The 58,906-nt window shown below is 35.9% G+C and overlaps 2 protein-coding genes and 1 long non-coding RNA gene across 3 annotated transcripts in view; 1 reads left to right on the forward strand and 2 right to left on the reverse strand.

The window, feature by feature from the left end:
* The window catches only part of LOC104604111 (uncharacterized), a 9,523-nt gene extending 8,307 nt beyond the window's left edge, over positions 1–1,216 (reverse strand). Inside the window, exons 1-3 of the mRNA XM_010268334.3 lie at positions 1,060–1,216; positions 139–383; positions 1–61 (exon numbers count right to left, since the gene is read on the reverse strand). The exon at positions 1–61 is cut by the window's left edge and continues 144 nt beyond it. Coding sequence (XP_010266636.1) covers positions 1–61; positions 139–358 — 281 coding nt within the window. The 5' untranslated portion in view covers positions 359–383; positions 1,060–1,216. The remainder of the gene's footprint in view (positions 62–138; positions 384–1,059) is intronic.
* Positions 1,217–30,396: 29,180 nt separating this feature from the next.
* LOC148802319 (uncharacterized) lies at positions 30,397–40,674 on the reverse strand. Its single transcript, XR_016082062.1, has 2 exons — positions 39,947–40,674; positions 30,397–39,350 (listed from the first exon to the last, which is right to left on the reverse strand). It is a non-coding gene; the product is annotated as an uncharacterized LOC148802319 (long non-coding RNA).
* Positions 40,675–42,917: 2,243 nt separating this feature from the next.
* On the forward strand, positions 42,918–50,050 carry LOC104604193 (bZIP transcription factor 27-like). The gene is made up of 3 exons (XM_010268459.2): positions 42,918–42,959; positions 48,001–48,743; positions 49,975–50,050. The coding sequence occupies exons 1-3, from the start codon at positions 42,918–42,920 to the stop codon at positions 50,048–50,050; spliced, it is 861 nt and encodes a 286-aa protein (XP_010266761.2).
* Positions 50,051–58,906: the final 8,856 nt, after the last annotated feature.

The raw sequence follows: 58,906 nt of genomic DNA on the forward strand, positions 1-58,906 counted from the left end.
ACCCAGGACTCGGGGGAAGCCCGAGAAGCGGGCACACTCCCTCCACCACTCAGTACACTCCCTAACCCAAACAGAGCACAGATTACTTCAAAATATTCTGGTTTCATCAATGGAAAAAGCAGATTATCGGTGTTTTACCAATGAAGTAGTTCTTCATCACTTTGGCAGAAGAAACGCTTCGCTCAATCTGCGTCATCTGTCCGATCTTTTCCTCTAAAGTCATCCTGCTCAAAAGGTCCTTGACCCGAACATTCAGTGGCTGTTGAGGGTCTTTATATTTGAGGTACTCTGCTTCTGCTATGGCTACCCAGGAGCACAACAACAGAAACCCCATTAAGGGGTTCAAGAATCTTCCCATCTTCTGGACCCTCTCTGCCTTTGGGCTGAAACCATGCAATAGGGAGAATCAGAATGCATACAAAGAAGCCATAAAAATCCTAAGATGAAGTAAATGAAAGAAAATTCTAAATAAAACCAGAGGCATTGCAAGACCCATAAGTAAATAACTAGAACAGCAAAAAGTAAGTAAAAATGCATATTGTATATTTTATAGATGAAAAGTAAGAAAAAATCTATCAATTTAACACGAAAAACCCCAATTCTCATGTTCAATAGCTCAAAAAGAAGTTCAAAACGCTGGGGAAAATGCAAAGCTACATATCTTTCAATCAAGAAAACTTCAAAATTTGAAGCGTAATGTAAATAAAACTTGCAAAACCCAAAACCGGAAATAGAACATAGAAAAAAGACCCAAGAAGAGCATAAGAAGGAAACGCGAAACCCACAGTTCGCATCTAATAAAAAAAAACCCATCATTCACAGAAAGTCAATTGCATCAGTAAATGAACAGGGAAAAAACAGAAATTTAGCTACTTGAGAAATTAAATGCAAAGAGGTGACACAGAGATTCTACATTCATCTTATCCAAATAGGATGAGAAAAAAAAGACCATGGATGACTATCGTAAAAAGAGTTTGACAGAGAAAAAAAAAAGAAAAAAACCAAGAGAGATGAAGAAAATCATCCTGCATTTGAAGAAAACGAAACTAACGGAGCTACCTTAGAAACCCGAAGAGCTTCAGATTCTTCTTCTTCCTGGAGGTCACAGAGTCAGAGACGCAGACAGTTGAAGGATCTGCTGCTCGTAAGTAAAAATGGAGAAGGAAAACGTCAACGATATCAGTGGTATTTATAGAAGGATCTGCTGCTCGTAATGCTGCGCACCCACTATGAAGTATGAACAAAAACACTAGAGCCGAACATCGGGATCATCTTGCATTAGATGTTCCTGATGTGCGGCTGTAGTGTCTTATCCATACCGCGCAGCAGATTTAATTAAACCTTATTTAAATCTTAAAATAAGTTCACCTTTATCTAATCCTAACCGTTGATGACTGGGCCCATCCCCTTGATTCATGGTGGTAGTTGGATTAGAATGAATGGCGAACCGAGGTATTCATCAACGGTTAGGATTGAGTGTTTAGGGTGGGAGTGCTTGGAAGTTGGAAGATGATAGAAGTCGGATGCCTTTTATCATTTATAAATCCAAGATTAGGACATGAGATTTGAGTTGCATGCACTTGACCGTTGGGTTCAAATTTTCATTAATGATTTGAAAGGATGCCGTGTGGCTCGGGTCCTGAGTCCTAATCCTATCTGGACAGGGTCGGGTTAGTGTAATCAGGTTCTGGGACAGCTTGGTTAAGCATTGAAATGTTTGTATAGATGAATAAGGGTCGGGTTAGTGTAATCAGGTTCTGGGACAGCTTGGTTAAGCATTGAAATGTTTGTATAGATGAATAAGGATTAGCTGAATACAATAGCTGGGACCTGCTCCTCACAGAACGCAATTCACAACAATATTAGAGGCATATCCCACCGTGCATTGGGAACATCTTTCATGAATTGGAATGTGCTATGAAGTTGGTGTGAGGTGCGGATCCAAATTCATTCAACGGGCTGTGGAATAACAAAAATGTAACTATGATTTTGTGGTATATTTGGAAAATCGGGAAAAACAAAATGTCTGGGATGAGATGGTGAGATTGTGTGTTTTGTATTTTGGTTTTAGGGTAAGGTGGGCTACGTCTTTCCCTATTTTTATCTTTCTACCTTTTGACAATGGTTAACTAAGGTGGCCGCCCTTCCACTTGGAGTAAATTTAGGGGTTATATCTCTCTATATATGACCAATCAAAACCCGCCCGTGAGTTTTCATAAAATCTACTCTAATTCCTTAACAGTTTATGATATTGGTAGATTAATCACAAAATTTTCCAATATCTTATCTTCCCCTATTATAGTCGAACCCTTTTCAAGAATTTTTATATATTAGCCTACTTCTTTGATTATTGATATGGTTAGAGCTAGGTATGTAGAGTTTAATTCCACTATGACCAGGAGGAGACCTCACCAACCAGTTGGATGGCACTTTGCAAAAAGAGCTTAAGCTTTGTCTTTAATGATCCTCAGTCTTGTGATTCAAACAAAGTTATTAAAGTGGAAGATGACATGAAGGTTAACTTTGATGCGTCTAGGAAAGAGGATGGTTGATGTGCAATTGGTGTGATAGCAAGAGATGATGGTGATGTTTGCAGTAACCAAAAATGTAAGCAAGTGTTCCCATCATGGTTTTTAAAACCGATCCGATGACTGAACTGGTCAGGGGTCCAGTTATCAAGTTGAACGGTCTGACTGTTTGAACCGAATGCTCAATCCGTTCTAACAAGAAAATAGAAAAATTCAAAAAAATAAAAAACGGTCAAAATTGTTCGAACAGTTTGAATGATTAACCGCCCGATTCAACGGTTCGCCGACCAAAATCAACGGTTTTGGAGGAAAATCCAGTTTTTGGGAAAAACGAAACCGATCATCTAATCGATTCCCGATTTTTCCGGTCCGGTCCAATTTTAAAAACCATGGTTCCCATCAATTTTGCAAAGGCTAGTGCTTGGGCAGCTATTGGAAGCTTAATCACACCTGATTGTTACAAAATTTAGGAGAATTTGTATTATTATTAAAGATGATTCTAAGCTCATGATCTATTGGCTTAAAAGGCAGTGAACACCCCCATTAGGGCTCTAATCAGATCGGATTTAAAAGAATCCGAATCCGATCCAATTATTTAAAACTTGAAATTTAATTATTCCAAATGTTTAATTTATTGTTTTCTTACATGTTTTTGAAAATCAGATCGAATCAAACAGTCGGACCAATTCACTCAAAAATCGGTCATGTCTCTAGGTCTGGTTTTGGACTCTAAAACTGTCCGACCAGGGTTCTGACTATTTGGTTCAAGAATTGGTGGTTAAAACGATTTTGTTTCCGGGTCGATTTTCAAAATCATAATTTCTTAAATTCATATTTATAGAAAAACTAATAATGCAATAGAGTGATTCACAGTTTTGGGTTGTAGTAGGTATTCACTAGGCCAGGTTTCAATCTTATAGCCTCTTTTTTCCTTTTTTTTTTGTTCTTTACTAAAACTTTCGTTGAAGTCCCTGATCACATTGATAGGACAGTCTAACACAAAAATGCTCGGATATATTATCCACACCTATCAACAAAATACTACAGCCGCACATCAGGAATATAATCAAGATTTTAAAAATCAATCCGGAAACAGAACCATTCTAGCTACCAGTTTCTGGGTCAGTGGTTTGATCGTCCGAGTCGAATGGTTCGAACGGTTTGCTATTAGGGCAAATATTTTATGAGTTATGAGATTTGAGAAAGGAGAGAAAGTGATGTTGTAGGTTGAGAAAGAAAAAAAAAAAGAAAGAAAGAAAGGAGAGGAAAAAAAGAAAAGAAGAGAAAGGAAATGAAGGAGGGAAGGAGGGAAGGAGGGAAGAAGGAAGAGGAGGGTGGTTTAACGCTCACCAGCGATGATAATGGCGACGACGATGGTGACAATGAAGCGACAGCAACAGACTCTGAGTTCTCAGATCTTCTTCTTCTTCTTCTTCTTCTTCTTCTTCTTCTTCTTCTTATTATTATTATTATTATTATTCTCTCTTCTTCTTCTTCCTTAGATCTGGGACAAAAATTCTCTCCTGCAACTTTATACTATGAACCACTGTTCGGGTCAAACGGAACCAACCATCCAGGTCGGTCTAGGCTGAACGGTTTTTGACCCAAGAATGGGTTAGGGGTGAAACGGAACCAGTTGCTTGTTCGGTTTCTGGGCTGAACAGTCCAACCGTTTGGGTCAACAATGGTTCAAAAGCATTGATTATAATTAATTATAGAACTTATTATTAGCAGCTATACAATTAACAGATCCTTAGGTTTAGTTTGAAAAGTGTACAAGTACAAGTATGTACAATACAGATACATACAAAATAATATAAAATACAAGGTTTTACACTCTACATATTTGTAGTTGTAATAAATCATAGAGTGGAAGCGTGAATTAGTTACAACTCTATGGGTTTCTTCAACGCTAGCGTATCCAAAAATAATTTTTAAGTGTAATGTATATATTGGTAGATAGAAAGATGGCTAACAGATGGTGTGTGTATATACTGATATATATCAAATTCATGGGAAGATGTTCTCAATGTGCGGTAGAGTCCCATGTTTTTATGGTGTGTGTATGTTTTGTATCCCTGTTTTTTCACCAAACATGTATGGGCTCCTCCCCCTCCTCAAATGGGTATAGGCTCCCATTGCTACAAATACAAAATTAAAATGCGGGCTATTAACATCAAGCAACAAAAAAGATGAAACACTTTAAGGGTCTGTTTGGTTCGCAGTCAGAATCGGAATTGAAATCCTTTGAAATTTGAATGGTCTATTCCCATAGTCTTCTTGGTTCAGATATGAATGGAAATGAGAATTGAAATCAGTAAAATTGGAATTTCATTCCCAAGGGAGGGGTAGGGAATGGGCATTCTCTCAAATAGGGGAATGCCATTCCAGCAGGAATGAGAATGGGATTTCAATTTTATCCACCTATTTTGATTCTGATTCCAGACCCCTATTCCCACGAGCCAAATGGGGCCTAAAATTTCTTTTATGCAGTATGAAATTACAAATACTAAGAAAGAAATAAAACAGAGCAAATACTTGCAAAATAACACATAAAGTCTGCCCTCCTCCTTTCCCCTCTAATTCTTTGTGCAAGCTGAATGTCCTTACCATTGTTTGCGTGTATGGCATAAAGGTTGGTTTCTTCAAATAAATGAAATAACCCAACCAAATAAGTTTCATCAGCTTCCTCAAAGCAGCAACTAATGTCCCTTAGCATTAGCAGCCTTGGTTGCTTTCCTTAGGGCTTTGCTTCTAAGATTTCCTTGTGAAAGAATTATAGGGTTTCTTTTGGGTGATTGCGAGGGGTTTGGTTCATCTGCATCTGGTCCCAACATGGTTTCCAATAACCGGTCCAACGACCATTGCAACTGTACATTAGGAACATCTTTTCACGGAAGACAAGGGAGATGTTCCCAGTACATGGCTGCAATAGCTGTTGGGACTAATCCAAACTCAATTGAGAGAACAAAAATAGAAAACACATTGGAAGCAAAAGCAAAGTGAAGGGTTCAACTTACCCGTTGAAGATGTCTTGATGTTCCATTTCACAGAATTTGTTTTTTGCATATTTGTATTCTTTTCAACAAATTTGTTTCTTGTACTTATCGTACGTGTATTCTTTCCAACTGAGCCTTGTAATTTTAAATAATAAATAAATAGCTAACAAAAGGTTTCATCTTTTTTTTTTTTTTGATATTTTTAATACAACACACTAATAACTTTTGAGGTAGATGATAGCAGGTAGTGGGACTCGAATCTGCATTTCTGCTGGGATTATCCAGCTAATGTACCAATTAAGCCACCATTCACTTGGGTTCATTTATTCTATCAAATTTGCACACATTGTATAATTCAAGATTTTTAAAACCCAACCGAACAATGAACCGGTCAGGGGTTTATTTCTCGGGTCGAATGATCCAATAAGTCAAATCAAACAGACGGCCTGTTCTAACAAAAAAATAAAAAATGGCCAAACCATTAAATGGTTTGATCGCCCGGGTCAGTGATTTACTGACCAAATCAACAGTTTTTGGCAAAATAACAATTTTGGAGTAAAACGGACTGACCGGTTCCCAATTTTTCCATCAGATGGTCTGGTCCGGTCCGATTTTGAAAACCATGGTATAATTAGATGAGCATTGTAACATTGTATTTGTAGCAAATCCATTTGTCGTATTAGGTGATATATTTTGAAACTGATTAAAGTACTCTCTTTTATAAACATTAAATACAGTTTTATCATATCTAACTCTTGTTTTACTTCATTTTTTTTCACTTTTGTCACTTTTTCATTCATGCGGCAGAAAATTGAAAATTTTTAAATGTTATTTGAGCATCTTTTGCCACTAAGATTAGGGAAGCAAATTTGAAGGATTTACAATGCATCAAGCCCAAGCTTTCGGGCCAGGTCCATTCAAATTTTAAGAAATTGTCAAGGCAACTCTGCCCAAATCGCAGATACAAAGGTGGAAGAAGTAGATTAACCCTAAACTATGAGAGTGATCAAGTAAATAGGCCACAGAGGAGAGGTATAGTATTTGACAACACCCCAGGAGAGGTGTAAGTATTCTACCCTAAATAAAAAGATACATATTTTAAAAGACTAGATCACTCCTGTATTTCAACTAGTTTTTTCCCTGTCCTTTCACTAGGGATGTATCTAATTATCGAAAATAAATTGTATCCAAATCAGACTCGAAATCATATTTTCATATTTTTTAAAACGAAAAAGATCCCAAGCTTTTGGAGGGAAGTGTTTGGCCTTATATATATACTAGTGAGACCCGTGCGGTGTACGAGCTTTGTTAAAAGAACTTGAGGCAAAAGGAGTTAGGGGTGCTGCTTGGGTAGGCCTAACCCAAGCCCAACCCAATTCAACCAAAGATTTTTCATAGGTTGGGCTTAGGTAAAAAAACTCAAGTTTAACCTAAATTCAAGTTGGGCTTGGGTTGTGGCCTTGGGTTCAATTAATTTGAGTTCGCCCAACATTTTTGTGATATACATATCTACATATTATCAATATATTCTACCTAGAAATTGGGCTATAAAGCTCAATACGTCCAATCCTAAGCCCAAATCAAGATGTTGGGTTAAAGCTCAAGTTAGGCCTACATTGGTAAGAGAAAAATTACTGGTGATTTTTAATAACTATTGATAATTTACTAATATATAACAAAAGTAGAATAACAATAATTAATAATAATTTAACAACTTAGACCCGAGTACCAACTTAAGCCTAACCTGGGCTTAACCTAACATCTTGAAATGGACTTGGGCTTGGGCATATTGAGCTTTATAACCCAATTTCTAGGTAAAACATATAGACAATATGTAGATATGTATATCATAAAATGTTGGCACAAGCGCAAATTGGGTTGGATCAGCTTAAATTACCCGAGCCCTCAACCCAAACCAAACTTGAGTTTAGGTTAGCACTAAGTTTTTTGGCCTAAACCCAGCTTGAACTTCAAAAACTCAAGCCAAACTTTGTGCAAAAGCATGGGTTGAACTGGGTTGGGCTCGAGTTAGGCCCACCCAACCCAAGGTACACCCCTAGCTCCTTTTGCCTCAAATTCCTTTAATGAAACTTCTAAGTCCCCTAGTAATTAATAGCACCAATTTTAATTTATAGTTACTAATAGTAATATTAATTACTAAGAATATTAATATTTTATGGTATTTTTAAACTATTCACAAAAAATAGTTAATTATTTTTAAATTTTATAATTATTATTTAAAAAAATATTAATAAACTTATAATTACAGTTAATAATTCTTAATTATGAATTAATAAATTTTATAATTCTTAATTTTTAAAAATATTACTACTATTAATGGTAATAATAGTTAATTTAATAATCAATTTAATTATTCATGAAATAATTATTAATTTTTAAATTTTAATATTAATAAAATAATTATTTGTTATTGGTAATTAATTAATTTAGTGGTAATATATCACTAATTAATTAATCATGAATTATTATTATATCACTAATATTAATTAATAAAAATAGTAATATATTTTGGTATTAACTTTTTGCAATTTTTAATAAATTGTGGACATAACTAATAGATTTTAAGTGACTTTTGGTATATTTCAATTATTCCTAAAAAGAATTAATTAATTTTGCTAAACTATTAGTAAATTATCGACAATATTAGTAATTAATCCCAAAAATATTACTAAAATGAAAATTATTAATTATTAAAAATAGTAATTGTTTGAGAATTTTTAATTAATCATGAAAATAATTAATTTATTTTGGTATGAGTTATAATAAAATAAAACGAAATTATTAATCGTAAACAATAGTTAATATACCATTCACAGTAAATAGGTTAGATTAATAAAAACCAAACCATGTCCAATCCAATAAACCACATCACTTTAGTTAAATGGATTGAAGAGAGAGAGAGAGAGAGAGAGAGAGTGTGTTATGGACACACCGCCCGGCAGCGCGCTACGGTGCAGTCATAGGCAGCAGCATGCACAACAGCACGCACCGTCCGACAACGCGCAGCATGCACCGCACGGCAACAGCACTAGGCAGCAGCACGCACCGCACGGCAACAGCACTAGACAGCAGCACGCACCGCACGGCAGCAGCATGCACCACACGGTAGCAGCACTGTGAGACACGCGCACCGCCCGGCAGCAGTAGTAGAGCGGGGCCCACACAACAACTCATCAGGGTAGGCCCACACTTATCCTGCCACGATAGCTTCTCGCCAACTGCCAACTACACTTTCCCCTTGTCCCCTATCCTTAATAGGAGTTGAGTTACCCTTAGAAATAGGAAGTTAATTAGAAGTAGGAGTTTGAGTTTCGATAGGAGTTTGAGTTGCGATAAGAGAAGGATCATTCTAGTCGAATACAATAAGGAAACCCTCTTGTAACTTCCTATTTAAAGGAGCTTGGAATTGGAATAAAGTATTGAATTTTCGATCAAGGAAAGAGCTTAGGAGAGTTGGGGTGATCTCTTGAACAAATCACCCCCTAGTTCGCCACAATAGGGTCAGCACGCAAAGGGAAGGGCAAGGGAAGGCTAGGAGTTTTTCCCGTGGACCGCCCCGTGACGAGATCCTATGCTCGGGCCCATAACATTTTGGTATCAGAGCCTAGCGTCACGGGCGACATGGAGCAGCTATCATCCAAGGTTCACGAACTGGAACACCGACTCGTGGAAAATCACGCGGAAGTAAGAGAAGTCAAAGAGGATGTCAGGGAGCTTCGGCGCCTACTGCAATTATACTTCTCCACCAGAGAAAGGAGTCCTGAAGAGGCGGCCACCAACAACAGCTGCCATCCAGATCAGGTTGAGGGCTCCGACGAATGACAGAACACCACCCCAGCAGCAACAGTCATACCCAAATACAGCCGTCTAGAGTTTCCCTCATACAGCGGCAGCGGTGACCCACTAGGATGGCTGTACCGCTGTGAGCAATTCTTCCGTAATCAGCGCACGGAGGAGAAGGACAAGGTCAGCCTGGTCGTGTTCCACCTGACCGAAGAAGCGCAGCTCTGGTTCTACTGAGTGGAGCAGGAAGAACTAGGTCTTAGTTGGGATCAATTCAAGTCGCAGTGCCTCCTTCGGTTCGGACCCCCATTAACAAGCAACTCCTTGGGGGAACTCATTAACCTCAAGCAGACCGGGACCGTAGCAGAGTATCAGTGACAGTTTCAGACCCTTCTCGCCAGAGCCTCTCAGCTGGTCTAGCCGAACCTCTGAGAGTTGATGTAGAAATGCAGACTGTAGATTAGCTGAGGGCCGTCCAGTAGAGATGCAGACTGCAGACAGCTGGTCTAGCCGAACCTCTGAGAGTTTCAGACCCTTCTCGCCAGAGCCTCTTCAGTACGCCCAGACCAGCAAGTGGATATGTTCACAGTTGGTCTAGCCGAACCTCTGAGAGTTGATGTAGAGATGCAGATGCAGGCCTAACCTGGTCACGACAATGAATTTAGCCCGAGCCTTCAAGTGCAAACTGCAGATTAGCCGAGGGCCGTCCAACATGGGACGCCCAGCAACGGCTAGGACAAACCCGAAGCCTACTAGAGGAGGGACTTTGCTGGCAGCCAACAGGGAACCACGACCTTTCACCAGTAATGCTCCCCGATCTACAACCATCATAGGAAGCAGCACAACGACACCTCCCATCAGACGCCTATCCAGAGCCGAGATGGCAGAACGCCGGGCCAAGGGCCAATGCTTCAACTGTGACGAGTTGTACTCCGCCGGCCACCGTTGCAAGTGGTTATTCTGCCTCCTGGTAGACGAACTGGAGGAGGAAGAAGAGGAGCAGACAACACTAGAACCCGAGATCTCCCTCCACGCCATCACCGGAATACAAAACTCCCAAACCATGCAGCTGTAGGCCCAAGTGGCAGGAAAACAGGTACGAGTTCTGGTGGACTCAGGGAGCACACATAATTTTATCTGCAAGCAAGCTGCGCTCCAACTGAAACTACCAGTGGAAGACAGACCGCGGCTTCAGGTAGCCGTAGCCAATGGGGAGAGAGTTCACAGTCCAAGGATCTGCCGAAACATCCAAATACAGGTGGATTCTGAACCATTCCTCACTGATCTGTTTGTATTGCCCCTAGACGAGTTCGATATAGTGTTGGGAATTAAGTGGCTCATCACCCTCAGCCCTATCCTATGGGATTTCAAAGCCTTGACCATGACGTTTAACCTACATGGGAAACAAGTCACCTGGAAAGGGACCAAGATGAGAGCAAAAAGACCACAGGTGCATACTCTCCATGACAACACCTTGCACACTGTAGAGATGGAGAGACTTCTTGCCGATTTTCCAGACGTGTTCTTAGAACCCAGGGGCCTTCCACCTGTCCGATCGTGTGACCATCAGATCCCCTTAATTCCAGGGTCAGGACCCATTGTCGCTCGGCCGTACCGCTACCCACACCTACAGAAAGACGAGATAGAGAGCCAGTGTACATAAATGCTGAAACAAGGAATCATTCGCCCCAACCGCTCCCCATTCTCTTCGCCAGTCTTGCTGGTACCAAAACAAGACTGCACCTGGAGGTTTTATGTGGACTACAGGGAACTCAACAACAGGACTGTCAAAGACAAGTTCCTGATTCCTGTGGTAGACGAATTGTTAGATGAGCTCCACGGGTCTCAATATTTCTCTAAACTGGATCTCAGGTCAGGCTACTTCCAGGTCCAGATGGCCCCCGAGGATGTGGAAAAACAGCCTTCCTAACGCATCACAACCACTTTGAATTCCTGGTCATGCCTTTTGGTCTCACCAATGCTCCATCCACATTTCAAGCCTTGATGAACGAGGTATTTCGACCCCACCTCCGCAGGTTCGTCCTAGTATTTTTTGACGACATCATGATTTACAGTACAGGGTGGAGCACGTTCGTCACCTACGGACGGTTCTGAAGCTGCTACACCAACATAAGCTCTTCCTAAAACAAACCAAATGTTCTTTCAGAGAGCAACAGGTCCTTTATCTAGGACATATAATCAACAGGGAACGAGTCTCGGTAGATGACTCCAAGATTCAGGCCATTCAGGAATGGCCCAAGCCTCAGTCCACTAGGGCTCTCCGCGGGTTCTTAGGACTCACCGGATACTACCGCAAGTTTGTAAGGGATTACGGACTCCTGGCTGCCCCATTAACCAAGATGTTAAAGAAGAATGCATTTCAGTGGGATGAAGAAGCGAACGCCTCCTTCACAAACTTAAGAGATGCACTCTCCTCTACCCCCGTGCTATAGCTACCAAACTTTAACCAGGAATTTACGGTTGAGTGTGATGCTTCTGGTATAGGCATCGACGCAGTGCTGCAACAACAAGAGCCCCCCATAGCCTTCTTCAGGTGCAAGCTAGCGGACCGGCACCTAAAGCTACCAGCCTACAAGCGTGAATTGATCGGGCTTGCCAAAGCCGTCCAACACTGGAGGCCATATTTGTGGGGCAGACCCTTCGTCGTCAAGACAGACCATTATAGCCTCAAGTACCTTCTAGAGCAACGGCTTACTACTCCAGCCCAACAACACTAGGCAAATAAACTGCTAGGGTTTGACTTCCGCGTAGACCACAAGGCAGAGGCTTCAAATCGGGCCGCGGATGCACTGTCTAGGCATGATGAAGACGCGATACACCTTTGCGCAATCTCCCGGCCCCGCATTACCCTATTGGAGAACCTAAGGAGCGTACTGCCCCAATCACCAACATGGAGGGATCTGGTGCAAGAATTACAGTCAGGAATAACCAACCCGAACTGGTCCATCCACGAGGGACTTGTGTTGTACAAAGGAAGGGTATATCTCCCGATAGATTGTCCATTGATTCATGCCATCATCGCCAACATCCATAATGCCACCCACGAAGGGGTTCAGAAGACGTTGCACCGCGTCCACGCCGATTTTCATTGGCATGGTATGCGCGGCTCGGTTAGGGATTTCAACCAGAACTTCTCCATATGTCAGCAACAAAAATGGGAGAATTTACACCCAGCAGACCTCCTGCAGCCTCTCTCACTCCCAACACAGATTTGGGCCGATATCTCCATGGACTTCATTGAAGGCTTGCCTAAAGTCGGAGGGAAATCAGTCTTATTCGTAGTGGTGGATCGCTTATCCAAGTATGCTCATTTCATTCCATTGTCTCACCCATACAGTGCAGTTTCTATGGCCCATGCCTTCCTCACACATTTTTTCCTCCTGCATGGGCTGCCCAAGTCCATCGTCAGTGGCAGGGACACAGTCTTCACTAGCACCTTTTGGAAGGAATTGTTCCGATTACAGGGCATGGCCCTAGCTTTTTCCTCTGCCTACCATCCACAAACAGACGGGCAAACGGAGGTGGTCAACTGTACCATAGAGATGTACCTCTGTTGTTTCGTAGGTGACCAACCACGACGTTGGGTGGATTGCCTTCCTTGGGCCGAATACTGTTATAACATGTCCTATTGCTCCTCGCTTGGCATGACTCCCTTCCGGGTTGTGTATGGCCGAGACCCTCCCCGTCTTTTATCTTACGAACCCGGTTCAACACGGTTGGAAGAAGTAGATCGTAGCCTCCAAAACCGCGACGCCCTTCTGTCCGAAGTCTACTTATGCTTACAGCAGGCACAGGCGTGCATGAAGCAAGCCTATGATCAACACCACCGTGAAGTCACCTTCGAGACAGGACAGTTCATTTGGCTGAAGCTCCAACCCTACCGGCAGCTCTCCCTCAGGCGTCGAGGCCCCCTCAAGCTAGCCCCAAAATTTTACGGGCCCTTCAAGGTTCTACGACAGATCGGTAAGGTTGCCTATCAACTCGAGCTACTAGAGCACAGCAAAATCCATGACATCTTCTATGTGTCCCTACTGAAGCCTTTTATAGGGACTCCCCCTAATCACGTGCCTTCTCTACCCCCTCTAAAGGATGGCAGACCCATCCTCCAACCTCAAGCTCTTGTCCAGTCACGCATCAATCAGGGTACCTTCGAGGTTTTCGTGGAATGGGATGGACTACCATCCGCTGAGGCCACCTAGATTCCCTAGACCGACCTTCACAATGCCTACCCAGATCTTGAGCTTGAGGACAAGCTCGTTGTCCAAGAGGGGTGTGATGTTATGGACACACCGCCCAACAGCGCGCTACGGTGCAGTCATAGGTAGCAGCACGCACCACACGACGGCAGCACTAGGCAGCAGCACGCACCGCACGGAAGCAACACTGTGAGACGGGCGCACCGCTCAGCAGCAGCAGTAGAGCGGGGCCCACACGACAGCACATCAGGGTAGGCCCACACTTATCCTGACACGACAGCTTCTCGCCAACCGCCAGCTACACTTTCCCCTTATCCCCTATCCTTAATAGGAGTTGAGTTACCCTTAGAAATAGGAAGTTAAATAGAAGTAGGAGTTTGAGTTTCGATAAGAGTTTGAGTTGCGATAAGAGAAGGAATATTCTAGCCGAATACAATAAGGAAACCCTCTTGTAACCTCCTATTTAAAGGAGCTTGGAATTGGAATAAAGTATTGAATTTTCGATCTAGGAAAGAGCTTAGGAGAGTTAGGGTGATCTCTTGAACAAATCACCCCCTAGTTCGCCACAATAGGGTCAGAACGCAAAGGGAAGGGCAAGGGAAGGCTAGGAGTTTTTCCCATGGACTGCCTTGTGACAAGATCCTACACCCGGGCCCATAACAGAGAGAGAGAGAGAGAGAGAGAGAGAGAGAGAGAGAGGATAACCTCCTTAAGGTTACTCCTAAAGACTAAAACATCTCTTCTTTTTTCAAAGATGGACTAAGGCTTGCATTCTTTATTTTAAGAGCCTGTCTCCTTTTAGCGGTTAAAAACTCAGTGTTCATAGAGACATTTTAACTACAAGAAAGTGTCCCAAAGGAAAATCCTTGACTCTATTTCTCTGTGTGGCTGAAAAGCTTTATCTGGATAAGATGTATGTGGAATACGTCTTGAGAGGATGTTGGATCAAAACAAAAACAAGAACATCAAATTCAAAAGCTAGAGTTGGTTTAGCAACTCATCCTGCATCTAGGGTTTTCCCCTTTCATTATAGCTAATGATCTCAAAAACCCTTCAAATGGGGTTTTAGATGAAGATATGTGCATTGTGGATGCAAAGTTTACTATCCTTGGAATCGCTGACTAGCTCTAAGATTATGGTGGTTTCAGATATCTCAAAGACTACTATCAATTTAGCAATCACCACCAAGCATGAATTACCATCCTTGGAGCACCCTTCAAATCGCATAGAACTCTAACAATACCTTCCCAATAGATTGTCCTTGGGTTCTGCATGAATTGGCTCAATAACCCAACACTGAAGGAAATGTCAGGTCTTGTAATGGTTAAATAAATCAGATTTCCAACTACTCTCTTGTATTGTCCAGATCAGCTAGGGACTCCCCCTCACTATCAAACATCTTCACATTCGGATCTATAGGGGTATCCACTAGCTTTGCCCCTAAAAGACCAGTTTCTTCCAATAGGTCAAGCACATACTTCTTTGTGTGAGAGAGATTCCCCACTTTGACTATGCTACTTCTATGCCCAAAAAATATTTTAAGTGCCCCAAGTCCTTAGTCTGGAATTGGTTTTGTAAGAACCGTTTGAGCCTTTCAATGCCATGATCTTCACTTCCTATGATAATGATGTCATCAAAATAGACTGCCAACACAATCTTCCTAAAGGTAGTATCTCTACTAAACACTGAATGATTAACCCTACATTGTGTCATCCCAAACTGTTGTACTACATTATTGAATCTCCCAAACTAGTCTCTCAAAAATTGCTTCAACCCAAACTTGCTTTCTTCAACCAACACACCTTACCTTCCCTCCCCCCCCCGAGCAACGTACCCTAGAGGTTGCTCCATATACACCTCCTCCTCTAGGTCACCATGAAGAAATGCATTTTTAATATCCAACTGGAACAATGACCAATCAAAGTGTATAGCTAGGGAAAGAAGCACCTGGACCAAACCCATTTTAACTACAGGTGAAAAGGTATTGGTATAATTAACACCATAGGTTTGTGTATACCCTTTCGCTATTAAGCTTGCTTTATATCTCTCCACACTAGCATCACCAAGATGTTTAATAGTGTAAATCCACCAACAACCAACTGCTTTCTTTCTTGGAGGCAAAGAAGTAAGGTCCCAAGTATGATTAGATTGAAGAGCATGAAATTCCTCATCCATCGCCCTTTTCCATTCTAGAGAGAGAAGAGCTTCTTGAAGAGATCTAGGAACAAGCATAGACGATAGAAGGGATACAAAATTCCGATAGAATGGAGATAAATGGGCAAAAGAAACACAACGAGATCGAAATGAAATGGATCCGTCGACGGAGGAACCACTGATGGCGAAGATGGAGCTAGAGAATGCTGAAACATAATACCACGAGGGCCGTGAGCATACACTTGATGGATCGGTGGTCACATTAACTCTTGACTAATAGGAGCAGTCACAGACACCTCCTTCATTGGTAAGGGAAGAGGAAGTGGGGATAAAGTATCAAGAGAAGTAGGTTTAGTTAAGGAAAAAAAAATGAACATTTTCAAAGAAGGTCACATTTGGAATAACAAAGGAGCACATGAGGGAAGGACTGCAACATCTATATCCTATTTAGGTCTGAGAGTACCCTAAAAAGATACATTTAAGAGCACGAACGTCCAACTTATCCAACATCTGGCCCAAGTGATGAACAAAACAAACACAACCAAAGACATGTAGAGGCAAAGGGAATGGAGATTGAGAAGGAAAGACAATACAAAAAGGAGAGGAGCCACTTAACATGGAAGATGACATACAATTAATCTGAAAGCAAGAAGTAAAAATAGCATCACTCCAATATTTTTTAGAACTGACATTTGAATCAAAAGTGCCCGAATAGTGTCAAGTAATGACTATTGTTCCGCTCAGCTACTCTACTTTGCTGGGGAGTGGAGGAACATGATGATTGATGTATTACGCCTTGAGATTCAAAGAACATACAAAATGGGAGTTGGAAATATTCTTTTGCATTGTCAAATCAAAAGTATTTAATGGAGATGCCAAATTGATTCTTAATTTCAGCATAAAATGAGAGAAATATATCAAACACCTTTGTACGAGATTTCATTAAATAAATCCAAATAATTATTGAAAAATCATCAACAAAGGAAATAAAATATTTAAAACCATTATAAGATTTAACTGGACAAGGACCCCAAACATCTAATGAACAAGTTCAAAAAGACTCGAGACTCTAGTAGGTTTCCTTGGAAGAAAAGAGACACGATGATGTTTTCTGAGCTTATAAATTTCACACTATAACTCACGAATAGACATGACCTTTGGAACATGACTCTTGAGAGCTAGAAGAGAAGGGTGACCCATCCGATAATGCCATTGCAACAATGTAATAGAGGAATGAAGAGTTGTTTGTGTGACCCACCACCATCAACATAATACAATCCTCCAACTTCATGCTTGCCACCAATCGTCTTCCCCGTCTTGAGATCCTAAAAAATGCAATAGGATGGAAAGAATGACATAAGATTTTGTCAACTTACTAGCAGACATAAAAGGGAAATTTAGGAACATATAGGACTAATGGTAAAGTAAAATCAGAATGTAAAGAAACATCACTGGTACCAGAAACACGAGACGTAGAGTAACCGATTGGGCTGTCTCTAGAATCAATAATCCATGGTTTAAAAGAAGAAACAAGACATGTGTACCTGACTTTGCAAGAGTTGCTGTATTACTGGAAGAAGAAGAAGACATATGAAGTTTTTCATACTCTTCTCAGGTGATAGAAATCATATTCTTCTCCTTCCCAATACCTAAAGCAGTGCAGTAATCTCTCGTAGTACCACTATCTCCTTCTACAATAGCATGATTGGCCCAACTAGAAGGTGGGCCATGTAGATCATAACAATAGTTCACAATGTGTCCTTCCTGTTTACAATAGTTGCATTCTTTGATCATTCCTTGACTAGCAACACTGACACCATGACCTTTAAAATTCCCATCTCTACCACCATTGTGACATCCTCTCACACCATGGTTACTCCCTCTAGGATAGCTAATTCTACCACGTGACCCACCTCTACCACCTCTGGTTGTGGCTAAGGCCGATTTCTCTAATACTGGAGAGATATCTGTATGTGGACTCATAACCCTTCTTACTCTGGAGAAGACTTCAAATAGTGTAGGTATGTCACTGCTACCTAAAATATGGGCATGTAGTGGTTCAAATTTAGACCTCAATCCGAAAAGAAAATGTGCCACATCCAATTGATCTCTTTGTTGTTTTTGCACTTTGAGATCAATCGAAAGAGATTGATACAAATCCAACTCATTCTGCAAACTCTTCAAGCAAGCATATTACTCTTCCACACTCCTATCACCTTACATGTAGTTGAAAATACTCCTGATACAATTGATAGATTCTAGTTACATTGTCTTGTCCAAAATACAACTACTTAGCATGTTATAGTATTAGAGAAGTCAACCCTAGCCGACTTCTTTAATACTAGAGAGTTATCTGTATGTGGACTCGTAACCCTTCTTACTCTGGAGAAGACTTTTGATAGTGTTGGTATGTCACCACTACCTAAAATCTAGGCATAGAGTGGTTCAAATTCAGACTTCAATCGAAGAAGAAAATGTGCCACATCCAACTGATCTCTCTGCTGTTTTTGCACTTTGAGATCAATCAGAAGAGGCTAATACAAATCCAACTCATTCCACAAATTCTTCAAGCAAGCATAGTTTTCTTCCACACCCCTATCGCCTTACATGTAGTTGAAGATACTCCTGATACAATTGATAAATTCTATTTACATTGTCTTGTCTAGAATACAACCGCTTAGCATGTTCCCAAATTTCTTTTGCATTGTCGAAGAACATCAAGTTCATACTGATATGAGGTTCCACACTGTTCCAAAGACATGTCATAATCTGTGCATTCTCCTGGATCCAATCATCATACCCTGCAGTTCTTGGGTTTGTTTTGTTTTCTTTAATATATTTTAACTTTCCTCTTGCCATCAAATTTACCTCTACCGACTTCGCCCTTGGTACGTAGTTGGTACCATTAAGTTTAACTGACATCATTTGCATAGCAATGAAATCAGGATGTACCATAACACTTGTTATATTCACTGCCAGAGGTAGCCATCAATTACTTCTACAATACTCTTCCAAGATGAACACCTTCCCAACTCAACAACAACATTCAACCGACTTAACTATTGATTTTGAAATTTCTACAGCATAGCCGCAACCCCTAAACCTAGAACATCAACATAAAAACTTCTTCTACGAGTCAACCAACCTCCCGATTCCTAGAAAATAACCCACTAAACGCATCAAGCACAAACAACAATCAGCTGAACTTCACATTCATAGTCCTCTTCAAACTGTCGAGTAGACGGAGTATAAACCACCATCAAACAGTCGAGCAATAATGCAACTTGAGGCATAGAAGCCTCTTAACCTTTTGGGCGATCAGTCCTTTTAGGTTCTTCCCCTTCCTCTCTTCTCATATTGGTATAAAACCTTATCCGAGCCAGTTATAGGTGTCCTTCACTGATGCAGTCAGGAAACTCGACCAACAGGCTCTAGTACCACGTTATTAAGCTGGTATTTAATTAAATAAATACAAAAGGAGCTTCTGATATGAGCTACAAGGGGAAGAGATGGAGAAGAAGAAGTCAAATAGAATATTGTTTTACAATCTCAATCGAAAGAGAGAATTTCCGCCCAGTATGTTTAATTCATAATAAAAAATAAAATTACAATACTACCCCTATATACAACTGCTTGAGAATAGAGACAAAAAATACATTGTTTTAAAGAAGAGAAAAGACTAAAATAACCCTAGAACAAAGCTGTATTTTAACAATAATAGTACTTACTAGGTTGTTATATTTGGGCCGCATTTGGAAAGTCTTCTCGCACGGGCTTCGGGTTGTTTAGAAGCCCGAAAGCCCAAATTTCGAGTTTTTCCCATTTGGCAAATGGTAAATCTGTTTCGAAAAAGATGCAGACCATTGAAGATGAGAGAAGCCCAAAATTGGGCTTTTTCAAGAAGCTTCGATTGAAGCTTTTGTAGTCTTCTAGCTTCTTTGAACGTGTGTTTCTCTACACATGCTCGTGAGAAAATAGGGGATCTTTTGATAAAAACTCACAATATGTTCGAGCCCTAACCCTGACGTCAACCATTCGACCTACCTACATCTCCTTAACCCTGACGTCAGCTTCTTCTTCTTCTTCTTCTTCGAGTGTGTCATTCTTCTTTTTCTTCTTTTCATGGCTAATCTTTCTCTCCGTTTTGTAGGTATACCATCGAAGGTAACTTTCTATGATCGAAGATTTGAAGACTTGCAAACTAAACAGGTACAACCCCCTCCCCATTTCCCTTCGCCCGAAATCTCTTCTTGCTGCTGTTATTTCCCTTCTTCGTCTAGAACCCCTTCTGATGAGGGTTTTCCATTGTATAAAGAAATGGTGGATAATCTTGTGCTTGCATTAACTTCCATGCACTGATGTATGATGTATGAACCTTCTGATGTGCTTGCATTAACTCGTTTGGAATCCCCATTCATATGATATATGAAGATTTATTAATGTCTTGATTTTGAAATGCCCCATGCTAATGACAGATACTCTACCCATCTATAAAGCTGACCAAAGTTTAGATTTTGTAAGGCAAAATCCTCTTCAACCATGACAAATGCCCCAAGGTCATTAAAATAATTTCCTCTGTGACCCTGTGGAAATTATGCTTCACTTATGTATGATATATGCATTAATGGAAACTATTTATGTCATTAAAATAAGAAGATGCCAATCAAATAGTTATGTATGATATATCCACCCTTTGTATCCATTGCTCTAATAATTCTTTTTCCTAGATTTCCCAAAACAGCAAGCAAACGAGAATTGATTGCAAAAGCGATTTGTGTTGAATGCCTAAAATAAACATCGCACAACACTGACACACATAAACAAATCCAAAGTGATCAAACATCTAAAATGGAATGAAATTGAGATCATGAATTAACTTAGGTGTTTACAGCTACAATAGGTTTATAGTGGCTTTTTGGATCCTTAGACCACTGTCCAAAAGCACATCGAGAGAAGACCCATTCAGTCTTGAACCACATAAGAGGCTACATTGGAAATCCACAACCCATTCAACTAGCAGATGCTACTACTATTTCCCATTGACAAGAACATCTGAAGATATCTGAAGTTGTAGAAAGGGCTCCTAATGGCTTACTATAAATATCATTGAATGGGAGATTGAATTCTCCATCTAGATCATAGTCATCCATGTTCACAGTTTTAGATAATGAATGAGAATTCCTCCTATCCAAATGTTGCTCTTGCTCTGAACTTCTATCAGAGAAATTGTCATAAGGGTGACTTGCAGTATGATGGCCAAAACTAGGAGGCTCAAGAAAACTTGTTTGGGGATCCCTAAAATATAGACCTATTCAGGCCCACCAATGGCTCTTAGTGGGATGTTCTGGACGATCTGAGCCATGGTATTGAAACACACTTTCTCGGAGGAAAGGAGTTGATGATCTAGATGCACCCAAATAACTTCGTAATCTGTCCTCCAAGGAGTATCTCCAGTTATCTTCCAACTGTGATTATTATAGAAGGGCATTGTCTGAATACAATTTAAATCGTTTAAATTGGGAATTTGTCTGTTGTTTTCAATTACACTAAGAAGTCTTAGTATTACTTGAATTGGCATCTTGTAGGAGGTTTCTCCTTGGCATGCTTCTTAAAAACCAATGCTTTAATGGTGATAAAAAAAACTTTATGTCAGCATTTAGGTAATAATGGAGTGCCTAGGAGCCTTCCTAGGCAATGAAATTTGACAAAGAAAAAACCTAAAAATTTATGTTGATTTCCTAGTTTTATAACCAATAAGCAAGCAGAGAAATTGAAATAGTTTGATATAAAATACTAATGAATTTTATATTAAAACAAGGTAAATCATCATATCTAAAAAAAAATTGAAGGAGCTTATGAAGTTGTAATCAGCTGATTGTTGTCAAAGACTCAAAGGTTGAAGGACCATGGTGTGTAGACATCAAATCAGAGAAACATTGATCTATTGACATATTATCTACCAATCCAAACTGCTTGTTCAGTTGGATCCCTAGGTTTGCTAATAGGATAGCAGGCAACTTAGCTAAATCAAAGGTCAATAAGAAGGAATTTGAGTGGGGAATGCCGGTTCTAGTGGTAACACATTTGTAAGTTAATTGTTGTTTGATTATTTGATATTTGTCAGTATAAGACTGTTGTGGTCCTGAATTACCTACCTCTCTAACTTTTTGGAGGGTAGGAATAATCTTTATATTATCCTTATTTTCTGCAATATAACTAATTGTGAACTTGTTGCCTAGGTGATGCCTTGACAACTGATTGATTTATAAGGGATGTTATTAATTTGGCATTGTTAAATTGAGATTTTGGTACATGAATGAGTATAGGAGTTGTATAAATGTGTTATGCTATCATATACTTCTCTACTATTAAATTGTTTTGTCTTATCATAAGCTTCATGTTGTATATCTGATGTAAAAAGACACGTTTACATATATCTATTGTTTTTTAATGTATCTTTATTGGTTGGTGAACTGGTTGCTTAGGGGTTGTACCAGCAAATTTGTTGAAACTATCAAATTCTGTTTTCTTTTTTTGTGTAGCTTTATAGTACAACCATTTGCATATTTTCTGGGTTCATCTACCACAGGGAACTCCTATCATTGCAATTAATTCCATACTTGTAGTATTTGCTTTTCTAACACAAATTTAAAATGATTCTAGCACTTCAATAGTAACTAATGATCTGATTATTATATAGATGGCAAATAGTGTAGTCAATACCACAACATTTGACGATGCACCCATTATTAATGCAAATTGGACTTTTGCACAATAAAATATTTTCATAGATTTACTAGTAATTCAAGTACAGAGTGGGGGAATGGTTTCTAGGTATCTGAAACCAAGTGGTTGGAAGGAGGTTCGACAAAGCTTTTTTGCACAAGTTGGGTTGAAGTTCAATATTAAATCGCTCAGTAACAAAATACAAGATATAAAAAGTAGGTATAAAGAGTTTAAGAATTGAGGTTCAAGCAAACAGGATTTGGCTGAGACGAAGAGAAGCATATGGTTGTAGCCTTCCTAGAGAAATGGGAGAATTATTTACTGGTATTTGTTGAACTTTGAATTTATTTAGAGATCATCATTATTTGGGACTTTATATGTATGGAAATGTATATATTGATTGGTGTCCCTTATCTTTTTAGGCTAACCCCAAGGCGAAAAGGTTTCGTACTATGGGTTGTCTATAGTATAACAGCCTTGAAATTATATTTGGGGGTACCACACCAACAGGAAGGTCATCTGCATCTTTGGCACGTGGCGTAGAGTCTCCACCTCGGGAGGATAGGCATGTCTCCAGTGATCCACCCATTGAAAAAGTTCAGCAACCATTATCTGACATTGCTAATTCAACCAATATTGATGGTGATCAAATTTCTACTACAACCACTAAGCAAAATGCTCATAGGAAGAGGCCATCTAAATTTTTTGATGCAATTGCTGAACAAAATGTTTTAGCAGATAAGAGATGGATGCAATTAATGGAATGAATCAAAAGCCGGAGAACCATTTCTCTATGAGCAATGTTTTAGCAGAATTGAATTCTATCGAAGGACTGGATGATAATAACTACATAAAACTTTATGAAGTGTTTGAGAAGCTAGATGCAAGAGAGTGGTTCATGAACATGCTAGCTAATCTTAGGAAGAATTGGGTATTGGGTGTGCTTAATCGTTAGACTCATGAATGTTATGTTCTCATGCATAAACCCTTTTTCTTTTGATGTCTTAGATGAACACTTTTTTTAGAATTTTTATTACTTCTTAGAACTTCACAGGTGTAGGATTGAACAATAGTTTTAGTAGCTACAATTTATATGGTACTATGGTTTTGTGGATTGCCTAATGAGCATTGTTGAATGGTTTAATGGACATGGTAGCACATTTGGTCCTTAATATATGAAATGCAGGTTTGCAATTAATCAAACACAAAGAGCCTTATGTTTATATGTAATTGTTGTGTCAGATTCACAATGGTTGATAGTCCGACCAAGAGAGTAGTGTTGCAAGCAATTTTGACTGCTGTCGTAGATGATGAAGAGAAGCAAATTATGACAAATGTCCTCATTGCGGAGGAACTTAAAAAAGAAGATGAAATGTATCTCTCCAAGACACCTTACTACAATGATATTTTGATCGGGTCAGAGTGGTTGAAAAATGTCATATGCAATGAAGGTAATAGGTGTTTGAAAATGTTTAGAATAACCCTAGAATCATTTGTTAGCCTAGTAGGTGCACTAAGACAATGAGGGTTAGTGAAAGATAGTAAATACGTATCAACTGATGAGCAGGCTGGAATTCTTTTAAAGATCATAGGACACAACAAATCAAATCGAGATATTGCAAACTGCTTTCAACACTCTAGGGAAACCATTTCACGACACTTTAATTCCACATTGAAGACAATTTGTGAATTTGGCAAGGAAATTGTACGACCTAGTGATCTAACTGTTGTACCACCTGAGATACTCAACAATCCAAAGTATTATCCATTGTTCAAGGTATCTCGTACTATATGAGATATATTATTTTAATTCTTTATTCTTTAATAAAAAATCTATCACCATGCTTGATTATTTTTTCATATGCAGAATTGTGTAGGTGTAATAGATGGAATACATATTCATGCTTGTGTTCCATCAGGTGATCAAGTTCCATTTAGGGGAAGAAAATCAACAACCACCCAGAATGTGATGTGTGCAAGTTCGTTTGACATGCTCTTCACTTTTGTTGAGACATGATGGGAGAGTGCTACACATGATTCAAGAGTTTTATTGAAAATAGTTCAGAACCCTGCCAATATGTTCCTGCTACCATCAGAAGGTTAGCAAAACTATCGAATAACCCACTGGAATTTTGTATTCAATACACTAACATTTGTGCTATCATATAGGAAAATATTATGTAGTTAACTTGGGTTATACAAATATGCTTGGATTTCTATCTCCATATTGATCAGAGATATACCATTTGAGAGACTTTGAAGGAAGAGGTGGTTGACCCAAGAATGCTGAAAAATATTTTAATTATGTTCATTCTTCATTGAGGAATGTCATAGAATGTTGCTTCGGTGTCCTTAAGGCAAGATTCCCAATACTAAAGTTGATGCCTCCATACCCACTTCACAAGCATATTAGAATTGTATTTGCTTGTGTGCTACATAATTTCATTCAATTATCAAGAATACAAGATATCTTTTGGAGTGGTTTCCTTTAAGATGGTGTTCCTGTTGAAGGAGAGGGAGGAATGTTTCATGGTACAACACCAACAACTATCGGTGTAGGATCCCAGGCATCTAGACGGATGGAACAAGTTCGTGATGAAGTTATGTTCAAAATGGTTGATCATTACAATTTGTGTTAATCGCACCCGCCGAAGAAGTATACGTAGGAGGCAATCAAATTAATTAGGAATTTCAATGAATTATTGAACAATTAATGGTTATGTGTTTTTTAACTATAAAATTATGGCATTGGTATGTTCTCAACTAGTGATCTTGTGCTTGTTGGAAATTTCACAAATCAGATGTTAAGTCAAAAACAATTTTATTGTGATGTGATGCGATGTTCAATTGTTTTGTTATTTAGTGATGGCAATAAATCGAAGGGGGCCAATGTGCCCATGTGGTCGTGGATGTATGAAATTGTGGATGGCAAAAACCGAGAATAATTACGGAATATGGTTTTATAAATGTCCAACCGGTGAGGTATATGTCCAATACCCAAAAACCCATATTGATCAACATTTGTGTCTAACGTGGATTGAAAATTATTAACATTTTTTTCTTCTAGCCACATGAATATGACTTCATGTGGGCAGATAACTACACCCCAAAAGAACTCGAAGTCTACATCATTGAACAACATAATATTGCTCATGAACATGCAGATTATAAGAAAGAGCAGGTTGTTGCAATTGGGGCTTGTGCTTGTTGCTATGCCATGATGTGTTTGATCCTATTTTTGCTAATTTTGATTATCACTTTGTTGGTCTGAAAGTAGAATAGATACCACTAGAAGTGGGGTTAGTATACCCCTATCACGAACTGGTGTATGGATTCTCCATTTTGGATATGCTTTGTAGTTCCACAATACAAAAGTTGTAATATTAAAATTAAGGTTATTATGCTACTAGCATGTGCAAAAATTTGAATGTGTAAGTGGGCCCACTAATGGTATATACAGGTAGGTCCCACATTGCGTATTATATATATGTTGAAATATATGTGGGGCCCACATTGAAAAATAGTTTTGGACTTCATAATGAGGGATATATAGTTGGAATTGCATGTAGGGTCCACACTATTATGCGTATGTTGAAATGTTTGTGGGGTCCACATTACATATTATGTATGTTGATATTTATGTGGGGCCCACATTGAAAAAATAGTTTTTGACTCTATAATGAAGAATATGCATATGTGGGGCCCACATTGGAAAAATACACACGGCCCATTTATGATGGTTGCATGTGGGACCCACAACTATGGAATGCATGTGGGTCCCACGTGTTAAATGTTATGGTTTGTTGGCCCACATATGAGACATTCATATATACATAGCATATATTTTCATCACATTACCAAACGGTCTTCCAGTTTTTATGGTCTTTCCGGAGATTTATTAAAAATGTTTCAACCAAACAGTTTTTTGTCTTCCAAGATCTATTTGCAAAAGCTCACAGGTCTTTTAACCATCAGATCATGCAATGGATCTTCTGAAAAAGACTTGCCAAACAGTCCCTTGATTTGTATCTTTGATCTTTCCTTCATATTTCTATTTTCTTTGCTTAGTTTCTCGTAAATTAGTAACTCTTATTATTTGCTGCTGCTGGGGGGTTGTTTGATAATAGCTGAAGTAGCTGAATTCAATGATTTCTTGCTTTGTTTCTGAATAAAATCCTGATATTTTATAATATTATGTTTGGGGCATATTAAGTAATATAAGCTCACAACATTTTGTAAAAAACCGAAATAAGCCATATTCAATTCAGCCCGTAAAGCTTTGTCTACGGCCCCAGAATCCCAAGTGTATTACAGGCCTATAGGGTCTTTTAGTTTGTACGTTGTCTCAAAGTCCAAGGTCCAATCCAATCAACAACTTACCATATGCTTGACTGACCCACAGTTACCAATGAACAAGCTATACGTCAGAGCCATCAGCCATAAGAGCATCCATGATGCAAACCATGGTTAAAAGTATGGATATTTTAAATTATACTTTTATTTGTTTAGTTTTTTTTATTTCAATTTTCAGTTTTAAAACACATGTAAACAGTTGTATCCGGAACCAAATAAGGTAATTATATGAGAATAATATAGTTCAAATGCTTCTATTATAATGAACAAGTAATACTTGATATATTAATTAAGAAATGAAATACATATTTATCTTAAGAAACCAAATTATACCTTGATAATATTTAAAATACTAATTTTAACAATTGATTGGCAGTTATCTTTTCTTTATAATTTTTTATTACTTGCATTAATATTCTGAAATATTAATTTTGAAAGATGAATTAATTATTATCTTTCTTTTTCATGTTTTGATGTCTGATCTATTTATGGTGATGTTTGGTTTCGTGGGCATTATCTCCACCGTGTATTGGAAACAACTCTAGATGATGACATTATCACTTCTGTTATTATCATCGGGAAATGTTTCTAATACACGGTGGAAATATGCTATAGGGCATTGTGGGGGGCTGATTTGATCTTTGTCCAAGTCCAATAATTCCACCACTAATCAGTCCACTGATGCTTAGGCCCATGAAGACACATCTGGGAGGCCCATCCCAGTTTAATGTTTAGCCTATACGAGCTAAGACAGGTGTTTTTAACTTTTAAGCCCAACACCAAATTTTCTCTCATGGCCTCAGAGTATCTCTACTGACCAATGATCTTGAGCCTACTTGCTTTAACACGCTGATTCTAAGTTGCACTTTGTAGTTCTCCCAGGCAAAATTGTAATATTGTAGACAGTAAGGGGGCATTTTTTTTTTAATTTTGAGAGGGAGGAAAGTTGGTCAACGGGAATCAAATTTCTATTGACCAAGAAAGTCATGTTCTTTGTTCACATTTATATGGGGATCGGGGAAAGTTTTTTTTCTTGGGTATCACTTACCTGGATAAGTGATGTGACACCCATCTCCTAGGTGGATAAATAAATTTTCCACTTGAATGGGATAAAAATGTCATTTTTAATAATAATTTTTTATGGCTAAAATGGTCATTACCTTATTTACCTGGGGAATAAAAGAACATGGGTAAATACACTTACTCGGATAAGTAATTTATCAAAAAGCGAGTGGGGCCTAAATGGGTAATTCACCTCAAACGAAACCTAGATCATCTTATCTCTCATTACGAAGTGAGGTTGATTGCTAAGGATTACAATCAAGCATAACTTCTATGAAACATTCACTCCTGTCATAATGCCATTAGCACTTTGGATAATCTATCTTCGCAAATCTCTTTATGGGCTTAAACATAACCCACAGGCCTACTATTCCAAACTGAGCATGAACTATTCTTCTTGCTTTTGGTTTTGTAACTTCTTAGTCAGATTCTTCTTCTTTCATACACAGATCTGATAGCCACAATGTCTTGGTGCTTGTATATGTCGATGACATAATTTGCTTTTATTGTAACAAGGTCTGTCAATACATGCAGTCCCCTATCACCACTTCCCTCATTGGGACTTTGCCAAATGAATTCTACAAAATTTTTAATCTACACTCAACTTTGGTCTTTGTTTCACACCTTGTGAGAGCACTCAACTTTGCGTGTTCTCAGGTTCTGATTGGGTTGGTTGCTCAGATGATAAATGGTTCCATGGTGGGCTTTTGCATATACATGGGTTCCAATAATCTGGTTTCTTGGTTCTTCAAGAAATACACTACAGTGTCTTGGTCTAGCATTGAAGTTGAATATGATACTTGTGATTGTTGTGTTTGAAGCACTATGTCTCCTCTCTCTCTCTCTCTCTCTCTCTCTCTCTCTCTCTCTCTCTCTCTCTCTCTCTATCTATCTATCTATCTATCTATCTATCTAGGAGAAGTTGGTATCACTTCCTCTCTAGCCTCAGTGATGTGGCGTGACAATCTTGGTGTTACCCATGTGGTCGCAAATCCTGTGTTTCGTGCTCATACAAAATATATAGAAATTGACTGTCATTTTGACATTTTTTTTTTATGAATAGGTTGCACGTTGCACTCTCCAAGTTCATTTCATGTCTTCAGTGAATCAAGTAGCTGACATCTTCACTAAATCCCTAGGTGGCCTACACTTCTGGGGGGTGATAATGATAAGAAATGGTTCGACTGCCTAGTCCAATGCTGGGTCAGACGATTTTGGGTTTAAATCGGACACAGATCGATCAATTGGTCCAACCATTCGGTTCGGTCCAGTTTTCAAAACCATGGTAATTATCCTTTCACATAGTGCTCTCGGTTGAGATTGCAAAGTTTCATTCCTCTTAATCTTGGTTTATCTTATTCCCTACTCCCCTGAAATCCTCTAAAGGATGGGTTGAAGAGAAAAAGTTAATGAATCTCCCAATTCCCTCACAGAATACCTTACACTCTTATATCTTAATCCTTTATCTAGCTTGTTAGAGACCGATCATGAACCTAATGTGTGAATTATGGTTTTAAAAATTGAATCAGAAATGGAATCGTTTTGGTCATTGGTTCTTGGGTCAGATGGTCTGACCACCTGATTTGATGTCAAGTCATCAGATGGTTTTCGGGTCTAAAATCAGGCCCAAATCTATGATCGATTCCTGGATCAACTGGTCTGACCATCCGATCCGATTTAATTTTCAAACCATGGTGTGAACTGTGATGTCAAGTGAGAGAAAACAAATTTTCTACACTAGACCGACATGGGGTTGAAGTTGAACAACGATGGTTCAAACCCAATACTAATTAAAATAACTCATACGTAATTCAGAAATCCCACAACAATAGCACTACGTCACTATGGTGCTCACACCCAGACATAAATGTAAACAATAACTGGCACTACTCTTTACTAATATCTTTTATTCATGGTTTTCAAAATTGGACTGGACTGTACAATCAGACCAGAAAACCAGGAACCGGTCAGGTGACCTGTTCTGTTTTACCTCAGAACTGTTATTTTGTCAAAAACCGTTGATTTGGTCAGCAAACCACTGATTTGGGTAATTGAACCGTCTAAACATTCGAACTGTCCAATGATTTTGGCTGTTTTTTATTTTTTATTTTTTGTCAAAATGGGTCATCTGTTCGGTTTAAACGGTTAAACCATTCAACCCGGAAACTGGACTCCTGACCGGTTTATTATCTGATTCGATTTTAAAAACCTTGTTTTATGTAGAGGAGTAATGTGGGCACGTTGCGCCTACATGACCCACATTTGCGGGCTGCCTGCACTGTAGTGGGCCATTCCGTTTGGCACATGGGCCTAGCCGCCTAGGTAGGCAGTGCATGGCTCCAAATCCATCAAAGAGGAAGCGTGGCACGACCTAGGATATGAGCCAGACGGGCTTGTGCCATGTTGGGCCGGGCCACAAGCTTGATCATTTTTTGAGTTTTTACTAAGTATTTTCCACTTTTTTTTGCTAAGTAAAAATGACATATACTTTGAATAAAAATAAAACAAACGAAAAATACTTAACAAAAATAGAAAATAGACAACAAGTTGAGAAAATTTCAGAAATTTTATTCCATTTAAATTTATTGCATACAATTGATCAATATAAAATAATAAAATTAAATTGGAAAAAACTATAACTGAATTGGAATAAAATTAAAAACAAAAACTTACAGTGGCATTGAAAAAAACCACAAATAACTTTTAAATAAAATTGAAAAACAAGATCTACAATAATTTCAAAAATATGTACAATTATTAAATGTACAAAAAATATTGACTTCAATATTTTCTTGAACTTCAAGTTCCACGACCATGATCTCCTTGATCTTGATTTATAATTATTTGCATTATCTGCATCCGGTTAATCTTTCAAGTATATGTGCATCTACAGGCTTTTGTCATTCATACAACTTTTCATATTGTCCAATACCCTAATACTTGTATTAAAACAAGACTGATAGAATTGTACACACCATGGTGGGAATCATTGGATAATTTGTCCTATATTCTTTTTCACTAGTCTAAAATATCAAACTTATGCAATTCCTAAGAGGAAAGAAAATATATTAAATTAGCTTTGTAAATAAAAATGAAGTTCAACAAATGAACTTGTTGATGAAGTGGTAATTGATTGTTGCTTTTTTTATCTATTAATGACCAAACATTATCCAATCCACTATTAGAACTAGTGGTTCTATTAGTGGAGCTTGTACAAGTTCTTTCATGTCACAATGTTTGTGATTCATATATATTATACATTTCAAAGAATAAATTTTTAACTTCATCTTTTGTTGTTCCAAGAACACTTCACATATTATTATAATAAGATTCAAACAAAACATTTACACTATCTTTTCAATCATAAGATCTAATATTGCAGCTAAACAATATAAAGGAAAAATACTTTTCCAGTATTTTTAAATTTAACTACTATTACTTCAATGATATTTTTATATCTTAAATCATTTATATATTTTTCAAAACATTCACTAATTATATACAACTAATTAACTAAAACACAAGAGGTTGGGTAATAAATACCCAAAAATAAATTAGTTGCATCATAAAAATCTTGTAAAATTTTTTATACAAATTACAATTTCCAAATCTTCTTCACTTATAAAAAATCATAGGGCCATTTTCATTATAAAAATCTGTAAGACATTCTTTATAAGAAGTGCAACTATGTAACATAAAATATGTTGAATTACACCATGTTGAATATCTAATAAAAATCTTTTATATTTTATCCTATATTGTTGACATAAATATTTAAATTCTTATTTTCTTGTTTCAAAAGTTTTAATATACATAAGTCAATTTCTAAATTTGGAATTATGATGAGAAGTGATATTTAAAGCTTCTTTACACATAAAATTAAAATGGGACATGTACATCTAATATGTATAAATTTTCATTTAAAAAATGGTTTTAATTGAGATTTTAAAATATTTATAGAAGAATTATTATTAGCAACATTATCAAAACTAATAGAAAAGGCTTTATTTTCAATACAATAAATTGGTAAATTATTTAAAATACTTGCAATAATTGATGGCCCAGTATGTGACTATTCAAGTCTTGTAAAACTTAAAATTCTTTTTTTTTTGTGTAATATTCAAGAATCATCAATAAAATGCCCATTACACATATATAACTAATATTATATTTGGAAGTTCAAAAATCAGTTGTAAGAGCAATTCTAGAATTAATTAACTATAGTAACATTAATTTAGTTAGTTACTTAAATAAAATTAAAATAATTATTAATTATTGATATTGATAATATATATTTATTAATATAATAAAAATAATTTAACTAATAAAAGAAATAAGATAAACTAAAAACTATTATCAATTTAAATTTAAAATAAAACTAATACAAAACTATCTAACAACTATTAGTTTTATAAATAATTTTTACTAATTTAAAACCAACTTAAGTTCCACTAAAAATATAAAAACTTAATATAGTTAAAATTTAATAAGGATTAATAAAAACAAAAATTAATAAAAATATTAATTTTCAATATAGTTTAATCAATTTAAAATAAATTTAAATTCCATTTTAAAAATAAGGAAAATTATAAAAACCTCATTGGGTTCTCCCCTGTGTTTTGACCTTAACAAAAACTACATTCCCTATTGTTTGGAAAAAGGTGCAAATACCTTCCTTTCATCAACAATCCAAATAAAAAATGTTGATTTAATGCATTAATTTTACATCTAAAATTACTTTATCCAAGAAGAGTAAGGTGAATTACTCTTTGAAAGTTGTCTACCAAAATAAATTAATGGAGGGTAAAGTTGAAACTTTAAATTGTGTATGATAATGCCTTAACAATGATAAGTGTATTCTGGTAAGTTCAATGCCTTTGTTACTAAAAAACCAAGGGAAAGGATGTATTTACACTTTTTCTCAAAACTATAAGGGAGGCCTTTGTTAGAGTCAAACACAAAGGTGGTTTATAGAATTGTTATAAGAGGATTTTTTTATACTTTTACCTAACAATAATAATAAACTAATAAAAATAATAAATAATTAGCATTAATATAAAAAAAATAATACAAATTTATCTAAAGAATAGGCAATTGGCCACTCTCACTAAAGCACACTTTAGATTGTAATTGGATAAACTAGACATAACCCAAAATATAATACTTGAATTGGAATTAGATGAGCTCTGCTAGCTTAATTGGAAATGTCATAGGCCTCTCCTCAATTTTTCTTATAAATAAAGCTTGTGCTTCACACAGGTCTTGACTGGTAATTCCTTAGATCACCCTGTATGGGATATTTTGTCTTATTAATTTAGAAAAGAAATCCATTAACAAGAGATTACTTTATTTTGAACAGATGGCTAGGTTATTGGATCCCGCTTTATCCCATTGATAAAGTTGCTAATAGTCTAAGAAGAGACTTAGGGGTCATTTGATTGCACTTTCAGAGGTCTAAATCTGAAAATGTTGCTTTTCAGACCTCACACTTGTTTGTTTTTACCTCTTGAACTTGATTTGAATCTTATTTTCAAATCTGAAAGTAATAGAGCTTGAGCCAACTCTTAACACGTTTCAGAGCCAGTGCATAGTCTAAAATACCGTGACAATATTATGGAAAGTGCAATCAAACACCTGTCTTCTCGCGCGCTCACACTTGTTTGGTTTCTCTCTTCCTCTCTCCCTCTGTCTTCTTGCCACCACCGCTACAAGTGCGAGCCGTGCCATCTTGGCCTACGGGGCATCCCGAGCCATTCCTCCCTCCCCTATGGTAATTTGGAGGATTGGTTCGGCACGGGCCTGTGCCATGCCGTGAGCCGAGCTGGTCCATGGGTCGACCCTTGGGCTAGGCCAAGCCACGGACCGAACCAAGCTATTACAGGTCCATTTAAAAAAATTGGAAAAGTTGTTTAAATTTTTATTTCAATCGATTTTTTATGTATACAATTGTTTATATATACAATTAGACCTATTCATGGGCCAGAGTAGCCCAACGGCCCAGCCTGGCCTGACCCATTATTTTTTAGGCTCGGACAAAATTTCAGCCCGAGCCTAAGCCGATACTATTACATATATAAAAAAAATACTTATGTTATATAATATAATATAATATAATATATATGCTTCTTAAATTATTAATAAATATCAATTTACTATTAGGAAATATAGATTAGTTTATTAATCTATTAAATTATTACTAAATTAATATAATATTAGTTTATAAAAGTATATTGAAAATAAGACATTTTGTGTATAGATCGGGCTTCGGGCTTGAGCTTTGGGCTTTAAGGGTTGGTGCATATCTCAACTAGATCTAACTCAAAAGAAAATAGTTGCTTGAACCTGCAAATTTATAGATCTAATCGCGTTAGATTAAGTTATAAACAATTTATTAATTTTTATTATTCATTATTAAAATATTGTAATTATTAAATTACTGTATTTATTTAAAATACAGTAACTTTTGGAAATTATCATAAAATACTATTAATAATATAAATTGGACCTTTTTAATTATTTTCGGTAAATACCCTTATTAATATCAAATATTGTTAATTTTCAATATTTTTAATTAGTATTTTAATTATGTTTAGTTTTTTTAGAATTTTCCAGATTTTTAATTAATTGTTGGTATTTTTCATTATTTTTAATTAGTATAAAATACTGAATTTTATTGTCCACAATAATGGTCTCAACTCATAAAAATTATTATGAGTTCATTGTGCACAATAAAGGTCTCAGCTCATAAAAATTATTAATTAATTAAAAATGCATTAATACAAAGTTATCTAATAATATTATTAAAACTATCAATTAATATTTTTATATTTAATTTTTTTTATTTTTACTAATTGTTGGTATTTTTTCTGTTATTATTTAGTAATTTTTTCAATAAAATATTATTAATAAAATGGGTTCAGCATTTTAAATTTTCATTAATTTTTATCATTTTTAATGAGTTCATTATGCACAATAATATGCATTAAAATAAGAGGACTTGGAAAACCCAAAGGTCTCTCTCTAATACTGTGCAACTTTATTAATCTAATCAAGATAAGCAATGATTACTATTTTATATTTTTAAAACAAAAGAAAATAAGAAAAAAATGCAAAAAAAGAAGAAATAGATAAATAACTTCTCTCAAAGGAGAGACATAATATCTATATATATATATATCTATATATAGATATATATATATAGATATAGATAGATATATAGATAGAGAGAGAGAGAGAGAGAGAGAGAGAGAGAGAGAGAAAGAGATTCATGGGGAGATGTTCCCAATGTACAACTGTAGTTAGACAGGATAAGATATTCGAATTAGTGTTAAATAGCCCCTATCACAGCCAACCTAGACATCGTCAAGGCTCATGCTTATTGGAGGCAAATCCACATAGAAATTAATCAAATCCCAGAAAGGAGAATCAACTTGTAAGCAGATTTACCCAAACCAAAATAATTATGCTTCATTGGCTTTGATCAGATTAAAAAATTCATCTCCTCAGCCCCTTCCCACAAGATGTTTTCATACCAAGCTATTTGTTGTTTCAGAGAGAGAGAGAGAGAGAACTGATAACCATGAGAACTCCACATATGACAACTATCAATAGAACTAACATGTAGAAACCTACTAATAACAGAATACAAACTGATCGAATGGATCTAACTATTTGAACTTCTCATACATGGATGACATGGGGAAAAAGAATAAAATGACAATATGAAGAAAATAATATAATTGATATGGGGAAAATTTTGGAGAAGAAAAAGATAGCACACCCAAAGAAGTATCACCGGAAGGAAAAAAAAAAAAAAAGAAAATATAAGTTTATTTTACAAAAGCAAAAAACATGTTACGAAAATAAAGGAAGAGAAAAAAAAAAAAAACAACTTGGGTAAAGAAATAACAGATGACATTAACCTGATTCCCTCTCTAGAAAAACTTCCTCTTAGAAAAGTCTCTGTAAGTCCCCTATACCAAGATAAGGTCTCTTTAGATTGGCGTGGCCACACTCTATGATATTAACATTGACTCATCCTCCAATTACGACAAAATCCACTGTCTATTCTGGGTCCCAAAAATTACAGAGCCTATAGGGTCTGGGTTGGTTTTAGGTTCATGAATTTTTTTTGTCGGTTCAGGACTGGTTCTACCATGTTCCGACCCGTTGGCAGCCCTAAATTTACTTGACAAATACGTCTTTGTACAAGTTTAAATTATAATTCTCAAGACTGGTCCAAAGATAGAACCAATCCCTATCAGCGCTTTCTCTCTCCTATTGTTCAGAGAAAATTGTCTATTGGGGGCCAATAGTGGGAATCAAGGTTTTTAAAACCAAATTGGACACTGAACCGGTTAGGGGTCCAGTTTCTGGGTTGAATGGTCCAACTGTTCGAACTGAACAGATGGTCCGTTCTGATAAAAAATAAAAAAATGGCCAAAACCGTTGACAGTTTGTTAACCAAATCAACGATTTTTTAGCAAAATAATAGTTCTGGAGTAAAACAGAACCGATCACCTGACCAATTCCCAATTTTTCTGATCTGACCATCCGGGGAATGATACGTTCTTCGGTGCGCATGAGCTTTATTGGTTTGTCACCACCTATTGTAGGAGCAATGATACATGGGATTTACATCATGGTCATGAGAACTGTGTTAGAAAATCAAGTTTCGTGTAGTGAGAAAAGAACATTCTTATTGTAGTGACAAAGGGTGAGAAGCAGATCAAGTCTCTCCAACAAAGATGAACCTGATCTTGGATGGAAAAGCTCGGACAAAAAACATGGCTAGCTAGCTATCTAGTAAGCTACGGACTGATCATGTGTTATATATTAGAATAGATCAGAATAATAAGAAAAATTCAAGGCCATGTTTGCTCTTAGCTATATTAATAATATAGCTTAACCGTTCAGCACTAATTAGATCAAGATTTCCATGAAAAGACGCTTTAGTTTTACATACTTTGGTGATCAAATCCAGCATATACTCAACATTCTCAGAACACTAGCTCAAGCATAGGGATGGCAATGGGGTGGGTACGGGGAGTGCTTTGTAAATTCTAGATCCTATCCGCCTTCCTATACCTCCCAACCCTACCTATTCCGAAACCCGTAGTGGGTTAGTTTGAAAATCCAAACCCTCCCCAACCCTATCCTCCCCACATTCAAAGGTAGGCGAGTTGGGTTTAGAGCCTATATCTAATTTCCTATTATTTCGTATTTTATATAGCCACTAAATAAGTAAAATAACACAAACAAATAACAAAATTTTCAATAAATTGATAAAAATGTGTAAAAGCATATAAACTATCAATTATCATATCATTTCCATAAAATTCAAAATATTATTAAATTCAACACCTAATACATAAAGTTTTTATGCTTTTCAACAAAAATGCGGATTGGAGAGGGTTGGGTTTAGCCTAACACTTACCCTACCTGTACTCAAAACCTGTCCAAAGCCCATCTCCGCCTCAAAACCTGTCCAAAAAAAACACCCCAGCCCAATAGGAAGGGTATGTACCGAGTAGGGTAGAAATTGCCACCCCTAGCCAAAGCGTGATATTCAATTAATTGAGACATTGATGATACATGTTCTATGTTTTCTATGTTTCACTCCATGGACACCCTTATCATCTTATTAGGTAGGCTTTACAAGAACCTACCAAGTACACACCATAAAGACACGACTCACCCGCATTGAAATAATATTTGTCTTCCAAGGATGAAGAACCAGGTACATAGGTACATAGTATAGGTACATAGTAATGCAATTAAAAGTTACTATACAATCCAACCAAGAGGGTGTAAAAATACAAATATGTACAATATAAATATACTCCTTCGAAGGCTCAGTTTGGAAGCAGTACAAATGCAAATATGTACAGCATAAATACATACAAAATAATACAAAATATAAGACTTTGCACTCTATATATTTGCATTTATACTCCTTCCAAACTCGGCCTTAATTGCTATTTGTCATCACTACACTTTTTCCACATGGTAAAATACATAAAAAATTGCTTTGTTTAAAACATAACTAATGTAGTCTCTGCCAAACTAGTAGCAGTAGTAATATGTGCCAAGCATCTTCTAATGAAGCCAACTAAATGAGTAAAATTAAAGAGCATTAATTAGGTGAAAAAGAGAAAAAAAAACAATAATTTGATATTAATTATTTACAATGTTGCTAAAACTAGGTAGCTAGTGCCATCTGTCTCATTTTCAAATTCAATATATATACTCAATCTGCAAGTAGATGAAGGTGAACCAATTAGTGAAAAAGTTGGATATTCAAACATTGAAAATTATGGCAGTCCAACTCAATCATACCTACTTGGGATTTTCTACCCACAAGGATACTATCCACGAGACCTCATACGCACATCCTATCCTATCATGTATTGGGTTAATCTCCCATATTTATAAGTTATTCATAGAGATATTCCCAATGCACGGTGAATGTGCTTGTGAAGCACCCATCTGTGAGGAGCAGATCCTGTTCCTACGATCCACACCTACTCACACATTATTACATCTTTACATTAATAACACCTCACATATTTATATGTTACCATTCATGAGGAGATGTTCCCAACGTATAGCTGTAGTATCCTGTGGGTAGGAAATCTGGATTGAATCATATCATACCCTGCCTTTCTGATTATCTTTATTTTTTTAAATAAAAACCCACAAAATTCTCAAGGGGTTGAGAAGAAAAAGAGGCAATAGAGATAGTAGAGGTGAATGAATTTAATACATTAGTTTATAATCTCTATGGTACAAAATCATGTATGACAGTACTACTACAATGAAACGCATGCACCTCAAGCTTTTAAATGTGGACTTGTGGTTTTGAGTTGCATCAAATGATCAATATGTAGTCTACATGAGATAGAACATCATAACATTATGCAATAACAGGGTGCAACATTACAAAGCCATGAGTGCAACATTTACAGTTCAGGATGCACTTCAGGATACCTGCAGCTCTAGCACTATTGAGTTTTTGTACATTTGTAAAACCATAAAACTATAGAGTAATAGAGATGCTGGTTAGAGTGTTTAAACATGGATTGCATTGTGTTTTTAGATATAGTTCCATTGATCAATAGTCTCCATTGGCCAAACTAATACAGTACCAATCACTTGATTTACCATACAAAAATTTAAGAAATGTATGGAAATGAAATATATCCAAGAAAATTGCACATGTAAAATATGACTGGTACAAGAAATAATTTATTGAAATAAAAATATATTTATTTTATTTCAATAAAATAATATACACATATTTCGATACTACAAGGGAATTAACAAGGACTATATCAAAAGATGTATAACAAATAAAAAAGTAAGAGCCAATTGATAAACAAAATTAAAAAAGAAAAGCAACAAGTACTTTATCCAGCAAGCTTTAACTCTTGTACCTCTAAACTTTCAGAGAAGCCTAAATTTGATTAAGAGCTTATACATGCCAACAACACCCAAGGCCTGTAAACCTAAATCAAAACCAGAGGGGAAAACAAATTACAGAAAAAGTATTTTAAGCATTCCAAATAAAAATCAACAAGAATGGAAAACATATTTATTTGATTATTCTTCTGACAGATAAAACCACTCAACATAAGTTATTGCTTGTTGAAACTTTGGATTAGAAGATCTGAACTTCCTTAATTTGTAATGCCAAAGTCTCCTATTTTATTTTGAAAAATGGAAAGCTAGCTTAAACTTCTCCAGGGACTCACATATAGTAACCATGAACAACAACAAGAAAAAGACAAAGTGGTCATGGAAAAACCCTATAAATTAACTTAGTTTCAGAACAAAAGGGAAGCTCAGAATAGAATTCAACAACACAAAGTTTCATGCCTGAGAACAAAACAAGCTCAGAATAGAATCAAACTGCTGAGAGAAGGATGCTGAGAAGTAGATCAGTAATTCAGTTTCATCAGTAATTCAACCAACTGTGCATTTATAAAGGGAACGATATCATCTCTATCTCTTTCTTTTGATGAGGATAGTTGGTGCTAGAAAATGTTAAATCTGTTATACCAAGAAGTACTATGTGAGCATATCCATCAGAGCAAGAGTTCACCTGGTTGTTCTTCATCAAATGGAAAGCCTGGTGTGAGGAATGAAGCCTGATCCGAGATCAGTCCATCAAGGTGTAGGAAACCCATGATAATGAAAACAAGAAAAAGAAATCAAGACAAGTGATGGATGAAATGGAAGGATCTTGGATCAAACCTCATTCCAGACACCTTCTTTCCTTCAACAGCTCTCTCTCTCTCTCTCTCTCTCTTCTCTCTCATGATTCAACAATCAAACCTAAAAGTCTGCAGTCACTCAAGTTACTACTCCAGGAGGGTTGATGATGGGATTAGGCTGATGGGAGGAGTAATAATAATGTAGAAAAGCACATGAGAGACAGGTCATTTGGTGCATAAATTAATGAAAAGCCGGTGGGTTTTGGGGGTGATTTTGTCTTGTTCTAAAGCTTTTTTATGGGAATAGGTGGTGCCAAGGCTTTTACAGGCTATCTCTGAGTAAAAGAGCACTGAAAAAAACGAGGAGAGTCAAGGAAGTATGGGAGGGAGACATGGGCCTACCCCAGAGTACAATTTAATATGATAAAGGTGAGGCCAAATAAAGCTATCAACCACAACCATTTCTCTATCCAGGTGAAAAGAAAAAGGCCACCGCCCAAATCGAAGCATGATATCAGCATCCTCTCGTTAGAGAAAGAGAGAGAGAGAATCCGTTTAGGCTTGGATTGAATTAATAGTTACAGACTTACAGTTGTGTTGTGACATATACATGTAGTAATATAGGAACAATTTCTTTTTTTTTTTTTTCAAATAGGTAATCATAATTAATGAACTAAGTATTGGCAACCGAATCTTTGTGGGAATCCTTGTCAAGCTGAGTCTTTTGTGGGATTTGATTTCCTGAGAAGAGTCGATCAATATCTTCAGAAGATTTCTCTAAATCCAGACTTTCCTCAACGGGATCTGACCAAAAAAAGTAATGGGAGAATCCTCAAATTTCACTTCATATATATACTAGAATTTCTTTTCATTTGTGAATGAGAGAGTGAACAAGTGTAGGGTGGCAAAATGAGTTAACTGACCATACCATACAAATTAACTAATATTCCGATAATGGGGCCGGGCATAAAACTGGAGAAGGGAGAGGTTTACGGGTTAGAGGTTTAACCGGGATTAAACCATGATGATGTGGTATATATAATGGCAATTTCCTTAATTTTTAAAATAAATGATTAGGGTTTAAGTCATTTAATTTACATTTTTTTAAATATATGTGTAATAAAGTAATATGTATAGTAAAGAGTCATTAATTAATATAAGTTAGGAGGTGGATTAATGGTAATTAAGCAATATATAAAAGTAAGAGGTTATAGGTTTGAATCTTGTTGAGCATATTTTAAACTTTTTATTAGTTAAAGACCTAGACATTTTCATGAAACTGAAACCGGTTTATCGATTTTCCAATTAAACTGGCCGGTCAACCGATTTTCACTGATTTTTTAATCAAAACGGTTATTGGGGTATGACCAAATCGGCCAAAGTTTCGAATCACGGTTCAACTAATCTGACCAACCGTCTGGCCCGGGATTTGGCCAAAAAAATTAAAGTAATGAAAGAATCATAAATTCAGCTCATAATCTAGATTTTCTTTTCATTTAAATGAGAGAGTGAATAAGTGTATGGTGGCAAACTGACCACACCATCCCAGAGAGAGGGAGGGAGAGGGTCGGATGGCGTTGTACGGCTGTACCCATCAGCCAATCAGCCACAGATTGATTGTTTAATTTCCAAGAAATTAAAATCCTGGGGTTTTTTTTACAAGAGCAAATCAGCCCCCCACAACGTCTCAGAGCATATCCTTACCATGTATCGGGAACATCTCTCAATGATGATACCAGAAATGATGATGTCATCATCGGAAGATGTTTATAATACAATTGTGGGGATTAATCTGGTGGGACTGATTTGAAATCTTTATTTCTTTTACCTTTTACAACTTTTTTTTCTTCTTTCTCTCTCTCTACCCTCTTTTCCCTATTTTGGAGGCTTTTAATCTCACTTAAGCATTAATTCTTCCTTTCTTCTATTCCAAGAAGAAAAAAACAAAGGAGCTGAAAAGAAAAAGGAAATTTTAGAAAAATCATGATCATTACGCACATGATTATGACCCATCCTTTCTCTTCTTATTGGCCCAAACAGAGATGGAAAGATTCATGGCTCCATTTCCGTAGCAGTTAGTGGCCATTTCTCTTTCCTTTGCCCCCCCCCCCCCCCCACCTCCACCTCCACCCCCACCCACCCACCCACTTTTTGGTTCTGTTGGGAGACATGTACAATTGGTCTCCACGTGGGTCCCATGATTTCTGATCCATTGCTTTTGATTCCTTGAGGAATTTACATCTGCACCCCACAGAGGGCGCCTCACAAGTGGCCCGCAGCACATCCCGACTGTGTATTGGGATCATCTCCCAATCGCAATTACGGGAGATATTCCCACTGCATGGTTGAGATCATGGTTCAAAGTACCGATCAAAGGTGCATTGATACTTTGATACATGCGGAAACATGGTTTTTTTAGGTTTTTTTCTTTCAAAATTTAGTTTTTAGAGAGTTAAATACATGTATTTTTTATTAAAAAAGAGTAAGGTCTCAAAACACCTATAAACAGATGTATCGAAACCCAAAAGATACGATACAATATGTTCAATACGAGATATGTCATATCGAAATTTTGAACCTTGGTTGAGATGTATTGTGGGGCGCCCTCTGTGGGATGCAAACGTGAACTCTTTTGTGACGTTGACATGTATTGGGGTTCACTTCACATGAGTCCTACGTCATACCCATCCAAAAAGGTCCTCTCGATATCTCCCATGCAGGCATGTTTTGCAGCTTTTGTTACTTTCACATTTCATTTGTTACTGACTTACTGTGCCATGCCCAAAAACCGGTCCTACTGTGAATTGGTTCCCCCCAAAACCAGTCCGACAAGGGGGTCCCTTGGCTTCTTCCGTATAAATGGACATAGGCTTGTTGGTCAAGTCACCTTACAAATTAAAGGTAATTAGGGTTTACTAAATTATTAATTAGGGTAAATTGCTGATACCTCCCCTAAAGTTTTTGACCATTGCAATCGCCTCCAGCGAACTTTGGTAATTGCAATCATTTTTCATGGACTTTTCAACACAATTGCAAGTAGACCGCCTATGTTAGAATTATCTAATAAGAGGTATGAAAGTGTCCAAAATACCCATGTGGATACTATTAAGGCTGGTTTTACAGAGAAAAAACAATACGGACATTATAAACACCAAAATAAAAAGAGAATTTAAAGTTCCAGCTTTACCTTTGAGTGATTGATATGAAAGCACAATTGGAAAATAATTCAATTTCAGAAAAGAGATTGGAAGGGTTTGGGCTAGCGGTTCATATGAAGAGAAAATATAAAAAATAAACATTTTGGTCAAAAATAACTATATGGATATTTTGGGCATTTTCATGTCTCATTCCCATCCCCGCTAACGAGGACAAAGTTATCCCCATCCCCGTGGGGATTCAAACATATTCAACCATATTTTTAAAACATTAATATATAAGCATATATGTACATATATACATATATATTGGTGGGGATCCCGCGGGCGGGGATCGGGGTTCCCACGGGGCGGGGAATGCTCTCTCCGTGAAAATTTCCCCATCCCCATCCCCGCCCCATTTGGGGTGGATCCCCACGGAGATCGGGGAAATGGGGAAAATTGCCATCCCTACACTCAACTATGTTAATATATATACATATATATTAGGGGAGGTGATTGCAATTACCCAACTTCAGGGAAGGTTTAAGCAACAACCAGAAACTTCAGGGAGATTTCAGTAATTTACCCTATTAATTACATTTTAGATGATGGTGATTAGATCTCATTGAATGGAATGATAGAACCAAATGCATGTTACTACTTGAGAGAGAGAGAGAGAGAGAGAGAGAGAGGATTTTAATGGTTTAATTATTTGTGTAATCTCAGCATTTTGATGGTAATTAGATCTATTGAATGGTGGAACCAAATGTGAAGGAATTTCTACTTGAGAAAGAGTCTAGACTACTCCATGTGGGTAAAAGAGATATAGGTAGCTGAAATATAAAGAATGGAGAATGACCATTCAGCCCAGGGTCAGAATTTATAGGCCCAAAGTACAGTTGGGGTAGGTGCCAGCTCAGAATTGATGCCAATTCATGGGCCCGTATGGGTGCATAAAATGTGGGTTTTTGACCTTTTGAATATTTATAGATTTGCAGGGTCATTCAGAAATCTACATTAGGCCTGCCCTTACTTTTCCGTAAAAAATATCAACCTCCTAAAGAAAAAGACAACTCATTGCACAAGGCTACTGCCAATGCAGGGTTTGGGGAGAACAGATGTACGCAGCCTTACCCCTATATAGAGAGACTGTTTCCAAAATTTAAGCTATAATCATCCAAATTATGTGTATATCGGCACCATAATTTGGATACTATTAGTTTATAAACTGTTAAGCACATATTAATGTTTAACTTAGCAAAAAGATGTTGGATTTGGATCTGATATTAGTGGATTTGAAGTCATGATTAATACTTGGATTCAAAGATTATATATATTATTATAGAAGGAAGACAATCACATGGTTTTTCCTATGTTTTTTTTATATTTTTCAAAATTTCTTAAAATTTAATTCACACATGAGATCAAGTGTGTGTGTCCCATCTCCATCTCCTTTTTCATATATTTGTTTTTCTCTCTATCTTTTTGCACTATATGACCAGTCACCATAGTACACCTCTCTCCTGACTTTGTATTCCCAAAACTCCTTTTTTATCTGTTCCTATTCATTTGATGTGAATTTTGATGACTCGATGAGATTTCTTACACCATACATGGGATCAACCTCATTAACCATTTACTGAAGATTTTGAAAATCATACTATTCTGGACCCATCAAATGACCTTGTTGATGAATCAAGTACTTTAACCATCCAATCAGTCATCTAATCAAGGACTCTGATGTAGGAAATGGTGTACTATTGGGTATTATTTTGGTTCAAACATATAACAACTGACTCGGGGATTCCATATGAAAGACAAAAGACAGGACTAAGACTAAAATCTATGTGATCAGATGCCCTTAGATCATCAAATTGGTGTTTCATTGGTAGAGTTTTCAAACAATTAAGTTTGAATCAGCCTTTTGGCCACTTCAAATTATTTGCTATAAAAGCACACATTTTGGTTAAGAATCTAAACTCTTAAGTGTATTTTATGCTACAACACACCTTACACTATTTCTTAAGTGTATTTTGGTTAAGAATCTAAATCTTTGTGTATTTTGGTAAAGAATCTCTTCTATTACTATTATTTTCTTCTGATTAAATAGCAATTTTGTTGCTATTTTTCTTTCTTCTCATTGGCCCACCATTAAGTGTATTTTATGCTACAACACACCTTACACTTCGGCTTGTTCTTCTCTTCTCAATCATTTCTTGAATTGGTTGCTTATTCAGATGCTGAACTGAACTAATTGCACAACTGATAGGTGTTCTATTGGTGGCTATGTTCTGTCTTGAGCAACAATACTATCTCACATGGAGATGAGGAGCTCTAGAAAGCAGCCTACTATTGCAAGATCCAATACTGAATTTTAATTTTGTTTCTTGGTTCTTGTTACAATTGAGTTATTACTTTGGGTTTTCTACCCACTTAACTGATCCAATTTTTAATAAGTTTCCATCTTGCTCCATTGCATGGTGTGATAACATATATAGGTGCAACTTATCTTGCTACTCATCAAGTGTTCCATGCTCGCACCAATCTTGTGGAGGTTGATTTTCACTTCCTCCTATAGGATCACATTCTCAAAACATCTTTATAATAAGTTCAGTATCTCTCAGCTATTAATCAACTTTCTGATGTCCTACCAAAGCTGTTGTTTAATCACAAAATTGAACATTTATGGTCCCCCAGTGTTTTCAATCCATTGTTGACCTGGCTGATTGAATCGCTCAAACCGTTGCCCAGTCAAAATTTCAGGTCTGGTTTTAGTAAAACCTAGTGGATGGTCAAAAATCATCCAACTCGGACGGTAGACCGTTGACCCATTTGACCCAATGAATGGGTCATGGGTTGCACACTAAATGTTTATGCAAAATTCAGGAGGCCATCACTTTGCACTTCGATGTCCAATTGAGGTGATTTTTTTTTTTTGGGTAACTTTTCAATATCTATGCATCCCAAGGCACCATAGGCGTCTTGCCCCGCTATCTCCATTTTTTGCCTCAAATTGCAATTTTTAATATTTTTTTACAAATATTAAATTTAAAACTAGTGGTGGAAAATGGGTGGATTGGGTAAGGGTTGAATACCAACCCACACATATTGACCCACCAACCCACCATGACCCATCACCAATCCTTGTTAATGGGTCATAACCCACCTTGACACTCACCCACCCATATTGACCCAATTACCCATCCATATTAACCATTATCCACCCTCACTCATATTGGCCCATTTAGCCTTTCCTATAAATGCAGATTTTTTAAATGTATTTTAGCCAAAAAATTACATAAAAATACAGAAATTAATAAAAATTTCATATATATACACACACCAAAAAAAGTAGAATTGCAAATACATTTGAGCCAAAAATCAGAAAATGCAAAGTAAACTACAAAAATTAATAGAGAATTGTAAAAAATATAGAAATGCACAAAATGTAAAAACACAAAAGCATAGAAAATGCAGAAATTTTTTGTAAAAAATTATATAAAAATTGTAGAAAATGCAAATTGGGAGAAGAGGAGAATGTTCTTCCACTAAGGCTGCATTTGGAGACGATGCAAATGGAGTGTAAATCCTGGTTTTGGATAAATTTACACTCTGGTTCACTTTTGCCTGTGTTTGGCAACATTACACTTTTGTATTGCCAAATGACAGACCAATGCATATTTACATTGATAATAAGATGTAAAAGTACATCAATAAAAAAGAAGTAAGTTTGCATTCAAGTGGGCTTTTGATAAAAAAAAAAGCATATGCTTTATTGGAATTCGTGTTTGCATCCATTACAGCTAAACTAACCCAACTTTGGTAAGAAGGTAAGCTTGTCAATGCAAAACTAACCCAACTTTGCAATTTATATGAACCATTTTACACTCTTCATATTTGCATCCTTTCCAAATGCAGCCTTAAGCAAAAAATCCACTGTCAAAAAGCCTTAGTTATAGAGATTGAACAAAAGGCCTTAGGCCCCGTTTGATGATTAAGTACTTGTTTCACAAGTACTCCTTAGAAGTACTTATTTTAACAACCACTTAAGGTCGTTTGGTAACCCACTTTTTAAATCACTTATTATGTTTTTAAGCACTTATTGGGGTGAGAATGTTTGGTAAGCTACGTTCCCCATAAGTGCTTATATTGACACAAATGACAATTTTAACCCTCACTTCACTCATTTTCAACATCATTATTTGCATAAAAAATAATTCAAACAATGTAAAAAATATACAAAAATGAAGAAAAAACAGGGGAGTTTCAAGTTAGAAAAAAAACCAAGAAGAATGATACATTTCTTCATTAGAAACTGCTCATATTTGTCACTAATTTACCCACTTTTTTGAATTTTTTTGGGGTATCTTCTTTCCTTGTTTCTCGGTTCCAATTGAAGTTTTTCGAGCTTCAATTCCAATTTCTTTTTCTGAGTACCAGTATTTCATCCCCTTTTTTCATCTGCTTTTGACAATAGAATAGTTTTTCCTCCTTTATGGATTTTTGGGTGTATCATTTTCATCTCTGTATCAAGAAACTAATTGAATCTCGACAAACCGATACATCTCCTCATGTTCTTCTTCTTCTTCCTCTGCAAAAATATCTGCTTTGAAATGGAGTTCGATTAATTTTACGTTTTAATTACCTGGAGTTCGGCAATACCATGCACAATAAAAAAAAAAGGAAAAAGAAAAGTCGCTAGTAACAATCACATACACAGGCACAGTCTATAACTCTTTCCATTTTACAATTGCAATTTCAGACTGATGAACTGATCCATCATCATCTATATATGCTCTATATAGATACAATCACCTTCCACTCTTTTCCTTTACCAATACTCATTCACCGTCACCGGGCAATCATCATCGTCAGGTGGCGAAGACACCAGAAATCTCAATAGTAAATACACCAATAGAGTCTCTTCTTCGTCCTCAAAATTGTCATCTTCATCTTCATCTCTCTCCCCCTTTTCACCTTCAACCCACCTCCCAACCCCTACAAGGAGAACCATGGAAGAAGTATGGAAAGACATCAACCTCACTTCTCTCAATGACCACCATGCAGCTGTAGCTGCCACTGGCACCAGAGAATCAACCCTTCCCAAAGTCTCCAACACTGATACTACCAACTTCCGTGGTATGATTTTTCAAGACTTCCTTGCTCGACCCTTCAACACTATTGATCCACCAACAAGCATTGTCTCCGTTAATCCCACAACTTCTTCTGATGTCACTACCTTCACTTCTCCACCACCACGGCCCCCTACTGTCTTAAGTTTGAATTCGGGCCCAGAATTTCATTATCTTGACAACACCGATTCGTTGAGGCCACACTTGCAATTATATGGCTCTGGCAATGCAACTGCTACACCCTTGTTTCTTCCTTCCTTGAATGCTCCTTTTGACTCTTTCGGTTCTTCTTCGGCCTTTTCTCCATTTTGCCAAAAAAGGGTTCCGGACACTAATGAAAATTCTGGAGATCGATGGCAAAAGCGCATGCTCAAGAATCGAGAATCTGCTGCTCGGTCTAGAGCCAGAAAGCAAGAATTTATTTTTTCAATCTCCTCCTCTCAATCTACTTTGTTATTTGTCTCAAGGTAAGAGACAATCAACAGTAGCTTCAATTTGAAACCCAGATCTCCCACCCTACAACGGTGGGCTTAAAAAATAGGGAAAATGATGCTTAAACAATGTCAAAACAATACCCTTGTGTGGGGGCATTTTGGGTATTAAAAGAAAATAATAGGGACTAGTTCCTCCCATTTTTTTAGAGAAGTACATCTTCAAGAAGTACTTAAAAAAAGCCAACTTGAAGTCACTTTTTCAAAGTACTTCTTTCCCATTTTTTCACCAAACACCCATAAGTACTTAAAAACCACTTAATGTGTGGCCCCATGTCCTAAAAGAAGTACTTTTAAGTGTTCTCAAACACTACCTTAATTTTATATCCATATATAATTATTTTTTGCAATCATTGAATAATGAACATAGGGAAAACAAGAAATTGTGGAAAATTATGGAGAAACTAGAAAAGAATCAAATAAGAATGGACAAATTAGCAAACTAAAGGCAAGGATCATCATTGGTACAAAGGCGTTCATCGAGCATTAGGTGTGATTGGTGAACAGAGGTGGAAGAGGAGAACAGAGGGAGCATCGGTGATGATTGGTGAAGCTTCAGACTTGCAAACCCTAATTCCTTGTCTTCTCAACAAATTGGTGTTAGGAGATAGATTCAATCTTCTCTTAGTTAGAGTAGAAGAGCATGTTGGACTTTTAGAGTAGCATGCCAACATTTGAGGGGGTGGAAGAGGAGAACAAAGGGCGGCGACTGAGTGAAGCTTTGAGCATCCAAACCCTAACCATTTGCAACTTCAATCCTTCATCAATCCCTAACTAACATAGATGATGAGAAGAGAGGAGAAGAAAGGTAGCGATCGAGTGAAGCTTCAAGCTTCACCTACCTTAGAACTAATGAAGGTGAAAGGTTAGAGAGAAAACTTCAAGCCCTAGACATTTGAGAATGGCGAAGTGGTTGAGAAACATTCAAATTTTAGAAGTTTCAAACCCTAAACAGACTATAGGTCCTCCGATGAAAGTATGAAACCTCAACCCAACCCACCCTGACCCTAATGGGTCATTCGACCCATCTTGACTCGTTGTTGTAATGGGTGGGTATACGTGTGGAACTTTTCTTGTCTAAAATACTCATATTTGTGTATTTAGTCCATCTCCAATTATGAGGATTGAAAATGTAATTTCAATTAATACTTTTCACATCATTTAATCCCCTTTCATTGAGTCTTATATTTAAGGTATTAACTCCCATTCTTTCTTTTAGATCATATATTTAAGTTATCTTTTCACCAATAAATGCTACTAATTATATCTATGTCCAATAATTTTAACAATATAAATACATATATTTTAAAACATACTCAATAACAAAACCATTCTTTATCCAAGTGATGACTAAGCAATTCAACCATTCATATCAAAATGGTCAACCCATGAAGTCATAGTCAAATAATAAAATTTTTAAATAGAACTAAATATAGAAAATTACAAAAGTTAGAAAAAACTAGACGCATTTATAATAATTTTCTTAATCAAAATAAAAAATAACTGTAATAAACAAGAAGTATTTTTAGGGGTTTTTATTGCTCACTCCATCTCAGAATTCATAATATAATCACAATAAGATCATATAGTTTGGGTTAATATCATGGGGGGAAGAAGCCAAATTCACCGGGGGGATGGTGTATATAGGGGGAGCTAGGCATAAATATATTGGGAAAAAATTGACCAATTCTGTGGTGGATTGAATCGTAAAAATCCCTTATTTTTATTAATGATGAAAATGAAATACATATATAATTAAAAACTAACAAAAAATGAAATTATTTTCCTATTTGGTAGAGATCAATAATTCAACTTTTGGGTCAAATGTGTCAGCATTTAATATCATAATTAAATAATAAAATATAAAACACAAAAAATGAAAAAAATACATAAATTTTACAAAAAAGAAAACATTTAGAAACATGTATAATATCATATTAAACAAGAAAGTATACATAACATAATTATTTTTACACAGAGAAATAAAAAAATTATAAAATTTTTTGAACACATTTGTAATTATATATTTACACTACTATTAAAAATATGAATAAGATTGTGCAACTTTCTTTTGACTAAAATATCCATTTTTTTAATTTAATCCCTATTTAATTGTGAGGTTTAAAATGTAATTTGAACTACTACTTTTTAACTCATTCAACTCTCTCTCTCTCTTTAAAGCTTAGATTTTTTTATGAATGAACAAAAAAACGATACACTAAGAAGATAAAAAATTACAAAAAGAAGAGTCTAGCAAAGTAGTTAGGCCTGTCAATGATACCTAAACCTTTGCAGCCCACTATGGGGTGTTTACATAATCGGATTCAAATTTTGCAATTTACATCTAATTAACATTGAAAACAAAAAATATAAAAAAAAATACATGAATTTTATAGAAAATTTAGGATACATTGTTACTATCATTATCATCTAGAATTACCATGTGCAAAGAACGTGCACATTTTCATCAAAAGCTTGTTGTAAAAAACATTTGAATACATCTCTAATATTCTATATTCATTATATTAAACAAAAATAAGTATGACAAATATGAATAACTTTTACAGACATAGAAATATAAAAAATATTGTAAAAAATTTTGGAAACATAATATTTTCTATCATCATCATAAAAAATTGCCACACATATATAATTTATGCATTGCTAACATGGTACACCCATTCAACCCGGATGGTCAAACCAGTGACACGCAACCCAGAGGCAAAAATGAATCGGCCTCAGGTCAGTTTTTAAAACATTGGTCCAATCTTCATGTCCTCTCTAAACAATTTTGCTTGAGGCGGTACCTAATAAATCAAGCAACACCCAGCGTATTGAATCGTATTAATTACAATCGTATTTAACAATTTTGTTAAATTTATCATTTGTATCTTTCCTAATCTCAATATATTTTTGGAAATATTGATTACTGTATTGAATCGTATTAATTACAATTGGTTACCATATTAATTATTGGTTAACCGTATTTATGAAAAAATAGTAGACATTATTTATTAACAAATACATTAAGAGTATTTATTAATAAATACCATTTTCGGTATTAAGAGTATCTTTGGTAATTTATTAATAAATACCATTAATATTTATCAAATATAATAAATTACCAAATACTGTTAAATGTATAATTAGTGTCAATAATTACTGTAATTGATAACTATTGTTATTTTACCGAAATTTGATAAAAATTATTAATAAAGTTACAAAAAAATACTATAATTTTGGATACTTTTTTATTTAATAATAATATAACTGTATGTATTTATGGTTATTTTTAATTATTTGAGTGACGTTTTTTGTACTTTTGGTATTTCTTGAAGTATTTATGGTAATTATTTTTATTAATAAATACTGTTATTTATCAAGAAAAGTAGACATTTTCAAAAATAGTCGTAAAATAATTAATAAATAAGGATTAAATCAATTACCATTATATTTATTAAGAGTATTTATTAATAAACACCATTTTCGGTATTAAGAGTATCTTTTGTAATTTATTATTAAATACCATTAATATTTATCAAATATAATAAATTACCAAATATTCTTAATAAATATAATTAGTTCCAATAATTACTTTTTTACCTAAATTTGATAAATATTATTAATAAAAAGTACAAAAAAATCCTACAATTTTAGATAGTGTTTGATTTAATAAATAATATAATTGTATTTATATATAGTTATTTTTAATTTATTTTCAGTGATTTTTTTTTGTAATTTTAGCTAATACTTAAAGTACTTTTTTGTACTTTTGGTATTTTGAAGTATTTTTGGTAATTAATTTTATTAATAAATACTGTTAATACTGTTATTTATCAAAAAATAGTAGTCATATTCAGAAATTATCATAAAATTATCAAAAAATAACCCTATTTATTTAAATCAATTACCATTATTTTTCTTGAGGATATTTATTAATAAATACCATTAATTTTTATCGAATATAATAAATTACCAAATATTGTTAATAAATATAATTGGTGTTAATAATTATTGTTATTAATAAAAATAAAAACCAACCTGTAGGTGGACCCGGTTTTGCAGAGGTCGTAGGTCACTAATTTGACCATCTAGGTTGAACAAGTCAAACCGTTCCACGTCAACACTCTATATATTTAAATAAGTATATTTATATGCATGCATAAATGTGAATAATGTACATATATGCGTGCAAATATATGTTTTATCAATACTTAGTGTATAATTATGTTTTACATATAGTATATATATTATTTTATATTTAATTTATATTTTTTATTCAGTTTTTTATTTTTTATTTATAAAAATATTAAAAATTATGATTTGAGGCCAAAAAAGTGTTTTTTTTCACGAAAATAGCGAGGCAAGGCGCCCATGGCACCTTGGGATGCATGGATTTTGAAAAGTTACCCAAAATCAAAAACAAAAAAAAAAAAGATCACCTCAATCAGACATCTAAGTGCAAAGTTATGGCCTTCGAAAGATTGCACATACTAAATGGGTCAACGATTTAACCATCCGGGTCAGATCATTTTTTACCAAGTCAACGGTGTTTAAGCAAAGGGTGGGTTTCAACAAAATTGGATTCAGAATCAAGTTAAGGTGACGGTTCGTACAATTTAACATGCTAGGTCGACAACGAATTGAAAACATTGATATCATTTTAGGTCGATTTTCAATTTGGTCAATCAATTCAAAAGAAACTTAAATAATTAAATTTAAATTTAAAAAATATATATATAACAATATTATTAAAAATAATTTAAATTTTAAAATATAAAATATTTTAGACTAAGAAATATGGGAATTTTCTCACTTTTAGGCTAAGAAATTTTGGTCAGTTTACAAATGGCCAAACTGAAACCAACTCGACTTGGTTAGGTTGGAAAATTATTGAACCGAAGCCAATTGGAAGTACTAGAAAATCAACCAACTCAGGTCAAATTGGGTCAAGATGGTCAGTTTCATCAATTTAATGAACAACTCTAGTTGAAATTAATTATTATTATTATTATTATTATTGTTGTTGTTGTTGTTGTTGTTGTTGTTGTTGTTGTTGTTGTTGTTGTTGTTGTTGTTGTTGTTTTTGTTGTTGTTGTCAATTGTCTACTATTATATATTTCTATTATTTAGCTTTCACTTAACAAAGTCCATTCATAAATTATTGAACCGAAGCCAATCGGAAGTACTAGAAAATCGACCAACTCAGGTCAAGTTTGAACAACATGGTCGGTTTCATCGATTTAATGAACAACTCTAGTTGAAATTAATTATTATTATTGTTGTTGTTGTATTGAAAAAATTATTAAAAATAGTACATAGAATATAAATAATTATTAATTATTTAAAAAATTAAAATATTAAACAATTGTCTACTATAATATATTTCTATTATTTATCTTCCGCTTAACAAAGTCCATTCATTACACGGGTTCCCGCTAGTAAATACAAACGATAATGCTGTAGTCAACCACAAAAATTCTCCTTCTCAAAACTCCTGTTGTGTCTCTTGGAAACTAACAAATAAATTATTTAGTTAGACTAAAATAGTAAATAAATATTTTAAAATTATTCAGATTGTATTTAAAAGAAATCTAGGTAGGATTTGTTTAAGAGTTTTTGAATATTTAAATGCTTATACATGGCTAAAAGAAAAGAGTGAATTGATCTCTAAGCTCGTCAGGTCCACATACTCAAAGCGGTGAAAGAAAAACTAAAAGAGTGAATTTCCTACAACCATTCTCAAAGATCACTCACTAAAATGCTAATATGCCAATGTTTGAAAGAAAAAAAATAAAAAAATAAAAAAAAAATATATCACCAATTGGTTGGTAAGGTCTCCTGTTGATCGTAGCAGAGACTTGGGATCGAATCCCGCCTTCACCTGGGTTGGGAGGTCATGGGTTGGGGGATGGGCTACCCCTAGGGGTGTCAACGGTATTCGAAAATCCAATTTCGAATTCGAGATTGGACATAATCGAATTCGAGATTGGACATATTCGAAATTGAATATTAATTTTTAATATCCATCTGATATCAAATTTTTTAATTGGATTCAAATTCAGATATTACCTGATTCTATTCGAATTCTACCCTGTTGTGTAGCCCTTAGAAGACATAAAAAAAAAAAAAAAAACATTGGCAGGTTCACATTTCATATATTCGGGTTGGCATGCAACCACGGCTGCAGTATATCTTTTCTCCCCCCTCTCACTACATTTGTTGTTGAAAAGAAAACAAATTATAATGATACCTTCCATTCAACTCTATCCCTTGAATCAAAATTCAAAGAAGCAAGTTTCAAACAAAAAACAAATCAAAAGTTATTCATTCACTTGAATTGAACTTTCAGTTGGTAAATTGAAACATTGGTGAAATAGGGGAGAGAAATAAAGCAAGAGTATTTACATATAAAAATAAGTTAGTATGGCAGATTGATCTGTAGAGGTTAATTTTGCCATTAAAAAGCAATAATGGTGCATATAGACCACTATAGTTGAATCATTGATAACTCCAATATGAGTTCACATCTCGTACTTGTTATCGGCAGATGTTCCTAATACATGGTTGAGATGTGCTGTGGGGGGCAGATGTGAATTCTTTCGATATTTCAAAGAATGAGAAAATATGAGAAAAATAACCTGAAATTTTTTATGGGTTTCAATGAAGTTCCAAATTTTATGCTGCTCTCTAGATAGTGTTGCATGGACAAGGTAGGGGAATTGGAATCCAACACATATCCAAAGGTCTGACTCGACAAGATGAGATAGCATATGGACTCGCTTAGTAAAAATTGTATGAAATATTAAAATATAGTTCATATTTTTTGAATTGTTACATTATATACCTACAAAAACGCCACCTTTGTTTACATTTAATACAAAATATGGAGGATTCATCTTATAGATTGGCTGTTCATTTACCTAGAAGTCCCTTCAATAATCTGTGGAGTATTGAACTCGAACACTTGTCCGACACAGCACATTATCCATTTTAAGAGAGCTCATATGACATTTCCTCTAAATCAACACTTGAGTTCTCTTCGGTTTTCAGATTTTGAGAGGGGAGAAATCAGTTAATGGGATTTTGGTTTCTATTGATTCAGATATCTATGTTCTTTTTTCAGAATTGTGTGGTTTGCAGAAAATTCATTTCCCCTAATTATTATCACTTATCCATCTCCCAAGTGGATAACTTTTTCATTTGGAGGAAAAAGTTGTCAACACATAAATGGGACAATAATGTCCTTTTATGGATAAAATAGTTATTATCTTATTTACCTGAAAAATTGGCTGCGTTTGGTTGCAATACAAATGCAAATAAGTATATTATATATTTATTCATTTTTCAGTTCATGAATGCAAACACGGTTCACATTTTAAACTGTTTTTGCATTCATCTTGTTTGTTTGAAATCAGTACAAAAGTGTAGGCCCATCATTAAATGCTCCAACTATCTTATGCTCCAATGCCTTAACTTTGGCCAAAAAGTTAATTATCAAAAGAACACAAAATTGTATCCAAAATATAGGTATAGTAATACTCTCTTTTCAGAATACGTAAGTGTCAAAAAATACATTTTTACTCTGATAATCATTACTTTTTTACGTATCAAACAAATGCTTGTAAACGGAGCCAAAAGAATAGATAAATGACTTCCCAAAAAACGAATCGGACCTTAATAGAAAAGATCTGTGAATTCCCTACTGTCAAAGATAATATAAGTCATCATGTTTATGAAAATTACTCTGATTAAAAGGAATCTTAAGCATCTTGGACACATCCTCCAAAACAAGTTAGCTTCATCCTCACGGGATTTAATTAGCCCAGCAGGTTCAGAAAGCAACAAAGCAGTCAGTTCTCCAGCTAAATGCCAAAATTCTTTTCAAATCCTACTGTATTCAGCCTTCCAGTTTCACATCTTTAGTACAACCCGTGTGCAGCTAGTAATTAACTCACTACAATATGTAGGGACGGGGAACCGGAATATACTGGTCAATCGTGATACTCCAGATCGCCCTGATGTGTGGGCCCTGCATGGGCATGTGGCATATTGTAATTGGCCCAGTAGAGCTCTCCTCACACTAACCTCATATCCATATCTCACTATGTATTGGGAATATCTCCTCATAAATAATAAATATAAATACAGGAAATGTTTCCAATGTACGACCAGGACATACTATGAAGTCGATGTAAAAAGCATTCTATGAGAAGCAAATCCGGACTCCACTTGAACATTGTACTTCACATTTTGTAATACATTCATCATGGACAAAGGTTTAAGGGGCTGCTTGATAACGGCTGAAAATTGATGAAAAAAAAAATAACTCATTTTGCTTTGTCATTTAGTGGATAAAATATTTTTTTTCAACTTCAGTTTCAGCCATTAAGGAGACCACAAAGCAACAAGGCAATAAGTTTTTATATAGGTAAAGCAGTGTTTTTTGTTCAACCACTTCATCAGCTGTTATAAAATAGACCGCTGTTTTTGGTTTGAAAGAAATGGTAGGGAAAGGAAGGGAAAATACCTGTGTTTGGTTTTCCTACCTTTCCCTTCCTTACCCTACACAAGGTTCTAAATATCAACATGGCTGTGTCAGTACATTTTTTTTATGTTTTATTTTTTTTTTTTTTTGAAACCGGTTCAGAGGGGTCGGTTTAAGGCCCGGTTACCCTCTAAACCAGTGGTTGGCCTTATACAATCCCTGGAGGGGCATTCGGTAAGCCATCGATACTTTGAACCTTGACCCTACACCTTTCCTTTCAAACCAAACACAATGTAATTGATTTGCGCATAAAATTATGCCCGACTATGTACATCAAGCCAATTAACAATGGATTTGATGTTACTCCGGGATAACTAGTTAACTACCATGCATTGTCTATAGAATAAATTCAGTCCTTCGCATGGGAGTATCCCAAGACATCAAGGTTCAAAGTATAAATATCACAAAGAGTTTCGAAATGGTAATTTTAAGAAGGGAAAATCTATGATGTGGGAAAGACATGGTATGAAAAGAGTTTTGACCAATCGAAACCCACCTATGAATTTTGATAAGTAACACCTGATTGGCTACCACATTTATGATTCTAATTGATTAGTCAGGAGTTATTCAGATATCATCTTTCCCATATCATAGTCGAGCCCTTTTAAGAAATGTAAGAAGACTTGCTTGGGAAATGTTAGGATAATGTAAATGGAAATGGTAGAAAAAGAAAGCTCTTATAGATCTTAAAATTACTTCAATAACACATTTTAGAGCAGAACTAACCATACAAGATGTATAAACCACTGTTTTCAAAACTGAACCGGACCAGACAGTCGGACCAGAAAAACCGGGAACCAATCACCTGACCGGTTTTGTTTTCCTCCAAAACCGTTGATTTTGGTCGGCAAACTGCTGAACTAGTCGGTTAATCGTTCGAATGGTTTTGACCGTTTTCCAATTTTTTAAATTTTTTATTTTTTTGTCAAAACGGGTTGGCCATTCGGGTTGAACGGTCAAACCGTTTGAACCAATAACCGGACCCCTGACCGGTTTGATCACCGGTTCATTTTTAAAAACCATGGTATAAACACATTAGGAATACATGCTTTTTGACAAGTAGAAATGCATGCAATTGACATACTGGATATGAATCAATTATAATTTATGCAAAATAAACATAAATCCATTACACTTTTTGAATTTATTTAAATTTATACTCGGAAAATCTAAGTTGTCCATACCATACTGACAGCCTAACTCAGGTTGATATGAGTTGGAGTCTCCTGCCAACAAAATACGTTCCAACACCTCCCAACATGATCTGGCACCACACAACACATACATGGTGAGTCTCACATTTATGATAGGTCCCATTCTCATGGTAAGATATGCAGTGTCGGATCAAGTTGAGAGGTGTTGGAACATGTTTTGTTGGCAAGTGATCCCAACTCACATTAATCGGAGTTGGCTGTCAGATCAAGTTTGAGAGGTGTTGGAAGCATGGTTTTTAAAACCGACCTAGTGATCGAACCGATCAAGGGTCCAGTTACCAGGTCGAACAATCCGACCATTCAAACCGAATGATCGACCCGTTCTA

This window comes from Nelumbo nucifera, chromosome 2 (genome assembly GCF_055504915.1).
Source record: "Nelumbo nucifera cultivar China Antique chromosome 2, China Antique-T2T, whole genome shotgun sequence".
NCBI lineage: Eukaryota > Viridiplantae > Streptophyta > Magnoliopsida > Proteales > Nelumbonaceae > Nelumbo > Nelumbo nucifera.

Bases quoted from the DNA above. Each gene is read 5' to 3' on its own strand.
- LOC104604193 (XM_010268459.2), top strand. From the start codon at position 42,918: ATGGACATAGGCTTGTTGGTCAAGTCACCTTACAAATTAAAG. The intron at 42,960-48,000 runs GTAATTAGGGTT...TGCTCTATATAG, and splicing joins AGTCACCTTACAAATTAAAG to ATACAATCACCTTCCACTCT. The intron at 48,744-49,974 runs ATTTATTTTTTC...AATACTTTTCAC, and splicing joins TCTAGAGCCAGAAAGCAAGA to ATCATTTAATCCCCTTTCAT.